This window comes from Lactuca saligna, chromosome 3 (assembly GCF_052625555.1).
Source record: "Lactuca saligna cultivar CGN05327 chromosome 3, ASM5262555v1, whole genome shotgun sequence".
NCBI lineage: Eukaryota > Viridiplantae > Streptophyta > Magnoliopsida > Asterales > Asteraceae > Lactuca > Lactuca saligna.
Window position 1 is genome coordinate 59,394,550 of NC_136419.1, and position 72,089 is coordinate 59,466,638.

General features: G+C 35.5%; 3 protein-coding genes across 5 annotated transcripts; 1 reads left to right on the top strand and 2 right to left on the bottom strand.

Moving 5' to 3' along the window:
- The first annotated feature begins 21,800 nt into the window (after positions 1 to 21,800).
- On the top strand, positions 21,801 to 24,251 carry LOC145036667 (biotin--protein ligase 1, chloroplastic-like). Of its 3 annotated transcripts, XM_078985132.1 has the most exons (10): positions 21,805 to 22,147; positions 22,400 to 22,670; positions 22,747 to 22,808; positions 22,873 to 23,021; positions 23,102 to 23,222; positions 23,300 to 23,452; positions 23,527 to 23,572; positions 23,657 to 23,729; positions 23,827 to 23,903; positions 24,015 to 24,251. In XM_078985132.1, the coding sequence occupies exons 1-10, from the start codon at positions 22,024 to 22,026 to the stop codon at positions 24,055 to 24,057; spliced, it is 1,119 nt and encodes a 372-aa protein (XP_078841258.1). In that variant the 5' UTR covers positions 21,805 to 22,023; the 3' UTR covers positions 24,058 to 24,251. The 3 variants fall into 3 exon arrangements, 2 of the variants coding, with proteins under 2 accessions (XP_078841258.1, XP_078841259.1); XR_013678506.1 differs by lacking the exon at positions 23,527 to 23,572 and having other exon boundaries at positions 21,801 to 22,147; XM_078985133.1 differs by lacking the exon at positions 21,805 to 22,147 and having other exon boundaries at positions 22,464 to 22,670; positions 22,736 to 22,808.
- A 2,913-nt stretch (positions 24,252 to 27,164) lies between these two features.
- On the bottom strand, positions 27,165 to 32,978 carry LOC145036668 (kinesin-like protein KIN-14R). The gene is made up of 19 exons (XM_078985135.1): positions 32,477 to 32,978; positions 31,986 to 32,281; positions 31,735 to 31,906; positions 31,566 to 31,636; positions 31,316 to 31,499; positions 30,967 to 31,076; positions 30,759 to 30,858; positions 30,548 to 30,634; positions 30,185 to 30,367; positions 29,821 to 30,097; positions 29,576 to 29,737; positions 29,280 to 29,495; positions 29,157 to 29,194; positions 28,913 to 29,076; positions 28,588 to 28,839; positions 28,430 to 28,495; positions 28,293 to 28,367; positions 28,123 to 28,191; positions 27,165 to 27,840 (listed from the first exon to the last, which is right to left on the bottom strand). Exons 1-19 carry the CDS (start codon positions 32,838 to 32,840, stop codon positions 27,481 to 27,483), a joined length of 3,246 nt encoding a protein of 1,081 aa, XP_078841261.1. The 5' UTR covers positions 32,841 to 32,978; the 3' UTR covers positions 27,165 to 27,480.
- Positions 32,979 to 62,698: 29,720 nt separating this feature from the next.
- Positions 62,699 to 64,096, bottom strand: LOC145036669 (Dof-type zinc finger DNA-binding family protein). The gene has a single exon (XM_078985136.1). It carries the CDS (start codon positions 63,881 to 63,883, stop codon positions 62,897 to 62,899), a length of 987 nt encoding a protein of 328 aa, XP_078841262.1. The 5' UTR covers positions 63,884 to 64,096; the 3' UTR covers positions 62,699 to 62,896.
- Positions 64,097 to 72,089: the final 7,993 nt, after the last annotated feature.

Here is a 72,089-nt window from a genome sequence, read left to right on the forward strand (position 1 = left end):
GAATTAATTAAGTAGTTATATTTAATCTAGATTCAAATCCTTTCCTTATCTGTTATCTGGATCGATTCTAGAATCTCCTTAGGCTCCCTCAAATGATTATTTTGTTCAACTATTGAAGAACTAACATTAAGCCCGTGTAAATTTTAATTAAATCCAGATTAATTCTAATTCACCCAACTTTATTCCAAGTTAATTTCAATTAATTTATTAACTTGTAATAAATTATCACTCTCTCAAATCTATTTCTAGCTATTTTCGTTTTTTAGGGAAACCCTAAATGGACTTTGTTATTATTTCTAAAGTTACCCTGATTAGTTATGACATTGGACAACTATTTCTGATAGTTGTGCACCTGAGCTGATATGGGAGTTTGGATTCCACATGAGATTTTGGATTTATCATTGTTACACTCATGGGAGTGGTGGGTTAGTGTTAACTTGTCTGGAAATCAAGTGTGCATCGGAAGTCTTTTGGGCATGAATTTCTGGATCAAGGATTGGTTGAAATTTTGATCTGAATGTTTTTAGTTCTCATTTCAACATGGTTTAGTGATTTTCCTAATCAGGAACCAGGGGTCGGTATATCGAGTGGATGAATGTCCGCCTTTGTGTATGATTTTAGGAGTTCTAGATTGATGGTTTCTCGGTCTTATGATGTTTATCGATAGACTTGGCTTGTATTTGTTTTTTTGGGAGTTCCCGGTTTGAGTGGCTTTCATTAGGAATGGGTTGTGTCGTATGTGGGAAGGAAGTAGTTATTGCAATTGAGTTTGTTCAAGTGATAGGGTTTTTGTTGGCATTAACTAGGTTCCAAAAGTTCTCGCAAACCTTATTGTGGATGTATTGATTTAACGGGTGGAGTTGAGAAATCATATGGATTGTGTATGGAGCTAATTTCTAAAATTCTAAACCGAGACGGATTTTAAGGACAAAATCCAATTTAAGTGGGAGAGAGTTGTAACATCCGGTTTCAGGACGTTTCTTGTTTCGAAATGGCAGACTTCAACTTATTCATGAGAAAGTCTGGAGTTTTAAGGGATAAAGTTTGGACCTTAAAAGAATGAAAGTATGGGGTTAAGAGTATAAATATTTTGATTTAAAGGGTTAGCTTTGGGCTGAGAATGATTTGGGCTTAAGTTGATTGGGCCTTACTGAACTAGGCCAAACAATGACGCGACACAAGAAGTGTCATGACGCAAATCCTGGTGCAACCCAAGCCCATGATTTTATGGTTATACCCATATGTAAAGGCATTAATTCTAATGTTAAAGTCATTTGCATCCCCTATCACCTCAAAGAGCTTTCTTGTAGTAAACCCTAGCCTCCATATTGCCCTTCCTCCATTTCTTTCTAAGTTTTGGAGCTTTTGGTGCTTTCTTTAAGTGAGAGAAGGTGATTCTTGGTGCAAGGAGTGTTGCTTCAGCTTAGATCTTACATTCTCTTTGATTTATGGACTTGGTTAAGTCATAAAGTCTTTACCTTTATGCTTTCTCTCTTTGTTGTTGGCTTTGTAATGTAAATTTGATCCTTTTTCTTGGATGATCTTGGAGTTTGAGGAACTCTAGAGGTTCTTATGGCATCTGTTTGCTTGTTGGACTTCTATTAAGTGAAAAAAAATGATCATGCATGGGTTTTCTTGAGTCCATGCATAAAGATTTGACCTTTAGTGAGCTTGAAGGACATAGGGTTTAAGATCTTGCTTTGTGGTGATGTTTAAATGGATTAAGTCGGAAACTATATTCATTAAGTCTTCTGAGAGATTCAGATATGAAGTGGTGAGCCTTCATTTGTAAGGATTAAGCACTTAATAGAAGGAGAGACTCTAGCCATATTTCACGGCGTGATATTGAGCAGTTCATGGCGTGATCATGGAATTTATTTGCGAATATTTTGCCACGTAGCGATGTGCGGCGCGACTGGTCCTTTGTCTCGGCACGAGCGTTAACTTGTTGAACAGTTCGACTTTTGGATCAAACTTGGAGGTTTTGAGCTATAGTTTGGGGTTTAGCTTGAATTTGGTTTAGGCAGCTCGTCTAGCTAATTCTTTATGGTTTAAGTTTACAATGTTTCAGGTTGTTCTGACAGAAAAGGGAAGTGTGTGAATGAAATTAGTATGGTTTCCTTGGTATTTAAATTAAAATTTTGATTGGAAATTTGAAACGTTACACTTGCATCTTGATGTTTGTAGTGCTCATAATTGTTCCCATGCTCTCAACCTTTTTGGTATTTTCAATTGATCATATGTGTATGTGTGTGTATGTATGTATGTATGTATGTATGTATGTATGTATGTGTGTGTGTGTGTGTGTGTGTGTGTGTGTATATATATATATATATATATATATATATATATATATATATATATATAAAGATAAGTAGACATCTGCTTCTATCTTTTATTTTGTAAATCAGTTCAGTCTGTAAACAAGCAGGTGATTTTTAGCTGGAAAACTGTAAACTTTCGAAAGCAAGCTCATCCACTCTCCCCCAGTGGTTAAACTTTAGGATCTGATTTGAATTGCGTATTAAAGAAAAGTAGACATCTCTGGCCCTAATTCTTACACGGATGAGACTGCCTGAAAAGTGAGAAATTTTGACACCAATCATTTTCAAGTTAGTATTAAACCAAGAATTGACAAGCCTTTACTTGTACGTTTTCTATTTTTTTTCGTGGATTTGATGAAAGAAAACATTCCAAGAATAGGAATAAGAGTGAAGGTCTTCCTTGTCATTGTAGTAGGCTTGTTTGCAAGAGAGAAGAAGCAGCTTCAACGATGCAATCAGACCTGTGAGGGTAAGCAAAAGAAGCCAGTCTATCTATAATTGAGTTGCTACATGCTTTTTTTTTTGTCAGTGCAGTTGTGTATGGGCTATAATGTCCTTGCTCAAAAAATGTCTTAACGAGACAACGACATATCAGCATCATTACATCCTTAGTCCTTACTAAACTTAAGACTAAAATCCCTTCTAAAATCTAGTGTCTCATCTTAATTAAAAAAAAAAAAAAAAAAAAAAAAAAAAAAAAAAAAAAAAAAAAATCGTAATTATCTTCCACGCCATTAGGTATACATAAGAATAAATGCATACTAATAGGAAACGACATTTGAATTTATTATGGTCATATATATGCAATCATCAACAAATGATCACTTACCATAAGTGTGTGCGCATCTTTATGATCCATGTTGATTGAAATTCTAGTTTCTTGATTGCATTTGAGCTTTCGGCTTCTTGACCCAACATATCTAGGAACGGATGAAAAAACACATTAAACTCATCGAATAAAGATGAAGATGAAAAATTGTTCATCGTTTGTAGTGTGGAATGTACAAATTTTGATAAAAAATATATGATATTTATAGTGTGAAATAGGTCAGTATTAATAGGTAAAAATTGGTTTATTTAAAAAAAAAAATATTGAGCAAACGATAATATGACCATTACACTATTTCTCTCTCCCTTGTTACGACTCGTATGTACCCTAGGTTGCGCCACTTGACGATTACAGGGCATTAGAGTGGTGGTTACACGTAGTGAAGGGATGTCACGTCATCCTCAAGCATCTGATTATCCTAATCCATACATGTTTAAATCCCTAGTGTTTTGTGTTTTTTTTTTTTTTCTTTTTTAAGATTTGTCCACACATAACTTTATATTTCTTTACAGGATATATTTTTTCCCTTTTAATAAATATGTCAAAGACATACATGATGTTTATTAGTCTTGTGTGTTTAATTAGTTTGTATTAAAAAAATAGAAAATTTGAGTGTGGACTAATAGAGATTAGAAAATTTGTGTGTGTGTAATGAATTTTTATCGTAAATATGTATAGATTCAAATAAAAACATCATCGCCATTTAGAAAGAAAAGCAGTGTTAGACTTTAACAAGCTACCAACATCAGGCCCCTTTTACTTTAGAAGCTAAAACTTGATCCTATTGAATTTAAATTGATTTTTGTTGGCTTGGATTCCTCCCTAAAAGAAAGTCCCATGGGAACTTTCCATCATCTTCAATATCAACAAATGAAAACGAAAGAGAGAAAAGAAAATATTAAAACTCCCAAGAACCGATTTGAGAAGCGTTACACCCATTAAAAGATAGAACTTCCACTTTACATTGAGAAAGTTTACTGTTTAATTTTTTAAGACAATTTTTATACATTTTTCCGACATACTATTACATAGAAGGTTCTCCAAATAAGTGAAATGAATTTTTTTTTGCATTACAGCCAAAAACACTTGCAATATTATGCACTTCTTTTTACAACACTTGCACCAAATAGGTTGCTTTTGACTAAGTTAATACAAATATCCGACGACAAGTGAAAAAACAACAATATTTGAACAAATATGTTCAGGCATATTCAATAGACTACTCTTCCAAAAGTAAGGCATCATCGGCAAAGAAAAAAATAGACAATTTTATCTCATTAGAATTCACTACTAATAATTTAAAAATATTTTTAACACACGCTCCTTTATTTCTACTATAATTCCCATGATATTCGTTGTAGTTTTTTTTTTATTGACCAAGATTCATATGTAAATATGTAAATATATAATATGATAAGTTGGTGTTCTATTTACCCTCATATCATGGGTCTAAGGTGGATTCAACATAACGTTCAAAACAGTAAAATTTATATTTGTTATATTGATAACTTTTTTTACCATGCTGAACTAAACTCTATATATAGACAATTAAATATCTTCTGATCAACTTTGCTTTTTTTTTTTTTTAAAAAAAAAAAAAGACAGTTTGGACAATCTCTCAAATCTTATTTGATACAAAAGCTCATAGGAAAAACTGGAACATATTTACTTTTTGATATCGAAACTCAAAGAGATATTTTTCATTTCTCGTCTTCTATTTCTTTAACTAATGAATATAACGTCATTTTAGAATCTAAGTCATTTGTCCGACACCAAAATATTTTGTCTCATTCTTCATTGTAATTTTGAATTTTCGTTACAAACCATATAAAAAATAAAAAAAACAAATAAAAGCCTGCTTAATCGATTATGTCAAGTAGATTATAAACAATATCCGTGTGCAAACAAGGTCATGAAGAAACGTATTTGTATTACATAAACAAAATGAGCATCTAAAAGCCGGCATAAAACCAAAAGATGCTTCTACGGGTCACTTGTCTCGTCCTGCTCCCGGCTTACACTTCATCACCAACATCGTATCTTCCTATTTATTTTTATTTCTTTTATTCCTTTTATTATCCCCATTTTTTATACAATATTAAAGATTAAAAAGAAGAATATTCTTGAATGACTGTTTCATTTAAGTTTTTTTGTTTGGAATATATATATATATATATATATATATATATATATATATATATATATATATATATATATATATATATATATATATATATATATATATATATATATATATATATATATATATATATATATAGGAACTATAATCAATAAAATCAAATTTTATATCTGTGTAGGAATTAAGGAGGAAAAAACACCAAACGAAGAAAAACTTATGAAGAAAATGTTGAAATCACAATTAATTTTAGGAAATGACTTAGTTTACAGATTTTGAGAAAATGGAGTTAGGATATTCAGATTTTTTAGGAAGGAAATCAACGTAGTTAAATCAAGATTAAAAAGTTATAACTTAGCAAAACAACGTAGTTTAAGGGTTCTATACCTAAACTTGCGTGGGCTGTTATATATATTCACTTTTCTCATATATATATATATATATATATATATATATATATATATATATATATATATATATATATATATATATATATATATATATATATAGTTGTTATTTACATAATATTAGGTATACGACTATCAAAAACTATATAGTTTTAACAAAATGAAATCAAATCTTTCTACCATCTTTCTTTCATCCTCTATTAGAGTTTATGTTAGGTTTTATACATATTTTGTATAGAGTTCTATAACTTCAATTTTATACGACAAATTATGTATAAGAACATTTTACCAACTACCTATAGATCTTTATATTAAAATTTAATACAAAAAACTATAGTGAAATATTTATACTATCTATTAAAAAACTCAATAAACCTCTTTCCATCATCCATTAGGAAAAAAATCATGCAAATATATATAAATGGTAGGTATCAGATGAAGTTATATTAAAAAAACCACATTCGAAATACATAGATATTGGGGATGAATCATAAAATCAAAAATAATACAAGTTCAAAAGCAATAGAAATAAGTTAACGATAAAAGAAAAATGTGTTCTGATAGTTTCGTTTTTATTACTTTTTTTCATAGTTTATTTTTAGTTAAAATCATCTCATTTTAGTTAATCTTCATGCATGTTTTCTCTTTTTGTTATTTTTCTTCTTTATCGAGTGCTTTCCAGTCTTTTGAGCTTATTTGCAGGATTTATCGAATACTATTTGTTATTGGAGGTATGGAAGGAGTGCAGGACTGCTGGAGGCTTGCAATTTGTTCATGGACTTGAAGTGGTGCAATTTAGGCTTGGTGTCAGTATAAGTGAGAAGTGCGTTGGACTTAATCTTTGGACGAGGATTCGAGTTAAGGAAGACTAATGAGGCATTGGACCATCATTGGAGGCTTTGGAATAACATAGATGGACTTCCAAGAATTGATGCATTTGGGCTAGGATGTTAAAGGAAGAATAGGTTGGATTACATATTAATTGGGCCAAGGCATGCAATCAGCGAGACCTATGCGGTCCGCGTGGATCCAGAAACGGTCTGCGTGGATCGTGTTGAAGTGAATGCGGGTTTTGACTTTTTGACTCTATTTTGGGAAGGTTGGTGGATGGCTTTTGGGGAGCTTTTGAATCCGAAAATAAACACTTTTTACTGATGTTTTGGGTAGATTTTCATTAGGAATCACTTGGAAAAACTACTCTTTTGCTCTCAAGAAAAGTCTGGAAGAAATTGAAGATTGGTGTAATTGCATTTCATCTTGCACTTTGAATCATGTTTGGTATCTCTAAACTAGCTTGTATCTCCTTTATTTTGGCCATGCTTAGCTAGATTCACATTTTGTTGATTAGGGTTTAACCTATGCATGATTAGTTGCTTTGAAGACTTCATATTAACTTGTGTTTGAAATTTATGGAAATGTTTTCTAATGAAACATCTTCTTGTGATTATTTATCTGTGATCGTAAGCTTTGATGAATGAATACTTATTTTTGGTTGACTAATTTCTTGGTTAAGTAATGGACCCTCAAATTAGTAAGCAACAAATTGTTTATATGTTTGTTTTCATTTCATTTAGACCATGAAAATGTTTCATCCATAACGATAATGTAAGCATTTGATTATATTTTGGACTTGGTAACTCTTAGAACTGAACGCTAATTAATTTTCACAAGATTATATGCTTCATTGATTTTGTGACTTTAATTAAGGAAATGTGTTAAGAGCTCTTCTAACCATTTTAATAGCTATGAAGAGTTGAGGTAATTTGTGCTTATGAATTGCTATAACCAAGTGTTGTTCCATTTAGTCTAATGATACCTCAATAAGCTTGCAACAAGGGTGATGATTCTGGATCTATAACTTTCTCACCAAGAAAAGCACCTTCAATCTTCTTTACTTCCTTCACAAAGAGCAATACAACCTCCAAATTCTTCTTAAGGACTCAAAAACACTACAAATGAGGCTAAGGGTCGATTTCTAGGTTTTTGGAGGCTTTAAGACCGGTAAAAAGGCCAGCCCTAATGAATTAAGGTGCTTATATAGGGTGCAACACCCTTAAGTCTCATGTACGCCCTGCATACGTGCCCAAAGTCCTGATCAAGCCTCGCATCACTACGTTAAGCGTACCATGTGGTATGCCCCAAGTACTGGCTTCTCAACTAGTATGCTAAGCGTACCATGTGGTACGGCTCGCATACTACCTAAGGACCAAATGTGAAACTTTTAAATAATAAAGGGCAATAATGAACATACCAAGATCCAAGTGGTACAATATATATATATATATATATATATATATATATATATATATATATATATATAGGATTGTTTGTATAAAACCCATCAAGTCTTTCATATAAGTGCTATGATCTAACAATAGCCTTTCATGCAAAGTAACAAAGACAATATAGCATACCATGACACCTAGTGTCCTGCATAGTATAGTGAGAAGACTCACCTTAATCAAAAAGTTGGAATCAACTACTCGGAATCCAAGGAATCAACTACATGAATTGCTTAAACAATCATAGACTAAAACTCAGTCTATAAATCAAAACACTCCAAATTGACCAAAAGTAAAAATGGTCAAAAGTCAATGGTTAATAGTTAATGTTCAATGTTCAACAGCCTTCATGTCATGACCGCCCACTAGTCGCACCCCGAATTCTAGGTGACAAAACGGTTGCGAAACCCATAAGGTCACACTGAGACCCAAAGTTTGTCACATCGTGAATCCCGGCTTAACGAAAACCTTTTTCCCAAGGTCTTAATCCTTTAAGGTTTGAAGTCTAACCTTCCGGATCTTATCAAAATATGGTATTAACGAGAAAGTTCCCAACTTTATCCATTTGCATGCCTTATGCACCAAGATCTCTTAAACTTAGATCAAAAGGGACTAAAAATGAACTTATGACCTTGCATGGAACCAATGAAAGTTCATTATTAATTCTAAGTAACAGAAAGGGTTCATAAGACACCAAGATGCAACTTTTGGTTCTAGAGTTTTCCAAACTCCACCCAAACAACAATAAGGATCCAAAACCAAGCTAAATAATCTAGACCTATCACTCAAGAGGCAAAAATCATGGATCTTGAATATCCATAAAGGTCCAAAGCAAGGAAAGAGGGTTGATGCTTGTTGGATTTGACTTCAACAAAACCTTCTTGCACCAAAGAACACCTTCAAGCTTTACTAAAAGGATGAAATCAACTTAAGAACACAAAGGGAGGCTAGGGTTTGCAAGGAGGGACGTTCTCAGAGAATGGGGGCTGCTAAATGAAGAAACCCTATAAGTTAGTGCCTAAATGTCAAGAATTAGGGTTTCATCATTCAACAAGATCGCATCGTGACATCTAAGTGTCATGCCTGACTCTCATTTAAATGTCACGTGACGAATAGTCTCACTATCGTGTCGCGAGCCCGCCAAAAACTCAAATTAAAATAACAACATAATTACATGTTGAAAAACTAAGAAACGGGTTAACAAGTTGTGTTAGTCTATCTTAGATTGAACAATTTCTCAGTAAAACAAAAATATGATAATTTGGCAAGAACTTCAGCCGAAATTTGACATCTTTGCAGGGCTTTCTTTTAAATTGTTATATTTGGTCGGATTTCCTGTTGTAACACCCGTTTTCCAGAATGGATCAGTTTAAGGCATTAAGGAGATAAAAGAATGGTTTTGGGGAAAAATCGGGTGTCACTACGTGACCATAGGGAGGTTACAACGTGACAAGTTAAACGGGAAGTGTGTATCCAGGAAGGTTTGTCACGACGTGACAAGATAGTGGTCACGTCGTGAATACGGTTGCAGACCAAGCCCACAAATTTTAGGGTCTCTTCTATATTTAAAGCCCCTAAAACATGTCCTAGGGTATTGTAACGCCCGTAGATCCGGGCTAGTCAATTTAAAAATAATAGGGGTCGAAAACAACTTTTTGACAAAAGATTATTTAGAATAAATAATCTTAACCAAGTTGTAGAATATGCCTCAAGGGTTCCGTACATATAAAGAGCGTCGAAATCCAAGTTATAACGAAGAAGTTATGACCGTCAAAGTTTAGCGACAGAACCGACATGGCACCGCGAAGACGTAAATAGTGAATTTATTATAGAGCGGCTTTTAGCCTTAGTAATCTAAATGAAAGTAGTAGAATATGTTAACCTGAGAACGTCCATAAAAAGAAAGCCCAAATCTGACTTCGTATGAGGAAGTTATGGTTTTTCGAAGTTTCGGCTTAGCGGTATACAGCCCGAAGTTCGAGTATTAGATCGAGCGGTTTTTAGCCGACACAACCTAAACGAGAATTGAAGATCTCGTTACTAGTAGCTTAACAATAAAAATACAGATGAAAATGGACATCAGATGAAGAAGTTATGAGATTTTAACGTACAAATCCTGTACCAGCCTGTTAAAAATACAACTTTAAAAATAAACTCAAAATTAGCCGATGGAGTTTAAACGAAAGTTGTAGAGTACATATCTACCTACACGTGGATATAAAGAACGTCAAAAAATGGATTTTGTATGAACGAGTTACAAATTATAATAACATATTTACTTATTAAAATAAAGTATAAATCATATATATGTACACACACACACACACACACACACACACACATATATATATATATATATATATATATACGTATGTATATATCATTAGAAAGCTATTGACGATGCGGTCATTATAAGACTAATGTTGAGTTCTTTCAACATTATTTTATTACAAATATCATTAAATCCATTTAAAATAGTATTATAGAGGAGTGTTTAGTTGTTTATATAACTAAAATGTCATTAAGTAATTATGGAGGGTGGTTTTTGAATATTTAATTAGTATAAATAAGAGCCTTGGGCTCTCATATTTCTTGCACCTTTCTCTTGATTCAAGAGTCTTTCTCTTCTTATCCCCCGAGCATTTCGGTCCCTCGTGATTCGACTTCTCTTTCTGTAGTTTTAGTATAGTAAGGTGAGCGCTGAAGCGTTGAACGAATCTTTCTTAGAAAGATTCAGCGATGAAGTTCTGCCCCTGCAGAGCCCGACTCCTAGCTAAAATCCCCTTGTAAGTAAGTTATGCTTACCCTATTTTAAATATAATTTATATTTAAAATTAGTATTGTTATTATAAATTTATAATAAATATTTGAGCTATTATTATGACTTATGTAAGTTTCGTTATAATATCTTTTTAACTACTCGCGGTACGGGGAATCTGGTTTAAAGGGCCGCATAGGGTTGTTGGATTTCAGAAGTGCTATACGCCAAAATGGTCCTGCCCTCCGGTGTTTTATGTCTAGCCCCTATCTGTACATAGTGGTTGGAAAGTATTGTTTAAACGCTTATATAATAATAATAAGACTAATAATTAGTCACGGTAAATATTAGACTAAAAACTAGTGGTAATAATACTAGGTTTCGTCGAAGGAAATTATTTTAAAGTAAACGAAGCGTTGTCCGAGTACCGAGTCACCACCTTCTCAGATGAGTGCATAGTTACTTTCATCTTACACATAGATATGAAGTATTTTATATACACTACGTGCTATGTATGCATATTATCCGAATACTTGTTGTTTATGCTGGATGAACGTTTTTTATACATGTTTTAAATGATTTGAACTGTATACGTATTTTAAATATACAAGTATGTTGGGTATGAGATGGGTAGATGAATGATGAGAGCTAAAAGATGATGTGAGTAAACATTGGCAGCTATAGACTTAGTGCCTAACAAATAACATCGGCAGCTATGGACTTAGTGCCTATTGGACAAATACTGGTAGCTATGGACTTAGTACCTATTAGATAAACATTGGTAGCTATGGATTTAGTACCCAGCAGCTATGGAATTAGTGTTTTACGAACGAGCATTGGCAGCTATGGATTTAGTGTCAGTCCTATAACTCTGGAAGCAAAGGACTTCAGAATGAACGAATGCGGGATAGATGACTCTTTGGATAGATCCTTAAGAGTAAAGAAGATAATGGGGATGGGTAATTGGGTCGATTGTTTGATTGTTTAAACATAATAAGTATATTATTATGGGTTGAAAACCCTATGTACGCACCAGGTTTCCCAACCTAACTCACTCAGTTTATTTATATTACAGGTGTTGAGATGAAGTAACATTACACTGAGAGATTAAAGAGATGTAGATCACTAGTGTAAATAAATGTAACTTCTGTTTATGCTTATGTTTATGTATTGACGATGACATCCATAATGTTATAAAACGAATTAAAAATACTTTTCTTCGAAAATGCTTTGATAACGTATTTATAATGATTTACTGGGAACAAATTCCGCAACATTTTTATTAAAAGAGGTACTCTGATTTTTATAAAGCATAAACAAAATCAGTCTTTTCTGGCCGTGAAAATGGGGATGTCACAGTTGGTATCAGAGCATTAGTTTAAGCGAACTAGGAATAAGGATTTATTTCTAGACTTCAACTTAGAATGCTAAGCGATGATTATGAGATGAGTGTTTGCTATAATTTAGACACGAGCACTAGTTTATTTTAGGAAAATGCCTAAAATGTTTTATGTGCTAAATGATTTATGTTATAGCTATAAAAATGCCTTATATGTTGTTATTTGTTCGGATCTATGGTCTGTTGCCGACCGGATCTGGAAACCTTATGTGTTCAGCATTCTAAGCATATGATTATGATATTAGAACTAGCATCTAACGTTTCAGAGTAATAAGGATATTTATACGTCTATCATAAATAAGATCTTTCCTATCTTAAATTCTCGTCTCGGTACACCGAACGTTTGCTTGGGTTTACAAAACAAGAGGAAGATGACAACCTAAGCCTAAGAATGTGATGGGTCATACATCGGTCGTTACGCCTGCACCCGTACGTATCACGATGGTAGAAGTTCAGGAAGTGATGCAGACCAGGATAGACTGGGAAAATAAAGGAAATGAGATGGCTTACGATACTGAATGATACCTACCGGAAGATATTATAAGAGAGGTATCTTGCGTTTAGAATACGTCTGATAAAATAGCAGTACGTCTATAGAAGTACGGTACATCTGAATGTACACATTTGATTGGCGGGATGATAGAATGATTGGTGTAACTCCTAAAGTTTTCCTATCATCTGGAATGTCCATCACCAACCGAGTTGAAGCAGAATTGATGATTGATGATATGCATGGAAGAAATCCTAGTAGAGTCTAGGGAAATTTTTATGATTATTTGGACACACTTGTATGTGTTAAATTATTTTGTGATTTTCGGACTTGGGTACTACGAGACAATACTTGGGATGAGTATGAGTCAACGTGAAAGGTAGTAGATGCATATACTACCGGAAGCACAGGACTCACGCTTGGATCGGGGAAAGTCACAAGATTACCAAGAAGCTAGTAATTGATTCTGTTTTGTTCATGTATGTCGTTACCATCGTTTCGGTAATGACTAAGAAGATGATTGTTATTCTAACCCTAGTGGTCATATCAATTTGACTCCGACTACGCTGAGTATGTTATGTGGTTCCGAGAACCAAGTTCGATGTAACATCTGACTTAAGCCATAGGATTGAAGTAAAAGATTATTGAAGTGATTGGTATAGGTATCGCGACGATTGCTTGTAGCTATAAATGCTACCTTTTAAGATGTGGTTAGAACATAAAGGAAGGTATAGTTTGTTCTGGAATTTGACTCTAAAAGACCTGAGTCCAAGCGATGCATCATACGATGACAGGTCATTAGAACATGACCCATCAGTCTATTATGATAATTGAAGGAAGAAACTTATCTCAAGTTTCTTAAAAAAGGATTCTCCAATAAAGATCTAGATTGCGACATAAAGATCATGATTGGAAGTCTAACATGAGATAGAGAGCGGGTCCAAGATCGGGCACCGCCTACAATCAGAAATTCTTAGAGTTAGATACTAATTCGAAGAAACATCAAAGTTACAGTTATTACTTAGGATGAAGAGATAACGTATGGAGTCATCATGTGAGTCCTATTTCGTTGATGATTCCGGGAGGTAATCATCCTAAGGGGGAGATAATTGTAACGCATGTAGATCCGGGCTAGTCAATTTAAAGATAATAGGGGTCGAAAACGAATTTTTGACAAAAGATTATTTAGAATAAATAATCTTAACCAAGTTGTAGAATATGCCTCAAGGGTTCCGTACATATAAAGAGCGTCGAAATCTGAGTTATAACGAAGAAGTTATGACCCGTCGAAGTTTAGTGACGGAACCGACACGGCACCGCGAAGACGTAAATAGTGAATTTATGATAGAGCGTCTTTTAGCCTTAGTAATCTAAATGAAAGTCGTAGAATATGTTAACCTGAGAACGTCCATAAAAAGAAAGCCCAATCTGACTTCGTATGAGGAAGTTATGGTTTTTCGAAGTTTTGGCTTAGCGGTGTTGTAACACCCAAAGTTTCGAAGGCCAAGAAAGGAAAGAAAAGCCCTAATTTTAGGGTAGACTCGGCGATTCCAAGGAGGGACTCGGCGAGTCCGAGCGGGATCCGAGTCGAGGAGTAAGCGACCGACTCGGCGAGTCTGGTCTGAACGAGGAAAACCCTAATCCCGGGAGTTGTATCCTATTTAAAGGGTGTTATGTCCCTCCTTCAGCCCCCATATCACCCTAGAGAGCCAGTGCACCCTTGAATTCGTGAGAGCTTCCATCATTTTGAGAGTTAAAGCTTGGAGGAAGGAACTTTGGGGAAAGGAACTTGAAGGGCAAGTAGGTTGCTTCAAGGAGGAGGTGTAGATCCGAGATCTACTTCAGTGGTGTTCATCTTGGAGGTAACAAGCTGCTATCTCCCTTCATTTGCACCTAGATCTTTGTGTGTGTTTTGGGCATTCTTGGCTTAAGAGTAACCTTTGAGCTAGAGGTTCAGATCTGAGGTTGCTACCTCAGATCCATGCTTATTTGGGTCTAGAATTCCGTAAAGTATCAGCCCTTTAGTGGATCATGGAGCCTTTTTGCCTTAAGCCCTAATTTATAGCATATTTTGCCTAGATCTCCTTCTCTACACGTAAAGTTTGCAACTTTACGTGGGGAAAAGGCTTGGGAAGGGTGGATCTACAGTTTGGAGTTCATGCATGACTCAAATGTCCTCTGCATGTAAGGAGATCTTAAGGGACTCAGCGAGTCCTTTGGGTGGACTCGGCGAGTAGCATGAAGTTGTGGAGAAACTCGACGAGTGGGATGAACAACTCGTCGAGTCGTATGAAGATTGTCTTGTACTCGGCGAGTCTGTTCTTGGACTCGGCGAGTCAGATCGCGAAACCCCAAACCCTTCGAGTTGAGACTCGAATCAGTGAGTCGGGTGAAGACTCAGTGAGTTGGATAGGTCTGGACTCAGAAATCGGTAGACTCAGCGAGTCATGGACTGACTCGGCGAGTCGAGTCACGAATGGAAGGAATCTGAACATTATGAACTCAGCGAGTCAGTAGGGTGACTCGGTGAGTAAGGTTGACCTGGAAGGTTGACTTTGACCAAGACTTTGACCTTGGACCAGGGTGGACTTGGTTGTCTTTCGGGGGTCAGTTAGACTCAGTGTTGCATTGATATTGGTAGTTCGGGGAGCAAGGGGAGCAGGAGTTCCGTGAGTTGTCGGGCAGCAACTAGTGAGATCATCAGCAAGTTCAGCCAGTGCAGGTGAGTTTCCCTTTGTGTGAATGGGTCTAAGGCCACAATGCCGGCCCATGTAGTTATGAGTAGAAGACCCGGGGGTTAGCCCTAGGCACAGTATGCTAGTATTATTTTCAGGACGAGGTCCAGTAACAGCGGGCGGGTGCCCAAGGAATTGTTTATATGATAGTTATACTTGTTGTCTGTGTGATACATGTATGTGCCTGGTAGGGAGGTGAGTGTGGGCGAGGTCCCGTATCTCACCAATAGCAGAGTGTGGATGGGGTTCCATATCTTATTAGTAGCAGAATAGGGGCGAGGCCCAAACTAGAACAGGAGTGAGAGTGGGCTAGGCCCGTACCTCACTACCATTAGGAGCGTGGACGGGGTCCCATGACTCATCAGTAGCAGGACATGGGCGAGGCCCAGGATAGGCGAGGCCTTAGGACAGAACCAGTTGTATGTGTTAGTTATGTGTTGTGAAATGTTTATGTGTTATTATTTGTTGACGGGCGAGGCCCTGTGACAGGCGAGGCCTAAGTAAAACAGATATGTATCCGAGCGGGGCTCGAAGCCAGGTGGGGTCTGGAGCGGCGGGGCCGTTGTAGCGGGCGAGGCCCAAGATAATGGGCGTGGCCCAGTATGTGCAGTATGTGGTTATGCGTGGTATGTGGTAGGGTGGGGAACTCACTAAGCTTCGTGCTTACAGTTTTCAGTTTTGGTTTCAGGTACTTCCGGTAGCGAAGGGAAGAGCTCGGGGTGATCGCATGGCACACACACCATAAATTAGACAGCCTGGGAATGTTTACTCTGATAATGAACATGTGTTTTGAAAACTTATACTCATATTATGTTTTGGAATGATGACTTTACTTTAAGTAATGATTTATTAAAAGAAATTTTTGGTCCTAAATTTTGGGTCGTTACAGGTGTACAGCCCGAAGTTCGAGTATTAGGTCGAGCGGTTTTTAGCCGACACAACCTAAAAGAGAATCAAAGATCTCGTTATTAGTAGCTTAACGATAAAAAGACAAACGAAAATGGACATCAGATGAAGAAGTTATGAGATTTTAATGGACCAATCCTGTCCCGGCCTATTAAAAATATAACTTTAAAAATAAACTCAAAATTAGCCGACGGAGTCTAAACAAAAGTTGTAGAGTACGTCTCCACCTACGCATGGATATAAAGAACGCCAAAAACGGATTTTGTATGAATGAGTTACAAATTATAGTAACATATTTACGTATTAAAATAAAGTATAAATCATATATACGTACACATACATATACGTGTATATATATATATATATATATATATATATATATATCATTAGAAAGGTATCAACGATGCGGTCATTATAAGACTAATGTTGAGTTCTTTCAACATTAGTTTACTACAAATATCATTAAATCCATTTAAAATAGTATTATAGAGGGGTGTTTAGTTATTTATATAACTAAAAGGTCATTAAGTAATTATGGAGGGTGGTTTTTGAAAATTTAATTAGTATAAATAAGAGCCTTGAGCTCTCATATTTCTTGCACCATTCTCTTGATTCAAGAGTCTTTCTCTCCTTATCCCACGAGCATTTCGGTCCCTCGTGATTCGACTTCTCTTTCTGTAGTTTTAGTATAGTAAGGTGAGCGCTGAAGCGATGCACGAATCTTTCTTAGAAAGATTCAGCGACAAAGTTCTGCCCTTGCAAAGCCCGACTCCTAGCTAAAATCCCCTTGTAAGTAAGTTATGCTTACACTATTTTAAATATAGTTTACATTTAAAATTAGTTTTGTTATTATAAATTTATAATAAATATTTGAGCTATTATTATGACTTATATAAGTGTCGTTATAATATCTTTTTAACTATTCGTGGTATGGGGAATTTGGTTTAAAGGGCCGCATAGGGTTGTTGGATTTCAGAAGTGCTATACGGCAAAATGGTCCTACCCTCCGGTGTTTTATGTCTGGCCCCTGTCTGTACATAGTGGTTGGAAAGTATTGTTTAAATAATAATAATAATAATAATAATAATTAGTCACGGTAAATATTAGACTAAAATCTAGTGGTAATAATACTAGGTTTGATCGAAGGAAATTATTTTAAAGTAAATGAAGCGTTGTCCGAGTACCGAGTCACCACCTTCTCAGGTGAGTGCATAGTTACTTTCATCTTACACATAGATATGAAGTATTTTATATACACTACGTGCTATGTGTGCATATTATCCGAATACTAGCTGTCTATGTTAGATAAACGCTTTTTTTATACATGTTTTAAATGATTTGAATTGTATTTGTATTTTAAATATACAAGTATGTTGGGTATGAGATGGGTAGATGAATGATGAGAGCTAAAAGATGATGTGGGATAGATGACTCTTAGGATAGATCCTTAAGAGTAAACAAGATAATGGGGATGGGTAATTGGGTCGATTGTTTGATTGTTTAAACATAATAATTATATTATTGTGGGTTGAAAACCCTATGTACTCACCAGGTTTCCCAACCTGACCCACTCATTTTATTTATATTACAGGTGTTGAGATGAAGTCACATTATACTAAGAGATTAAAGAGATGTAGATCACTAGTGTAAATAAATCTAAGTTCTGTTTATGCTTATGTTTTTGTATTGACGATGACATCCCAAATGTTTTAAAACTAATTAAAAATACTTTTCTTCGGAAATGCTTTGATAACGTATTTATCATGTTTTACTGGGAACAAATTTCGCAACATTTTTATTAAAAGATGTACTCTGATTTTTATAAAGCATAAAAAAATCGGTCTTTTCTGGCCGTGAAAATAGGGATGTCACAGGTATCCTCTTCATCCTTCATCCCCTTCCAAACGAAATCCTAGCCTCTAATAATGAATCCTTAAGACTTTGGTGGTGTTTTAGTGACTTCAAGAAGAAGGGGTCATCCTTGGTGCTTAGATCTAGCTTGCAAGCCTCATTTTCATCTTATTTGGACCCTTGTGAGTACTCAAGTTTCAATATTTATGATTCCTTGTTGCTAGATCTAGACTTTCATGCATTATTATCCATATTTAGGTTAGTTGGAGTGTTAGGATTCCAAAAAGTTGGAAAGTTTATAGGTCCTTAGTGTTCCTTGATGGTTAGTTGTGCTAGATTTTATGTTTGGTGAAGTTTGAACTCATGCTTGATGGTCTTGCCCTCTGCATGATTTGAGTGTGCGCCTTAATGGATTAAGGGCTTAATCCATTAAGCTAACCATTAGCCAGTTTTCACAATGTGACGAACTTCTTGTCACGTCGTGACGATTGAAGAGCCCGCGACTATTTTGTCTTTAGTTGGCCATGACATGGCCAAGATCATGTCACGTCGTGGAGAGTCGTTAACCTGTTGATCGTTAATCCTTAACTTTTTGACCAATTTGACTTTAGGTAAAATTTGAAGGAATTGGGTTGTTGATTTAGGTTATTCCGTGTTTTTAGTGCTAGTAGGTTTATAGGAGCAATCGGCGTAGAAAGTGAGCATTTGGCGGTGTTTCTTGGTTCTCCTATTCAGGTGGGTTTCCTCACTATACTCATGAGTCGAAGGTACCAATGCCGGACAACAAGATTTTATTATGTATCCTTGTGTGTTTCAGTGTATATCCTTGTGTGTAGGAGGTAGGAGTAGTGGTAAGCTGGTTAAAGTATCAGTAGGTTGGTTATCATCTAATGGAGTGTCCTAGGGGTTCTATGTAGTCACGTAGGATAGTCTGAGAACTCTTGATCTAGGTTTTCTTGCATGTTCCTTGTTTGGTTGTGGCTCTAGAGTGGGATCACTTGTTCAGATGTCTATCTCACCTCTGGTTACATATAGTTATGTATTCTTTGGAGATTTTTCGGTAGTAACATGGTATGCTGGAAGAGGCCTAGAATGCTTTAGTGAGCTGTTAGACAGGCAGACTTGTGTAGTTAGTTGTTTATGCTTATGTGTTACTTGATTGCTTATTTGATTATATATATTTCAACATTTTGTTGTGGGTAAAGTTGAGGCGTTTCTGCTTTGTGTTGTAAGCCAAGATATCACGTGCGGGCCGGCCATAAGTTGTAGGCATGAGAGGGGAGCTAGTTATGGGCTTGAGGCTTAGGGGAGCAGTTAGGTTAAGGCGGCATGCCAACATACCTAGGGCAATCCAATATTTATGGTTGTGGGCTCGGCGGCAATCCAGTCTTTGTGACTATGGGCCCGGTATGCATGCTTTGAATGTGTTTGTGGTGTATGGTATTTTGGGCAACTCACTAAGCTGCGTAATCACCTAGTTGTTTATAATTTTTTTCAGGTACCATTGATATATGTGAGAATGCAAAGGCGTGACTGTACACACTCATCAGCATCATTGGGGGTTCCATGGTTACCATATCACTCTAGTTTTCAAAAAAAATGTACTTTTAAACAAATGATTTTCTCAACTTGGATTAATAAATGTGAAGTTTTACCGTAACTAAAAATGGAATTTTTGTTGTGAAAATTAGATGTTACACCTATCAATATGACTCATACCAATTTGTTATATTTTAGCAGGAGTCTTGCAAAAACATATAGGCTTAAAATCAATACATTTATGAATTTTGAACCCAAATCTGGGTTTGCATATATCTAAGTGTTTCACCTGAGAGAATTTATGTTTGGATTTTTTTAAATGAAGTAAAAAAATATGATATTTTAGGTTTTTTATAGGCAAATTTGTGGGTGTAGGGTGTGTTTGGGCATTATGATTGTTTTTCAATCAAATTAATGATTTTTTGAAAAAATAAGAAAGTTTTGGCTTCTTGAAAAAAAATTTTTTTTTTTTTTTTTTTTTTTGGGGGGGGGGGGGGGGGGGGGGGGGTTGAAAAGAAAATCATTTCCAAACACCCCTAGTAATTTTGTTGAGTCCCTTCGAAAATATGAATACTACTGTGAAACAAAAGAAAGTCGTTACGTGATTTGATAGTACTTTTCATTTTCTTTGCAAGAACCTTACAAAGACAGTGGATTATATTTTTTTTTCTCGAATATATATCCTTTTACAAATTACAACCTAAATCTAAACATTTTGCAAAAATAAAAAAATAATAATAAAAAACATTACAATGTTTGTAAAACCCAAAGCAAAACTTGCTTCTCGAAAATTTGATAAAAAAAAAACTATTATATTATTTTTAGTAAGAAGTGACTTAACAAAACTAACAAAACTAAAGTTGTTTTGTAAAAATAAATTAAGATAATAACTTGAAAGGGTAACGATCTAACGTACTTTAACTTTTGATCATTAAATTATTTTTTGTATTTTATTAACCCTTGAACTTGTTGAAATGTGTATATATTATACCAGTATAACCGGTAATAATGGGTTTTGTTAGTTTCCAGCATTGTTTCTGGCCAAAACATGAGTTTTTCGGTTACCTTCTCCGATCAAACTTGATTTTTCGGCGTTATTTCCTCCATATGCGATTTTGTTCCAGATTTCTGGTGTTTTTGCTCATGAATCTCTTGAACTCAGAAATCATGTTCATCCTTTTAACCCAAAAATTCTTGAACCCATAAATCATTCAACCACTTCAACCTAGAAAATGAATTTTAGAGTCAAGCTAGATAAAATCATAAATCAAGTTTTGAAGAACACATCCATGGCAGATCGGAAATCCATTTTCGAGAAGGAACACACTCTAATTTCAAAATGAGTTTCAATGTGTGTTCTTATCTAAAACATGAAAATCAAATCAAGTTCGTTTATAAAAACCCAAAAATCCCAAAGTTCGATTTCTTGTATGAACTCCATTTCAGATTCATCATCAGCAACCAAATTCTAGATTTCTTGTATGAACTCCATTTTAGATTCAAGTTCATGTGTGTGTTTTCAAATTTGAGTTATGGGTTCATAAATCGAAACAAATTCTGCGATAATTCGAAATGAAACCCAGAAGGATGTTTTTTGAACATGAACCTAGATCTACATATGTGTATGATTTCTTTTCGTTAGATCTTTCATGAATGATTTGCTTGAGGATGTTTTTTTTTGAGTTCTGGTGTTTTATTCTTCAAAAAACCGAAGTTTTGCTCAAGAAATTGTTTCAGATTTGCTTAAGAACACCATAACCGAAGGTTGAAGACAATGAACATTGATCTGAGGTATATGTATATGTTCATCATAGATCAAAGATCTCATGTATGTTTTGGAGTTTATGAGAAAAGAGAATGAGAGAATAGACCGAAGTTTTTTGACCATTTTTGGTATTTACATAGATGTTATTCCGTGAAATAACGCCGGAAAATCAAGTTTGACGGGAGAAAATAACCGGAAAATTCATGTTTGGTTGGAAACAACGTTAGAAACCGACAAACCCCATTCTTACGAGTCATATTGATATAATGTATACATGTTAATAAAAACACTGAAAATTAATTTAATGACCCAATATAACCAAAAGCTAAAATAGATTACCTCTCATGTCATTATCCCAAACAAATTTTGTATGATGAACGATTATCCCAAATGATATACACTCACATTTTACCTTAATATCCCATTTTAGCAAGGTAAAACCAGTTGACAGTCCCCAACAACGCCGTCGCCGTCGCCACCGCCGCCTCCGCCAACAACAACCACAAAGAACACCGCCGTCGAAAAGCCGGAGTGATTGGGTCTGCTAAATGCATTTTTCATCATCAATTGCTCTTTCTACCATACCTCAACTGCCTCTCCAATGCTAGTCAATACGTTACGAACTTCCTTCCACTGCTTTCTCTCTCTACACCACTCCTTCTCCTTCACTCGACCTTCTTACTCCAATATTTTCAGTCGCTCGCTCTCAGTAGCTACTGCATCAGGTAAACTAATCTTGCACACCAAAACCACTACCCCATTTGATTAATTTGTTGTTCAGTTCCAAATCATGTTATATATGTACCGAAAACATATCTGAATTACATTTTTTGAAAGTGATTATTGCGATTCAAAGAACGACAATCAATAATTCGACCATCATTAGGAAAAATCATAATCATAATCACTATCATCTAAGATTGCAGAATCCAGTGTCTATAATACGAGTATACTAATTGGGACATGCTTTTTTATAGCAAACATGGAGTCCCAACGACCTGTTGTACTAGTTCTAAGTGGAAAATCAGAAAGCGAGAAGGAATTTGCAAGGTCATTGAAAGAAAATTCAACCCTTAAAATCACAGATGATGTAAAGTTCCAGACCTATTTGCACTCTGAGATGGAAACGCAATCAGAAAAAGACGAATTCAACATCGATACTTACATGAATTCTCTTGAAACTAAATGTTTCGGAAGATTTATTCTTTGGTCTCCACGATTACCTTCTACTCAAGACATTGTGAGCCTGTAAGTGCAAGAAGCTTTAGAAATTCACATCATTTCTATTCTAATTCAGTCATTGAATCTTTTAGGGTTTATGCAGCAACTTCTTTCAGCTTCCAATAGGTTCTGTATGCATTGCAGATCTTCAATTCAAAGGACGAGGTATCAATCAAATGATTCAAATCTATAAAATCATTCATTGGAAACTCAACAATTATAATTTTAGGGCGTTCACAAAATACATGGGAATCTCCAAAGGGAAGCCTTCTTTTATCATTTACAATGCAAATGGAAAATGGACATGTGGTTCCTCTTGTGCAATATGTTGTGTGTCTTGCTATGACTGAAGCAATTAAGAATCTTTCTATAAGAAATGTAAGCTAAAATAACATAATTTCTAAACGTGAATTTGTCATTTTATAACATTAACAAGTGTTTTGTAATATTAATTTCAGGGTATTCCTCTTCTTGATGTTAGAATAAAATGGCCAAATGATCTTTACTTAAATGGGCTTAAAGTGGGAGGAATTTTGTGTGGATCAACATATCAATCCAAGATATTCAATATTAGTGTTGGTAATCGATAAACTTTTAGCTTTTAGAATAAATAAAAACTCAATTAAAAAAAAAATGTTAAAATTTTCCAATTTCAGGAGTTGGATTGAATGTTGATAATGATAAGCCAACAACATCCTTGAATTCAGAGCTCCAAAAATTAAATTCTGATTACAAATTACAAAGAGAAGATATAACATCAACTTTCTTTGATAAATTCGAGCATTTCTTCCATATTTTGATACACCAAGGTGAGTATTAATTTGTTTTTATATTTTTAAAAAAAGTATAATTCATGTTTTTTTTTTTAAATTCAAAAATTCAGGCTTCCAACCCCTTAAGGAGCTATATTACAAGACATGGCTGCATAGGTGTTTATTAGTTATTGTTCATCATTCATCTTGTTAAAAAGGGTAAAAAAGTAATTTCCCTTATTATGGTCTTAATTTATGCAGTGGGCAGAGGGTTATTGTTCAAGAAAAAAACCAAGAACAAGATTCACCAACAGAAAATGTAGTCACTGTTCAGGTGAGCAAATCAAGAATTGTAAAGTGAAGTTTTTTCTAATTTTTTATTTATTAAAATAGTGTTATAATTTGATAATTTGAGCTGTTAATAATTGCAGGGATTAACATCTTCAGGATACTTATTGGCCATTGCTGATAATGGTGAAAGATGTGAGCTTCATCCAGATGGAAATAGGTATAAAAATTGTTACTTTTTTTAACTCTAAATTTATTTTTAATAAGAAATGTTACTTTTGAAGTATATGAAACTGAAAATAAACTAAAAAGATTCATGTGGTGTATACAGTTTTGATTTCTTCAAAGGATTAGTGAGGAGTAAGCTTGCTTGAGAAACAGACATCTTTTTTTTTAGTAATTTTCATGAGTTGTATTTTAAAAGATTAATATATTAGCATACAATAAGAGTGATTAGTGGATGCTACACATAGTTATATCTTTAGATTGATTGACATTGAAGAAAAAAATATTGTATGTGTTGTAAGATTTAGTTTTGTGTTTATGAATTAATTTGCATGTTCTGATATATGGTGTGAAGTGTGAAGATTTTATGGTGATCTTTCTTTTCTTGATAGTTCATAATGTACAAGATGTAGAATATTATATACAATATAGCTATCTAACTAAATCCCATTATGTATGGGATCATGTCTATCCTTATCCAATCAAATCCTAATAAAATCAAATCAAATCAAAATTTATATAACAATTTACGTTAGAACTTTTATCTTTCCACACCCTTTAAGTTTGGTAGTATATGTTATGAAAACGTTTATGGATATGTTTGGCAAAATGGATGTGGCTTTTAGTTGTGTAAAAATATTTGGAAAAAAATAGTTGAAGCTTTTGATGTAAAATGAATTACAACCAAAAAGCTAATTGAAGTAGTTTGTTTAAATTTCTTAGAAGATAAAAACTAAAAGCTCTCAAAAGTTTGTTGGTGAATATACCAAAATCATGAAAACTATTTTTAGGAAGAGTTTTGGTGGAATATCAACTTGTGATTTCGTGAAAACATTGTTCAGGCCTTGAGGATAATACTTGCAGAAGCAAATCTAGATTACAAAATTACAATTATTTATATTACGACCGATTACTTCCACCATTTATAGTGTGGTAAGATTTTGGGTATGTTTACAATTTACAAAATTACAATTTTTTTTTTGTTTTAAATTAGCAAAAGTTTTTTTTTTTTTTTTAAATGTTATGTTTTATTTTATTTTATAGTTTCTAATTTAATAAAATAAAAATTAGTAATGTGACAAGTGGGTTAAGTGGGCTGAAAAAGATATGGTTTCCATATGTTATGGGTTGGAAAAAAGAGAAGAAAGAAGCGGAAGAAAAATTCATGTGGAACTGATGTGATACTAATTGGAAAGGAAAGACTCGCTAATCCCTAAGTGACTTCACGTGTAAGGAAAAATGTTTGGGTTTTTTTAAAAAGAGTGTTGCTTTAGATACAAGGGTAAACAATACAAAAGACATTAAGTTTACACTAAAATTCTAATTTAACACTGTGTTTTCCAATTTGTTACAATTTTGATCACTTGACCAGTCAACCTGGTTCTCTGCTGACATGTCAATTTTGATGGCGTGACATGTTGACATGTTAAAATTGATTTTTTTTCACAAAATAGACTAACTTTTCAAAAAAAAAAAATTCGATTTTGACACTAAGTTTTTTCTTTTTCAATTTTGACACTCTACTTTTTTGTTCCAAATCGAACATTATTTTTTTCAATGTTAACCATTTTCCATTTGAAACCGTATAAATATTTTTTTTATTACATTTAAATACATTTTTTCATTTAAAAACCATATTTTTATATAAATACAAGGGTTTTTTTTTACATTCAAAGCATAATGTTATGTATAAATAGTCTAATTATAATGAGAAATTTAACGTAATTAGAAACAGAAGTATTTTTAGATTTGAATAAACTAAAACAATTTTAATCACCAATGATCGTTTTGAAAAACTTAGGAAGATTAATACAACCATATAAAGGAAAGAGTTTAAAACCTTTGAAGACTTCGGTTTCTTTGGCAATTAGGAAGTTTATGAAGATAGCAAAAAACTTCAAAGAAGAAGCTCTTTAAAGATATCCACCAAGCAAAGAAATATCACAAAAAATGTTAGTCTTCACTTGTATATATTACTGTTCTTAAGCTTTAAGATTTATACCAAAATAAACCTTATGTAAATTACCTTGAACTTTAGGGACTATTTATGTAAATTACCTTTTGAAATCATATGTTAGTTAAATTTAAGAGATCGGGATGTCCTTAGTAACAGTCAATTATCTCTTGAGATGTCAATATGAGAGATCAATGTCCTTAGTAGTAGTAATTGCCCTTACTAATAGTTTTTTCCCTTAGCACTAAGTTTGTCACTAATAATAGCTCTTGTTCTTTGATAATTAACGTGGACTATCAATGTGTTATTCTTTTGTTCGGACTATTTATATGTTATTTTCTCGTTATGGCTATCCATGTGGTAATTTTTTGCTCGAACTATCTCTATGTTATTTGTTTGGTTCGGATTATCCTTGTATTTTCATTTGGACTAACCATGTATTATTTTTTTCGTTCAGATTATCCTTGTATTAATTTTTTCGTTTGGACTAACATTGTATTATTTTTTTGTTCGGACTAACCATGTATTATTTTTTTGTTCTACAATATAAAGCATCGACATACTATAGACCATTTCAATTATTATTGTTTTGTCTTTTTGTTTTTTATTTTAAATTTGATGAATTATTATATTCGTCTTAATAATTTTGTTGTTGACTGAATACGTACATTCGACCAAAAATTATTAATGTCATCATGTTTTCAAACGTGATATCCATTAGTTTATGTAATTTTGTTAATAACAATGACTTTAACTATAGGGACCATTTATGTAAATTACCTTTAACTTTAGGGACCATTTCTATGAATTACCTTTTAAAATCATAAATCAGTTAAATTGAAGAGATATCGATCTCCTTAGTAATAGTGAATTGCATCTTGAGATATCGATGTCCATAATAATAGTGAATTGCTTGGTCGGATATCAATATCCTTAGTAATAGTGAGTTGACTCTAAAGATATCTGTATCTCTTGAGCTCAAAATACAACACTTCCCACATCATCAATGTTTTTTGTTTTAGAATGTTGATAGCAGGTAATATGGATTAAAAGTGGATAAAAAAAATTAACAGATGGCCAACAATATTTTCCTAGGGTAATAGTTTAGTTTTTCAACTTTTTTTTTTTTTTAAATAAATCAAGAATAAAACGAAGTATTTATCATCATTCTTAAGCTCACTTTCATAAGTTTCAAAGTAACTCTCAATCTCATTTGCTCTTCAAATGCCATTAAACATAAGCATGTTTATAGAAGTCTAAAACGGGCAACATTACTATAAGTTTATACATCAAAGCATCACAAAACAAGAAAAAAGAGCAACATTTGAACTTGCGATAATTAAATTAAAGATCCATCATTGTTCCTAAAACATCAATCAAGGTTAGGTTAGGTGAACCCAAAGGCACACATCTAGAAAACAACACATGTTACTCTACCTAAAATATATAAGTTCCTAAACAACATCGATTCAAATCATACTCAAAGCAAATTCACTTGCACAAATACCTAATACACACATGTATTTTAACTATACATATCAGATCATCGATCTGATACATACAATGCACCTGATATGTCATCAGGTGCATTGAGCATTGATTTGATAGATTGTAGTTATCAAGCCCACATCCTTTTCTTGGTTTCTTTCTCTTTGAATCCATGAGGCAAAGTCCTTCGGGTTGATGAAGTTGGTTTATTCACCATCCTTGTTGGAGGTCGTGGGACCTCTGATTTCCTTCCCACTTTTTCAGTATTACTATAAGTTGATGGAGTGGCAATATTTTCCACGTCACTATTTCTTGACAACCTTTTCTTTTTTATTTCACCACCCACAAAATCATTTCTTCTTGGCAAACTTGGCCTCTTGCAACTAGGCATCTTTTCAGTGTTCATAACATTACTACTCTTTAAAATACGTTCTTCCATCTCGTTTTTTAATTCATCTTGCTCTTTAAGCTTCTCTTCAAGCTCCTTAATCTGCAATTACAAAAACAAGTTACATTTTTCGTCCATGGGTATAGTTTATTTTTGCAATTTTGGTCCTTACATGAGGTTTTTTAAACGTTTTTGGTCCTTGAGTATAGCTGGTTTTTTCAATTTGTGTCCAAAAACATGGAACAGGGACCAAAAATGTTACAAAACCTCAAATAAGGACCAAAATTGCAAAACTCATATACTCAAGGACCGAAAGTGTAATTTAGTCAAAAAGGTTTTTTTTTTGACAGTTTCATGATTTTTGGTGGTTAAACGTTTTTTGACCTTGTGATGGAGCAAGATGGAATCGGAATCCTGTTTTTGTTCTTTCAGCTGCTTTTCAAGTTCATCAATCTGAAAAGCAAAATAAAACACAAAGAATATAAAATAAAACTTTTTTTTTTTATCACCCATTTAAGTGAAATATATTGTTAGGGTTTGTGATTTCTAATAACCTTTTCTTGAAGGGTGTTGGAGTAAGATTTTGACTCTTCAACTTGTGTTTGCAATTTGTCTTCAAGGTCTCTAACCTGCTTTTTAGATTCACTTGATTAGTAAAACAAAAAAGAAAATAAAAAATGTCACATTATACCTTATGTTGGTAAGTTATTGAATTTGAATGTTCCCTCTCTCCAAATTTGCTTTCAAGCTCCTTAACCTTTATAGTAGACAAAACCTGACATCAGAACAGACAGACAGACCAAGACAGAATAGAACAGAACAGAACAGGACAGGATAATCATATACCACCTTTTGTTGGAGTACTTCATTCGATTCCTCTTTAGCCTTCAATTTCTCAGAAAGATTTAAAACTTTTTTTTCTGATTGAGATTGCAATCCAATTTTCATCTCCAATTTTCCCTCAAGCTCCTTTATCTTTTCCAACTGGTTTTTATATGTCTGATCTTTTCCTCTAACTTTTGTCTCAACATTTTGCAAGCTTTCTTCTAGTTTCCTCAACGATTCATCTTTCATTTGTGATTCTTGCTTGGTTTTATCAAGCTTCATGATCAAAATACACGTAGAACATAAACAAATGCAACACATATTGGTGATTGATTTACATTTTACTTACCATTGTTTTAAGTTTTTGAAGCTCACTTGTATCAATTTGCTTTCGAGCTTGACCTAATTCAACCCCTCTAACTCTTGTTGCAAAGTTTAAGGAACTTAAAGTTTCACTCAAGTCCTTCTCCGAGGGACTAATTTGGACAAACATCAATGTTTTCGAGTCCCCTCCTGCAAAAACCAAGGGCATTCACGTCTTTTTGCAATTTTGTCCCACATCTGTCATAAGCATAGAAGAAATTGAATTGTACCTAAGGAATCTTGAAGTAAATGTGTCAACTTGGAATTCCTGGATAAAAGGGAAAAAGAAAGATTTAACTTTTCTACAATACGAATTTCTTTGTTTAAAAAAAACATAAAGAAAGTAAACAAACCTATATGGAATATGATTGGTCTTATTTGCTAAAGAAGATATGACATCTCCAAGAGCTGAAAGGGATCTATTAATATTTTGTGCTTCTTTGAGCCTATCACCTTGAGCATCAGTCTTTCCAAGCCTTTCACTTCCAGCCAAATCCACTAACCATAACTTGCTTTTTGTACATTCTCCATTCAACAAGTTCTTTGCTCTTACCACAATACAAAGCATGCTGAAAAAAAAAAGTCAAAATTAATAAACCATCACAAAGAGCATGTAAATCAGAGATATAAAAATTAGATCCTTGTTTACCAATGAGAACGACTGCTACGTTCGTTAACATTATTCGATCCAACAACTCTAGCACTGCTTCCTGTTTGTAGAACATTCCATACTTCCTTTACATCTTCAACTTTCGCTTCAATCAATCCAGGAATATGATGAAACCCTTCAGAAGCTTGCTTTATCTCCAACCTAAGTTTCCAAAACTAAATAAGTAACCGAAGAATCCAAGTAGTTGTGTTCATAAATCATCAACGATTGGATAATGATTTTACTTTTTTGAAGTTGATGATGGAGGTGCAAGAAGATCGCGTATTTGTTCATTGTAAACTTCAAGAACACTAACTGATATGTTATACGTAAACGTATCGCTCCTTTCGTTGGAAATTTTAAACAACTCTGCAAGTGTCCGGTAATTGACGCCGCGGTTGCCGGAAGTGCCTTCCATGGTGAACGTCTTCCCTGTTCCGGTTTGTCCGTACGCAAATATGCATACGTTGTATCCGTCCAAAACGGAAGTTACAAGTGGTGAAGCTTGCGCGAAAACGTCGTCTGGTTAAGGTACAAGAACGAAACTGAATCGAAATTCAAAATCATTGAATTGATTTGTTATCTAATTAGGTTTTTGAGTGAACGAACCTTGATTGTCTTTTGGTGTGAAAACGTAATCGAATTTGAAGGTCTTCTTTGTGGATGTCGAACCAGTGGTTAAAACTCCGAGAACTCCATCTGAAGCTGTATTGAAGTCTACAACCGTTGAACAACCCGACGAAGCTTCCGATTTGTTTAATGGACGACATCGACAAAAAACTCTTATGTTTCCTAAAACGAATTGAAGAAATCAGTATGCGATAGTATGGTATTTGTAAATTACAGTCGTATTTGGTGAGAAATTCATATAAACTTCTATAAATTTGTTAGTGAAGCCCGATAAGAAGCATACCAAAACCATTTGAGATCTAGAGAGAGAGACGAATGTGTATTGTTGAACACAATGTGTACCTTTTGCATCTTCAACTTGATTATGAAGCTTTCTTCTTTTCGCTTGTTCTTCACTGTACTTCACTTTAAGATCCTCACACATGGAAACTGCAAATGACACAGTATTAATGCAAGAAATATCAATGTACTTCCATTGATTTGTTTAGTAGGATGCTACAATAAACAAATGAATGAAAATATGTTGCTATTTCTTGCACTTTGAGAAACCTACCCAAAGCTTGAACTGCAGAAACCATGTTTGCTAGATCAGGAACTGAGTCAACACATTCGTGTGCTTCACGAGACAACTTAGCATGATCTTGCTTTAACACCTAAATAGGATAATGATCATAAAGATTGTGTGAAAAAGATTTTACTAAAATTAAAGAATCTAGTTTTAATGATGAATATTGCAAAGGTTAAGGTAGTTAGTTGATTACAGTTATTTTGTCTGATAACTCTTTGACTGCTGTTGACCAAATCTTCTTCTCGTGCTCATATCTACTTGATATATCCTTTATCTTTTCAGATTGTTTTTCCATCGTTTGATCTGATAGAAAATTGAGTAAGTTACAAAAATGGTCCCTGAGTATTGTTGTTTTACAATTTTGGTCCCAAAAAGTTCTTTAATCGTCAGGAAAATTCAAAATAAGGACCAAAATTACTAGAAAAGACATTTTGGGACCAAAATTGCAAAATACAAGGATACCTAGGAAGACATTATTTAAAAGATTAAAAAAAATCTTGTTTTTATGTAAAAAAGTATAAACATTTTAGATAGAATCTTACCAAAAGAGCATGACTCAAAGAACTTATTATCAAGTTCCATTCGAACCTTCTCCAATTGCTCATTTGTTGCAGTTAAATCCATCCAAGCTTGATAACATTCTTCACTCTTGTTTTGGCATTGACTAGTCAACTCTTGTATCCTCTTTTCATATTTTTCTACTGATTCTTTTCGCATCCTTTTTTTCTATAATATTATAAATCATTAATAAGAATTAAGAACCATAATTATTCAAATGCATTCTATTTGTACCTGAGCTGAAGGGACTTCTATCTCAGTAGCACAGTTTTGACATCTTAAAAACTCATGTTTCACATCAGAATCTGGAATTGAAACAACATAGAACATACCAATCAAGATTTGAAATTGGAATGGTTACATTTATGCTATTATCAAAAGGGTTAAATGCAAGAAGATATACCGTGTAATTTAGGTGCTCTTCTAATGCAGATACCACTAACCAAAGGACTACCAATTATGCCTTCAAATCGAATTACAATTGCTTCATTGTTCTTAACAGAAACTCTTAAGTCAACCAGCTGCAAAGGCTTATTAGCTCCAACCACAGAGAAGATGTCAAAATCTGAGAGAACCTGTTAAAAAAATGAAAAATAAGACCTTGTAATTGATTTTGAGTTAAAGAAATATTGAGTATTTGATTACTGAACTTGCCTTTTCATCCTGCAAGAATACATTGAACACTCTCATCCCTTTAGGACCAAATGTGTTTATCATTTCAACAAAGTGAAGGTCAATGTAGTAATATCCCTCAGGTAGATTGTTAAATCGGTAATGGAAGTTCCCTAATCTTGCTGTGTGATAAATGAAGAGAAAATCACCACCATCAGTCATACACTCGTTAGTTTGAAATGTATCTCCTCCTTCAAAGAAGTTATCAGCTTCAAACTTTATATCTGAATCGGATTCAATCATGGTTTCTGCTCCAGCATTTACGAACATCACAAGGTCTGGAGGAAAATAATCGAAAGAATCAGTAATGTAACAGTTCTGAATCATGTACAGCGTTCGAAATGAAAGAAAAAAGCTGGAATTGAAACTCGAAATGGACATAAAAACTTGTTCTAATCATACACGAGGAAGAATAGATCGTGAATTTGAAATTACACCTACATGAAATTCGAGAATTAGTCGAAATCACCAACCTGTACAGTCTGACCTCATAAAACCATTTGGAATTAGCTTAGAGCTTGAATCACAAACCATGTGATCGAAGGATAGGTCGTCATCTTCGTCCATTGAAGAAACTGCACTTATTTTTTTCTCCCAGTCAAAAACACCACCAGGCTGAAGCAGGTCAGTAATAATCGGGGTTCCTTTGTCGCCTTCATGCGTGTAATCACTCTGCGAACTAAAGGGGTTTTGTGAATCAAAATCACAACTAGACGCTTTACGCTTCCGGTTTCCCTCAACTTCTAAAGCTGCAATACTTTCTTGGGCCGAATATTCAGAGATTTGAGGTTCGTCGTCTTCGTTGGATATTTCGGAGATCATTGTTGCACCTTCCATTCAATAGGAATTTGTAATCTTGGTAAAAAAACCTAAATTGAAGAGATGCTGTTTTAGAGGCTTGAGGTGCAACTCTTTTTGGTTTGAGCCTTTTTGAATTTGAAATTTTGGGGGTGGGGAATTTCGGACAGCATTATTTTACCATTATTTGATGACAACATTGTTTTACTAACTATGGCATTGATATTTAAAAATGACAAAATTATGAGAATGGTTGCGTTGGTACGCAAAAAAACATGTTTGGGTCAAAAAAAAGTTTAAAATCGCGAGTAGTCTAAAAATTTTATTTTCATGCAAGCTTAGTTCAATTTAATTTAAACTTTTTTGTAAAGACGATTTTGATTATTATTTAATTTTAGTGACTCCTTTTTTTTCAATAATCTAGATCTGAAAAACTTTGACGACTCTTTTGTATGTGTGTTTGTCAACAAATGAAGAAGTAGAGTGAAGAGAGAGACACATACAAAGTCATATATTTTCTTGATATCCATCATTGAAATCAAAGCTATGGTTGTTATATTTTCTTAGATTGTTGCAGGTTTTAATTTGAGAGAGCGATAGAGGAAAAAAATTATTTTTGTTTTATTTTTAATTGTTTGTAATAAAATAAAAATGAAAAAGTAAATAATAAGGGTAAAATTATCTTTACAAAAAAGTTCAAAATAAATTGGATCAAACTTGCATTAAAAAATAAAACTTTTGAACCACCGGTGCTAGTTCAAATTGTTTTGGCTCAAACACGATAGGGACCATTCTCATAATTTTGTCTTTTAAAATATTTTTTCCGTTCCAAATTAATAGTCCACTTTTGACTTTTGAAGTCTTTTATCTTCAACTTTGATAAATTTTATAACAATGAAAAAACATTTAAAACACAATACATTCATGTATTTTGCATCAAGGATTATCAGTAAAAAACAAAGATATTTAAGGTCAATATTGAAAAGAAAAAAAAGACTACAAAAGTCAAAAGTTGACTATTAATTTGAGACGAAGGTAGTATATATATTTAGGAATTAATGTTTTTATTATGGACTTTTAAAAAAAAGGAAAGAGTAAATTACAGTCCCTATGGTTAGGTGTTGTTTGTTTTTTCTGAGGTAAAATATTTGCAGTCTGCGGACCACATCTGTAAACACCTACAGTAGAAGAGGTGGACCAAACGTCTGCAGTCTGAAAAAAGAAGACTGTTTATTTTTTTAACATCTGCGGGCTACTAAAATAAACTGAAATTTAAATAAGCTGATTTTTTTAAACTTCAAAGTGATTTTTTAATATATTTATGATTTTGTTATAAATAATTAACGAATCTTGAACAACTTTATTGTATTATTGTATAAAAATAAAAATAAAAATGATATGAATTAACGTATATATTTGATAAAAAGCAACAACTTTGGTTGCAACGTTTATAACTAAACATTATAATTAGTGATCAAAGAATTTGATACATAAATGGATGGAAATAAACTTTGATTTTTTCAGTTAAATCCATTAAAAACGTACCATAAGAATTTTCTCGAGAAATTGACGATACTGTATTAAATAATGTTTTATAAAATTTGGCAAAAAATATAAGAATATATTATGATTTTTTTTAATATTTATATAAACAACTTCAAACGACTATTATTGTAATAAATTTTTATTTATAAATTTGTTAAAAATATCATATTTGTAACGTTGAACGTTTTTTTTTAAGTTGTGTATTTTTTTTTTCAAATTGTTTATCATTAATAAAGTTAGAAAAATTATAAATTAAAAAAAACTTAAAAAAAGTAAAGATATATATGTTTTTTTAGGCTAGAAGATGTCTGAAGATGTTAGAAGACTCTAGTCCACATCTGCGCCAAGAAGAGGGCGCGCACACATTTTTAGGTCTGCAGTCTTCAAAAAAACAAACAGTCTACGAAGGCTAATGTCTGCGCGTGGTCTGCGCGACACAGACAAAAGAGGTCACGCAGATCAGTAGATAAAAAACAAACACCACCTTAATCCAGTAAAAAAAACCATTTTACCTTTAGTTTTATATTTTTGTTATATATATATATATATATATATATATATATATATATATATATATATATATATATATATATATATATATATATATACATGTTTTAATTTTTTTATACTTTTTTCGCTTATATTTTATTTTATCTAGTTATATATTTTTTTTTTACTATTTAGATTTTAGTTGCCATTTTTTTAATATATTGTTTGATGTTTTATCATTTTGTTCGTTAATATTTTTTAGAATAACTTTTTCTAGTTTTTTGACGTGTTGTTCAAATACATTTTAATTTTTTTGACGTTTTGTATGTTTGTATTTTTTTAAATATTTTTTGTAAAAAAATATAAAAAAAAGGTGATTAAATATGAATAATGTTAAGATAAATTAGGTATAAATTTTTTTTTTCATAGGGTTAATAGATAAGATAATTAAAATTCGAAAATGGGTTTCAAATTATATAATTAGGGGTGACAAATTGGATCATCGTATCGTGTTATTGTCTAACACGACACAACATGACATAATATCGTGTTTTTTTAACTAACTTGAAAACGAACCAATTAAAAAATGACAAGCACGACACGACAAATATAACATAATATAACAATTAGTTTATTTAATTAATATTTAATTATACATAACATGAAAAACATGACAAATAAATGCTAAATTGTATCAATTCTGTGTCCAATTTTAAACATTAATTTGAATTTCAGTTTTGTCTCAATTTCGTTTCGTATCATGTATTTTTGTCGTGTCGTGTCAACAATTGTCACCCCTATATATAATGGCTAATTGGAAACCATATAACTCGAAAACAAAAAAAAAATCTAAAAATAAAAAAATGAACTCGAAAACATTGACCCATGTGTTTGAGTTATAGAAATTTTGATTAGCATTTTCAATTCGTAACAAAATGTAAAAAAAATCTAAAACCAAACAAATTGAGCTTGAAGTCACCAAACGATTTATTTGATCAGCTTTAGGGCGCCTCTTGGTTTTCCAAGATTGATTTGTGTTTGGGTTATCAACAGATGAGGGTTAGAGAGGAGGATTTGTAGTAGACGGCCTTTCGGACTCGTTATGGTCATTATGAGTTCGTGGCGATGCCCTTCGGGCTCAACAATGCTCCAACCGCATTCATGGATCTAATGAATCGCGTATACAGGCCCATCTGAGTTTTGGACCTTCCTTGGATTAGCGGGTTATTATCAGAGATTCATTCAGGATTTCTCCAAGACAGCAGTTCCTTTGACCAGGCTAACAAAGAAGACTATCATGTTTTTGTTTGGGGCCTGAGCAGTAGGCAGCCCTTGAGACTTTGAGATAGAGATTATGTTAGGCGTCGATTCTAACCCTGCCAGAGGGTGTTGAGGACTTTCTGGTATATTTTGATGCTTCGATCATGAGATTGGGTACAATATTGATGCAGTGGGGTCATATGATCGCTTACACCTTGAGGAAGTTGAAGCCTCATGAGGTGAATTATCCTACGCATGAATGGGGTTCATTGTACTATCTACATGGATCACAAGAGCCTAAGATATTTGATGGATCAGTTGAATATGAATATGAGGCAATGTAAGTGGTAGGACATGGTGAAGGATTACGATTGTGAGATTCTTTATCACTCAGGGAAGGCCAACATGATGGTTAGTGTTCTCAGCCGCAAGACGGTTCCTGCCCCGATCAGGAATGTATGTTTGAGGATAACGGTGATTACCCCACTATTAGAATAGATCGGGGAGGCTCAGGTTGAGGCTATGAAGGATAAGCACCGGAAGAATGAGTGCATAATGGGTTAGGTGACTTCTTTTTTATTATGATAGGTGAGGGTTATTGACTCTCCATCAGAGGATGATGGTCCCATATTTGGGTGGTACGTATTTGGTTTTGATGGAGGAGGCGCACAAGTCGAGATTCTCTATTCATCCTAGAGAAATATATATATATATATATATATATATATATATATATATATATATATATATATATATATATATATATATATATATATATATAGAGAGAGAGAGAGGCCTCCGACCTGATTATTGTTGGTCATGTATGAAGCGATGTGGCATGGTATGTGGAGAGGTGTTTGTGTAGTGACATAAGAACATGGTTTGGCATGCGGAATTAATGTTTGCACAATGAACATGGTGATTTAGGTGCTTAAAGATATATTTGATCATAGTAAATGAGTACAAAAAGGGATCTAGTCTATAACTTCATAAATATCTCACTCAGTAATCACTATGACTACATCTCTCAAGCACACATCTACAAGTGGTATGAACCCACCTTATATAGAGGTGTTTACATGTCTCTCTCTCACTCTCAAATACTCATTAGTCATAAGGCTAATGCACCACATGCAAGTGGGTTTACAAAAGTCAACCCAATCTAAAAATTCATACATTAAGAACTTTGCACCCCTAACATTCTTCCCCTCAAAGTTAGGAATGGATGACCCACTTTAAAGCTTCCAAAGCCGAGCAACTACAGGGTTCGAGCCTCAAAGGTGACACATATTGAAACGAACTTCAATCTTCAATTCTTCCATGATTCTTCAATTTAGGCTCTAGGATGTGAGACCATACAATCCGAGAATCAACGAATGATCACGAGCTTCTCAAACTCTAAATCAATCACCAAAGTTGAGCATAAAGCACACCCCAAAAATCTTCAATAAAACCAAACCCATTTCGAATACATCATTTCCGAACTTCCAATTGCATCATCTCGTAGACTTCAAAACTTCAAGATCACTTCGGTTTTCAAATTCGCGTAATATGAAAAATTCAAGTTCAAATTTCCATAGAAACTTCTCCCCTTTTTTATAATCGAAATTTGATTATAAAACCTCCAAGGAAAAAGAACATGCTCTTTTCGGGATTTTTCGTGTCAAAACTCCCCTTAACATGTGGCATAAACTTTGTGCTTCAACCCGGAAAATCCAAAAAACATTCAATTTTAGCTTCGTTCGCGGATCGCCTTTGACAAAATTTCTCAAAAATGGGTAGAAATTATCAATTTCAAAATTCTGCAGTTACCCGTTGCGCCCAAAATAGCAAAATACGCAAAACTCTCCCCCTTTTCCAAAGCTGGGTAAAAAGCATCAGTTTGCACAAACTGCAGGTGCCTGAAATGCACTTTCTTCAATTTTCAGCAAAAACAATCCTTTTTCAAATTTGGGTATGAACTACCAAACATTCGAAACCTCATGGACTATTTTCGAAAATTTTGCCCTTTGTGCTTAAATCATAGGAAGAATCACCCAAATATATGAAGCTCCAAAAATTTCGATATTGGGTGAAAAGTGTCAAACATTTGAAACTTGAGTTAATTTTCGAAGTGTCAAATTTTTGAAGGTTCAGGGGTCTAATTCGAAAATTTATCATTTGCCTTCAATTCATACGAAATGTTGAAGTATTATACGAAGCCTTGTCTATTTGTACAAAAGTTTGGAAAAGGTGTTAAACTGTCCAAAGTTTAGGGGCTATATACGAAACTTCTTCTTTTTTATTCCCAATTTTGGTACGAAGTCACATCACCCTTCTCTCTCCTCTTCGTACGAAACTGTATCTCCCCCTTAGTATAAATCATTGATACTCATCGTATATTTTCCCAAACAGACGTTTGTATGAACCCTGTATACAAACCCCCTTCGTATACATTCCAAACAACCCTTCAACTGATTTTACACCCGTTGCTCTTTAACACATCTTCGCTTTTCAGTTCGTTTTCCAGTTCACCAAACCCAAAATCCTTTCTTTTGCAAACATCAACAACCCTTCGTTTTTCATGAAATTGAACATGACAACAAGTTCTCAACTTCATTAGCTTTTCACAGTTCAACCTAAAACGAACACACATCGACTTCCAAACCATTGACTCCTTCATTCTTCATTACTCAGCAAAAATTCTCAAAATCAACAATTCTTGACTTGACTTACGATCAATTCCAAATTAACGAACACAGACTCTCACCTTTCGAAATCAACAATAAACTCTCTTCATCTGTTCGTTCCTAATCAAACAACAAAACTCAGCCTCAACATCGTATCTTTCATTATCAAGAACAAGATCCATCCAATCTTCAAAATTAAATCCGAGTTTGAACTTGAATTTAACACACCTAACCTCGAAACATCATGTATCAATCGATTTCATCATACGATTCACTGATTTATCTCTTAAATTCCAACTTTTTTATCAGTTTGACTTTTTAAAGTCAATGAACCATAAACACAAATTCGATGATTATGGGGTCAGATTTTAGATCAAACACACTATTCAAACTGTTCTTCATTCCCCTCAAATGTTATTGATCGATTTTATCAAAATCAAAACAATGATTAACAATCCCTTGTTCACCATCGACTCATATACAACCGATTCACAAGTCGAGATTCAGAAACAAACGCTAATCAATTAATCAGAAACTTTGAATTGAAATCGGAACTCAAGAACAAGAAAAAAATCGAGTCAAAAGCTTAGGATACAAGTCAATATGACGAACAACAACGCTTTAGATTGAATGGATTTAACAAATCGGGCTCAAACAGTGAGTATATCGGCTTCAGTGACTAATGGGCTAAAAAATGGACATGAACAATAATTGATTTCCATTTTGGGCTCAAGATAAGTATTCGATAACATATCCAAGCAATTTTGTTCACAAATTTGATTTAATGATCTATTAACAATAATGGATAGTTTTTGGGCCAACACTCGATTCAAATGAACATTAGCAATTTGAAAATCGAATCGAACAACAAATATAATATTGGATCGGGCTTTGATCAACAAAAAATTTATTGGATCACAACAAATGGGTTTTTCAAAGAAAATTTGATCCAACGAGTCAAACGATAAAAAATTAAGAACGCAACACACAATTCAATGAGATTAAGAGAGATCATAGAGAGAGACTCACCAAAAATTGTTCAAATTGCAACAGATGTTGCCAAACCGATAATCATTCTTCAAAAATCACCTTGATCTTGAAGACTCGCTAATTGTAGTGACATAAGAACATAGTTTGGCATGCAGAATTAAAGTTTGGACAAAGAACATGGTGATTTGGGTGCTAAAAGATATATTCGATCATAGTAAATGAGTACAAAAAGGGATCTAGTCTAGAACTTCAAAAATATCTCACTCACTAATCACTATGACTACATATCTCAAGCACACCTCTACAAGTGGTATGAACCCACCTTATATAGAGGTGTTTACATGTCTCTCTCTCACTCTCAAGTACTCATTAGTCATAAGGCTAATACACCACATGCAAGTGGGTTTACAAAATCCAAACCAATCTACAAAGGCATACATGAATAACTTTGCACCCCAACAGTTTGACTTGCAGGAAAGTCAAGGTCGAGCATTAGCGACCCCACGGAAAAATGGAGCCGTTAGATATTCCCGTTTGGAAATAGGTAGAGATTATGATGGATTTTATCACCAAATTGCATTGGATAGCGTGAGGGGTGGATTTGATATGGGTCATCATGGATCGACTAAGCAAGAGCACATTTTATCCCGATTCGGAAGAGTATCTCTGCGGAGAAGTTGGCAGACATCTACATTCAAGAGGTTGTGGACCAGCATGGGGTACCAATTTTTGTGGTCTCCGATAAGGATTTCCGATTCACTTCCAGGATCTAGAAGAAAATTCCTCGAGAGTGAGCGGACTATCCAGACTTTGGAGGACATGTTGCAGGCATGCGTTTTGGATTTTAGCGGTACTTGGGATACATATCTTCCATTGGCAGAATTTTTGTATAACAACAGTTATCACGCCAACATTGATCGACCTCCTTTTAAGATGCCTTTATGGGAGGAAGTGTAGGACCTCGATTTGTTGGATGGAGGTCGGTCAGCGGGTTATGGGGAGCACCGAAGTGGTATTCAAGACAACTAAGATGATTTAACTGGTTCGTGGTAAACATCCGACAGCGTAGAGGCGGCAGAAGAACTACGTAGATAAATGTCGGTCATACTTGGAGCTCCAGGTCGAGGATATGGTACTCCTGAAGGTGTCACCTTGGAAAGGTGTCATCATATTCAGGAAGCTGGGAAAGCTAGGCCCCAGATATACTGTTCCTTTTAGGGTTTTAGCACAGTTGGGCAAGGTGGCATATCGTTTGGACCTTCCAGAGGAACTCATTCAGATTCACAACACTTTTCACGTCTCTTAGTTGCGAAAGTGTTTGGTTGATGATTCCGCAATGGTTTTATTAGAGGATATTTAGGTGGAGGGCCACCTGAATTACATTGAGAGACCGATGGAAATCCTTGACCAGAAGATGGAAAACTTGAGGAACACGGTTATGGGATTAGTGAAGGTGCAGTGGTAGCACCGGAAGGATTCTGAGTGGATATAGGAGCCTGAGGATGAGATGAAGGAGCACTACCCAGGGTTATTTGCGACAACGGACTTCGAGGACAAAGTACAATTCAAGTGGGGGAGAATCATAACATCCGATTTGTCAGGTAAAAATCTTAGCAAATTATTTCATTTATTCTTGTATTAGACCTGAGTACGTTGGGCGTATATAAGGTACGCCAAGCGTACTCCTGTGAATGCATGAGGCGGGAATCCCCCTAGTACACCGGGTGTACCCATGCATACGCGGGACGTACGCGAGTCAGGGGCAAACCCTAAATTTTAGGGTTTGCACCCTATTTAAACACATTAAGCCCTTCCAAACCCTCACCTTATCCACCTCCACTTCCGTTTTAAGATAACCTCAAAACCCTAATTCATTTCTCAAAGAGATTGAGCTTGTGTATATGTGTTGTGTGTGTGGTGCTTATTAAAGAAGAAGAAGTCTTAAGGAGAAGTTAGACAAGAAGGAGCTTGTAGATCCAGAGGTTATACACCATTTCTAGCTCACTTGACGTATAAAGTCTGAAACTTGTTCATCTTATGTTTAGTTAAGTTCGGGGAAGAATTTAGCATATTTTGGTCCCACGGATGAACTCTTATGAGTAAATGCTACACCTGATGTTATGAGACATCCCTTTTGTTGTTTTAAGGTGCATTGATCCATAAAGAGTGTATATTGGCGGTTGTAGATGTAACATCCCAACTTTCAAGTAACTACAAATTCATCCTTGGACTTTGAATTGTGTCATTTTCAGCCCTTAGTTTGGAAAGAAGTGGCAAAGGGAGGCCCTAGTGGCAAAATGATGATTTGGAGAACTTGAGTAGTACGATGGGCGTACATGTAAGTACGCTAAGCGTACTAGGGCGTGACCTAGTACATTGTGCGTACACATATATACACTGGGCGTACGAGTTATAGGGAGAAACCCTAGATTTTAGGGTTTGTGGAGCATTTAAGCATCTTATGGACCATTTCCTCTCATCTTTTCCAGCCTCCAAATCTTTGAACTGTTCTTAGCAGACCCTAGTCTCTAAGATAGAGTTTTGGAGCCTAAAGTGTGTTGTTGGTGTGATTGAATGAGAAGAAAGAACATCAAGGATTCGTGGAAGGAATCAAGCTTGTAGATTTGGGGTTATGACGATCCTGGGAAGATTTAGAAGGTATAAAGCTTCTACCTTTATGCTTGAATTGTGTAGATCTTGTTTTGGATACTTTTTGGCTTTCTTCTTGTCCTAAGAGTCCCAATATAATGCATGCTTTGTTTTGGTCACGATAAGTTGTCCTTTCAGACCCTAGGATGGGTCCTAAGGCATAAAAATGAGGTCCCTTGAGCTAGTATTGGTCCCTATTTCTTTGTAAGAGGTCTTAATGGATTAAGACCATGTATTTAGCCCTTTTTGGTCGACTAAAGTCTTAAAGTTTGAGACTTTATGGTTCTAGAGCACTTTTGAGTAATGGATATGAAGTTTGAGCTCAAGTGCTTAATCCATTAAGCACTTATGGAAGTTTTAATTCATACGAGGGTACACGCTGCGTAAGAGGTTGTACTCCCTGCGTTCAGAGTCAAACCCCCGTAATGGGTCAATACAAGGCGAGGTACACCCAGCGCACCGAAGGGGTACTCCCCGCGTACTTCCCCTGTTTGATTTTCGGACTTTCGGCTTCGGGTATTGGGCCATCTTTTGAGTTTTGATACATGGACCCTAATGGTTTATCTGGATGGGTGTGTCTTTGTCACACCCCGAAACCAGAACGGCGGAAACGTTTGGGGGCGGAGGACATCATATTCAGTATCATAGTAGTTCATAGTAAGGAAAGTACACACCATATATATATATATATATATATATATATATATATATATATATATATATATATATATATATATATATATAAAGGTTTCAAAATGCTTACATAATTGTATTTGTTACATGTTCAAAAGATAAATACATAAACATCTTTCAAAAGAAATAATTAACGCCATAGCGTTAATCCCCAAAAGTTGGTTTCCAAACCCGCTTAGCGGTTCCCTGAGAATACAAGTTATTTCAAAGAAAAAGTGTCAACAATTAAGTTGGTGAGTTCATAAGCGATGTTGATAAAAATGTATGCCATTCCAAAGTTCGTGCGTTTTCCAAGAAAATCCCTTATTTTCTTATAAAAGTATGAAATACATATGAATGTTCGTGTTGTGAAATGTAAATAGTTGTACCAGGAAAATCCCTTATTTTCCTATTAGTTGATTGTTTTGGATATAGGAAAATCCCTTATTTTCCTGAAGTACCAGGCAGTCTCTAATGTGCAAGACCGAAAATCGCAAGCAACTGACTTGCTTAAAAGGTTGAGGCATAGTTTTATATAATAAAGCTATAAGAAGATCGCACTCATTAGATGAAGAATAGTTTTAATAGCTACTCATTCATAAAAGCAGAATACCATAATAATTGTCCATTCGGTGAGTTTTATAACCATACTAAACATAATATGCCTGTGGCGATGGACTTCAGGCATTGAAACGTTATGACAAACTGTCACCCAAAGGACTGTAACTAACAGTCAGGGCGCGGGATCATGACTTCCCGTATAGATCTATACACATTTGACACACTCTCCAAACGGGAGACTCTGGTTATAATAAACAGGACTTTAGGTAGTACCTTTTAACAAAAAGGTAGCATTGAAGATGTAATCATCTCACAGATTCTCAACTAAGTCTGTATTAAAATAATAGTTTTGTATTCAATATTTATCCTCTTTCACAATGTTTGACAAAGCATAAATCATAAGTTCGTTGAATGCATAAAAGGGTTTAACAAGGATGGCTACCCCGGATACTATGCATGTTGTATAAATCTAATGCATGCAAAGTATAACAAGAGTTCTCACGTTTTCACTCGGGATCAATCGTGTGTTTACTCGTATTCTCCCCGAAATGTATTAAAAGTGATGGGTTTTGGTCATAAGAACATCCTATGTGCTCATACAAACCCTAATGCTTGGATCTAGGTTTCTCTATTGTACATGCAAGTTATCCAAGACTATAAACCCTAATTCTAGCATACAAGTAATCATATTAACATAAGAATGGGTTTAAGACATTACCTTGATTGTTATGTAGTAATAACAATCCAATTCCTCCTTGTATTGACTTTAGAAAGCTTAGAGTCACAAATGTCACTCCTCTAATGGTTCACAAACACCAAGAGCAAGAGGATGAAGAGGAGAGAGGATGGAGGCTGCCCTAAAACGTGTGAAACCCTAGAATGATGCTTAGCCCCGTTTTTAGGACATAAGGGATGTATATATACTTAGGCTATTAGGGTTATCTAACAAGGAAACCCTAAATTGGATGCTTAAGCCCTAAACAACCCATAGATTCCTTTCCTTAAGGCCTTGGACGATTTCCTCATGGGCTTTCCCATAGAATTCGTCCACTCCTTAATATAAGGCAATCCATAGCCCAAATTGCAATTATCTTATAATTATAATTTCAGTCCCTTAAGTTTAATTAATCTCTTTTAGTCACAAAACTAATTACCAATTAATTCTTGACTAATATTAATTAAACAATATGATTTCTCCTTTAATATATTATTCTCATAATATATTAATAAATCATATTTAATCCTTTCTCTTCATAATTCATCCTATCAAGTTGCTTTGGTGAAGGCAACCCAAAAGGACCATGCACCATCGGGTCAAGTACATACCAAAATAGTTATGGACTTAGACACTAATCCAACAAAAAGTACATTATAAAGTATTTGAAGGTGTATAAAAGGGGGTATGAACTCACTTGATTGAAGTGGTTGTTTTGAAGTAGTCGAGAGAAGAATCGAGCAGAACTTCGACTAGTGAGAGTTAAATTCTCGGGAATCTCGAAAGTGTAGAACTTCCTTCGGATCTTAAGTATGAAACCGAGGTGTCGGGATGGCTTTGAGTGGAAAAACGCAGAGCAAAAGCGTGGGAAAAGAGAAGAATTGAACAAGAAACTTGGAACCCTAGCCTCCCTTTTATAGGAGGCTGAACCGCCTCTGTACGTTGGGCGTACGCTCTTATACGGTGCGTAGCGTACCTTAACCTCCTGACGGAAGATGGGATGTCTGCTGCCGAAGGGACTATGCCTTTATCGCCTGGTAAACCGGGCGTACCCCTTTACTCGGGGCGTAACTCGATTTACAGAACTTCTAAATTCCATAACTCTCGCGTACGAGCTCCGTTTCTGGAATTCTTTATATCCACACGTAGGTGAGACTGTACTCTACAACTCTCCTTTAAACTCTGTCGGCTAGTTTTGACTTTATATTTAATAATACCTTTTTAGCAGGCCGGGACTGGAAAAGTCCGTTAAAAATCCATAACTTCTTCATCCGGCGTCCGATTTTATCTGTCTTTTTACCGTTGTATTTCTATGGTCAGGGTCTTCAACTTTCGTTTAGGTTATGTTAGCTAAAGATCGCTCGATCTCTAATTCGAGTTTTTAGTTGTTACTGTTAGGTCAGAAACTTCGTGAAATCATAAGTTCCTCATACGAAGTCAGATTTGGGCGTTCTTTTTATGTATGTTTGTGGTTTAATGATATCTATGACTTTCATTCAGATACCTAAGGCTAAAAGGTATTTTATTGAAATTTCTCGTTTTATGCTTAACAACGTTTTACCGGTAGTGTTACGAATCTTTGATTGGTCATAACTCCTTCGTTATAACTCGGATTTTAGTGTTCTTTATATTTTTGGAAACCTTATCACGATATCTACCACATAGTGTACTCAAACAGAGCTTTTTGAACATTTCATTTTCGATGATATTCTTATTACTTTACAAAGAGATTACAAGACTCGACTTTTAGACATTACGTTGACCTGAAATAACGGGTTGTTACAATCTTGGGTCAAGTAGAGGATTGGACCTTTAGATAAGGCCCAATAAGGAGTTAGGCTCAATTTGGAAAATTGGTTCAAGTGTAGGCGTGAAGTAGTTTCGGCCTCTAGATCAAGATTTAGGCTTTTAACTGCTGAATCTTCTTGAGTGAAGGCCATTAGGCCTAATTTGGAATTTGGCCATAATTGGACTTAATGAGTTTATTTTTGGGACTTAGCTTTGGGCCAAGCTTGAGAAATGGTAAAAATGTCATTTACCTAATTTTGACTCATTATATGAGTAAGTGACTAGATGTTGATGGTTATCATTTTGGTATTTGTTGGCAGATCTATTGTTATAGAATATTTATGGAATTAGCTATCATTTGGGGTTTGTCTTGATGATGATGGTTTGGGATCTTGTAGTCAACGGTTAGGGATCATCTGCGTGTTTCGACAGCACAAGGTGAGTTTCCTCACTGTACTAGCAGGGTCGAAGGCACCAATGCCGGCCCTTTGGATTGTTATCATAGTTTATAGTATGCTTGTATGTTGTGGTGATCTATTAGATCGGTATCATGGTAGATAGGATGATGCTATGCTTAGTGATTTGTTAGATCTGCATGTTATCTATTTTGGCTATATGTTCCCAGTAGCATGTGTTGATGTGGTGTGGTTGGGTTGAGACTGTGCTACTTTGTGTTGCCAATCAACAAACCCAATAACATTTATACCAGGACATTATATGTATACTTATCTGTTATATGTTGACATGGCTTGTGTATGTGGTTGGGTTGAGGCGGGTATGCTTTGTGATGAAGGCCAACAGACCCAGGGCAACCCGGATAAACTGAAGGCCTTACGAGGCAGTCCAGTCAGGTCGAAGGCCCACCTAGCGGTCCGGATAGGCTGTAGGCCCTACGAGGCGGTCCAGATGTATCGAAGGCTCAGGAGTGGTCCGGATAGGCGGTAGGCCCTATGAAGTGGTCCAGACGTTTCGAAGGCTCGGGAGAGGTCCAGATAGGTTGTAGGACCTGCAAGGCGGTCCAGTCAGGTTGATGGCTCGATATGCTTCCTGTTATTTATATATGTGCTATTGTTTGTGTGTTGGTACTTTGGGGGAACTCACTAAGCTTTGTGCTTACGTTTTAAGTTTATTGTTTCAGGTGTTTCAAATGTTTTGGGCAAGGCGAAGGCATGACCGTACACATCCTTGCATTTTGGACTTATGGTTTTTGGGAAACTGTGATAATGTGAATCTTTTGAAAACTATGTGTAAATGATTCCTGTTTTAAATAAATGTTTTGGAAACAACGATTTTGTAAACATTTGTTTAGAAAAATAATCGTTTTGAAAAGTTTAAATTTTATTGAAATTTTATGGATGTTACAAGTTGGTATCAGAGCATTGGTTTGAGTGAATTGTAGGAACAGTCGTGTGAATCCCATCTCAAACTAAGGAAAAAGGGTTTTCAAAACAAATTTTCAAAATGATTTTCAAAATAATCAAAGAGGTTTTGATGTGTACAATCAAGCAAAGCCAGTAAGTAGACCCCAAATCACCACACAATTATTTGAGGTTATGATATGTTATGATATGTTAGACAACATGCTAGCAATAGGCTTAGGATCTTCAGGAATTGCATGGTTGAATTGCCTGATTATGTGATGCCTTGGTTCATATAGAGTTTTCTTCTTTGGATGATATGTGACTTTTTTGCATGTGAACTAGCTATTAAGTGGATACGCTAAGTCACATGTCGCATGGTTTAAAGGATCTTAGGCTGAGGGGTTTAGACCTATTACGCAACTCTTCTCTAGTTGCATGTAATTGTATTCGTAAAATGGTTAGTTGGCGTTGGTAGGAGTTCTTCAACAGCTGATGGCAAAGGAGGTGTGGTGAGTCCTAGGGTAGCCTAGGAAGTATGTTAGTGCAGTTGCTTCACGGTTGAGCAGGTTTCAGGGGTATTTTATGACTAGGACTTAGAAGACCCAATATAATTCTTGAGGAAAGGATAGATATGTGTGGAAAGTAGTATTGGGCTCGTACTACTGAAAGCATAAGATCTATACTCGAATCAAGGAAGATCTCGGGGATTCTAAGGGCTGGTCAGGGAAGGTAGCATGGTTAGACACCATGGTTCGTGGCAGTGGTTCTATTCCTGTTAATCTTTTGATTGTAGCTGTTCAGTCACGGGGATGGGCCTAGTATGTGAGCCCAGTGACATCTTGGATTTTTAGGTTTTTTGGTGCAGACCTAGTGAGTTTTGGTTTGAGGCCTCGGGGGTTTTGCATGAGGCCGGAAATGCGAGTCGAGGGACTCAGGAATGTAGCGATGATTATGATCGGATTGAGTTTTGCAGCTGGAAGTAGGATGGCTGATTATGGCAAGGGTTGTACTCTTTCAGTTTCCCGAGTTAAAGGAGTGAACAGGCTTGTGACTTTAGGTTTAGGTTGTATCTCCAGCTCGGGGTCAATTGATCGCAGTAGTTGGTGGTAGTATTTCAGCACCAGTGAGTGCAAGTGGATAGATGTGGCATGAGTATCTTGCAAGGCAAGTTAGATACCATATTCTTGGGTAGATTGGGTGCCAGATTGTCATTGGGATTGCAATCAGGGATTAGTTCATGTCACCTGGGATCAAAGGGGAGTCTTCCTATGTACTCTTAGGATGGTCAGTGTAATTCAGGAGGAGGAGGTCAGGATTTCTTCGGATGCTTTGAGGGTATGTCATCCTTTGTATTCTTTAGGGTCGTATCAGGAATAATATTCCATTGAAATTTGGCTAGATTATTCAAGATCCAATTTTTATCTTTATATATAGCTAGATCTTGAGTTTTGCCCCCTTTTTCCTCCTTATTCTTGGTTGTTGCATTCATGGACTTCATACAGTTTTCAACTTTATGAATCTCCAGGGCAAGATGGCCTCATAGTGGGTCAGATCTAGTTTTTTGTCAAGCTTTGACGCCATGCATGGATTTTAGGGCATATTTACCCTTTTTGGCCCATTTCGTCTTCAAGACATGCATTGGGCATGCATGTCTATAAAGCATCAATCTTTGGGATGTTTTTGAGGTTAGAACATCTTCTGGAAAGGATGGGTTCAAGATTTCTAAGGTTTTGGGCTTAATCGTTAAGACTTTGAGTTTTCAAGCCTTAGATAAGAGCTTTTGAGCATTTGGGGTAGTCCCAAAGGATAAAGTTTGAAAGTTTATCCTTTAAGACACATTTGGAGTTTAGATCCGAGCCTTAGAGTCCCTGGAATTGAAGAATCATCCGAATGTGTTTGGCAGGGGGGAACTCGACGAATTGTCTGATGTGGTGCAGATTATACATATCTTGTTTTAAATTTATAACCTAACAAACTTAACTAGCCAGAATGTACCTAGGCAGTGTACCTAGTCGAATTGTAAAATAGTTTAGGTAAGTCGGGTGTCGATCATAGGGAACGGTATTTAATTAATAAATAACTACTAAAAGCTAAACTAAGAAAAACACCTAAAATTAGGGTTTTTTTTATCTGATTTTACAAGTTCAGAAAAACTTAAGCACTCAACTAAAAATGATTGTAATCAATATATTAAAAGCACTTTCGTTTAGTTTCGAATCCACCTTTTCCTATGATTAGTTCTTATTTATGGATTAATGAAATTGGTTACTAAGTTATATGTAATTAGCAATTCAAGTCCAAATTTACTAATATTTTCACCAATTTATGAGCTACATTGTATGGTCATACACAAGCAAAACACAAAATTAGTTATTCATTATAGATGGGCTATGTAAGATTTATCTAAGCAAACACAATTATGGTCACAATTATGCTCTCCAACACAACCAAATTTGTTACTGTTATTAATTATCAAAGATTTTGTCAATCCTAGCTCTAGCAATTTAATGGTCATTAATCAAACTGAATGTGTAGATGCAAATCCTTGATCCAATCGACTTCCTAGCTTCAAAATCGACCCCAAAGGGTTCTTAGAAGGGTTTTTGTCGCAATACTTCTCCAGAAAGTCACCTCCAAGTCCCTCATTTCGTCATAATGTTTGGATATATATATATATATATATATATATATATATATATATATATATATATATATACTTGCCTAAAATCTGACCACCACATCGTGGTCCTCGTGTTTATCCCGTATTCCCCAAGCCAGCATCAAGAATCACGAAGATTCCATTCACCACGTCATGGTAGTTTGAAATATGACTTTTCTCAAAACACGAAAGTCATCCAAAATTGTGTCTAGTTTTTGTATCATTTGAATCTCCTTAATCGAAGTTACAAGTCATAAGATATGGTCAAAATACTGACAAGGGGTCAAGCTGTCCAACAACATCAATTTTGTATTTTTTTTTCAACTCTAGTCCTCCAAGTATCTAAATTTTGTTGGTTTCAATCTTTTTCTTCGAGAATGTCCACTTTTGGCTACAAAATACAATTTAAACATTATAAGTACCAAATATCTTTGTAGTTAACCAAATTATAGCTTAGAATGTATTAAATATTGCTTAGAAATGTGTATAAGTATAACACTATCAAAATACCCCACACTTATCCTTTGCTTTCCCTCAAGCAAAACCAACATATATTAAGTCAAACTTTCATTACCAACTTCACATAAGACAATCCATTTTGAACTCAACCATTATATCAAGACCATAACACCCATATTTGTGTCTAAAATCCTAACAACTGCCTAATCCAAGATACTCACAATCCTTATGAACCTTCACCCCTTAGCTTATACGACACTCATTTCTGCAACCCTCTGAATCAATCCTCATAAATCTTTCTTAACCTTAGGGTAATTTTGGTCAAGCTACCCAAGCATACATAATCTAGAAAAATTATAACTTTGATACCAAAATTGATCTCTTTTGAATTCTTCACTTCTTTGATATAATTGATCTTTGATTTCTTTGAATTCACCACCTTTTTGTTTGATTTTTGGTATCTTCAACTTTTGAATCTTCATAATTTTTGATCTTTTGATCTTCATACTTTGATAGCTCCAAAATTCTTACAACTTTTTGGTAATTTCTTTCTATTTTTTATATATATATCTCACATTTTTTGCTCAAATCCTACATTCTTAAACTAGGGAGCTTAACTTCAACCTTTATCGGTTAAAGGTATTAGTCTAAGTGCATTGACTACATAACTCTCGTGGATGGATTTCAAGTTTAGGCTGCAAAATATATTATGCCATATAAGCTACCAGATTATCTTTCATATCTTGTAGCTTTTTAATAGAACTTGGGAAGCCACAATATACTATAACATGTGTTTGCTCAATTAAACATTTGAGCTCGCATTGGATCATCCCATATAACACTAGCAACTTAAGTTTTTAAATTATTTCCAGCACATTCACATGTATCAAAGAAGTCCAAGTTCCAGTTACATATTTAAGGTGTTCAACTTTTCCATAGTTTCATAATTCGATCCTCATTGTATGCATAGAATAATTTAAAAGCAATAAAAAGGAGAAAAAAGAACAGACTCCTCTGGGGTAGTAGTTGCGAGGATCGAATTCTGAAAGTATGGAAAACTTGAACACCTTGAATATGTAACTGGAACTTGGACTTCTTTGATACATGTGAATGTGTCGGAAATATATGAATCATAAACTTGCATCTTTAAAAAGTGTAGTGCATAAAATCTTTAAAGCATAACATCTCAATGCGGGAAAGCATACGCCTTATTTTAAGGTTGAAAGAAAATAGTGTAATCCGCGATATTTGATGAATCATGACATGAGATTTGAGAGGTCACAACATGAGTATAGTTAAAATCGAATTCTGAATCGTGATGGTATCTTCCTCACGATGTGAAAAATAGAAGCTCACGTCATGAAAACTGGGTCTTCGTAGAATACATTGTTTTTCAACAATTCTTCTATGTATGTGAACATCCATTGTCTTCTTAACTCATTAAGACTTGTATTAAGACCTATTTTTATTAAACTCTTTCTTTTCTCTAATCTATCTTCGCACACGAATGTCACCCCACAATAATAAAAAAGTATGGTCTTTGATTCTTATCTCTAACGCTCATGAGTTTCTTTTCTCTCGACATTCTAATAATTCTGCGAACAAAACAAACCATTGGTTGTAAATAGAAAACAAACATCTACCATCTGGTTACATGTCTTTAAAAACAAAATAAAAATAAAAATAAAAACACACAAATTAAACACACCCTAAATAAACTAAGAAAATAAATACTAAAAACTAGGACCAGGGATCAGGGACTGACAGTCAGATGAGATTAGATGAGCCGGATGCCAGGATTGGGAGGATCCTCCACGAGGAGGTTGTGGTCATCGTCCGGGATCAGATTCTAAAGATGCTTGGGTCTATCAATATTGCGATGATGGAGTTCTTTGATGACCACTATGCAACCATTGCTGAGATGGATGCTATTGCAGCCTCCACAGTCGTGGTGGTTGCAGGTGTTGGGATAGGACGGGCCATTCAATATTAAGACTTTGATAATACGAAGCCTCAAACTTTCGATGGAGTCCAGGACACGATTGTGGCCATGAGATGGCTATTTGATGTGGAGGGGTTTTTCTGCACGTGTTCATGCCCTGCTTACTAGAAGGTCAGGTGCGCTCTGAACCTCCTGAGGTTCGGAGCATAAGATCGGTGGAGACTTGTTACGGGATCATACTTTGATGAGTAGAGGGCTACAGTATCTTACGATCAGTCGAGAGAGATGTTTCGTACTCGCTACATTCCTCGGGTCGAGCGGGAGAGGTTGGATCATGAGTTTTTAGTCCTGAGACAGGTTTTAGAGTCAGTGACGGAGATCACCCAGATGTTTACTAAGAGGGATATGTTTTGCTCTGAGTTTGCTTCAGAGTAGGCTCAGATGACCTGTTATCTGAGCATGCTCAAGACAACATCAGACAGTTTATTTCCACTCAGTGGTGTGATACTTTGCTGGAGTTACAGGAGGTCTCCAGGTGGCGTGAGATTGAGATTGAGTTTCAGTTAAGAGATCAGAGGCAGGCCCCGACACAGTTGCAGCCGGCGTCGAAGCGGTTTAAGGCCGCTGACTCTAGCTCTAGATCTCAGCATGGTCGGACTTGTGGGAAGTGTGAGAAGGTTCATGTTGGAGCATGTCGATCTGGTAGTGGATGCCACAAATGTGGCAAAGAGGGGCATTTTGTGAGGGACTGCCGCCAGCCCACCCCGATTCCGAGTATGAGGATTTGCTATCATTGTGATTAGGTTGGCCATGTGAAGGTCAATTATCCTTTGCTCGCCGCCAAGCCGATGCAAGTTCCCACGCCAACTAAATTGAGAATCACTGATGGAAGTCAGGGCATGGCAGAGCCCCCGAGGGCTCGAGGTCGCGCTTTTCAGCTTACTATCGAGGAGGCCAGGGCAACACCAGATGTTGTGACCAATATGTTTCTATCCCTCATCTTATTGATTACGTCTGTTTTATGTTCATATGTTTGTACCTCTGTTAGTTATGTTCTTAGTGAGCTCCTTACCTGTTTTAGTGATGTTTGACTCGGGTGCGAGTCAGTCTTTTGTTTCTCGAGCTTTTAGTAGGGAGTTTACCATCCCCATTAGGGAGTTGGAGTGTCTGTTGCGAGTTTCCATCACCACTGAACATGGAATTTCTGCTTCTTCGATTTATCAGAGTTTCATTTTGAAGATTTTTGGGGTACCCTTTCCGATTGATTTTATTCCTATTCCTATGCAGGATGTTTGTGTGATCATTGGTATAGAATAATTGAGCCTTTGGTTCCATGATCGACTGCGAGGTCCAACAGATGGTATTTCAAACCCCGAGTGAGGGAGAACTGGTTATTTATGGAGAGGGTACCAGGTTGGGTTTAGGTTTTGTTCGGAAACCAGGGCTTGACAGTATATTCAACACGAGTGTGTTGGTTATTTGAATTATATGGTGGATATGTGGGTTGGGATCAGTTGTCAGGGCTGATGTTCTTGTTTTAGGGAGTTCGCTGATGTATTCCTGGAGGAGTTACCCTTTGTGCCTCCAGAGAGGTAGGTCGAGTTCAGGATCGACCTTGTATCAGGTATGGCCCCTATTGCCAAGGCATCATACTAATTGGCACTGCCTGAGATGCAGGAGTTGTCATCTCAGCTATAGGATCTGCTACACAAGCAATTCATCCGTCCGAGCAGTTCTCCGTGGGGAGTGCTGATTCTTTTTGTCAAAAAGTAGGAGGGTTCACACCGGAGGTGCATTGATTATAGGAAGTTGAAAAAGTTGACAGTGAAGAACCATTATCCCCTAATGCGGATTGATGATCTCTTTGATCAATTATAGGGAGCATCTTGGTTCTCCAAGATAAATATAAGGTCTGGATACCATCAGGTTAGGGTGAGGGATGAGTACGCGGAGAAGATTGTGTTCTGGACTCGTTATAGGAATTCCGAGTTCGTGGTGATGCTGTTTAGGCTCACCAATGCACCGACAATATTTATGGATTTGATGAATCGAGTATGCAGAACAATGCTCGATCACTCAGTTATTGTGTTCATTGATGATATCCCGGTGTATTCCAAGACCAAGAAGTAACATGAGGAGCATCTTCGTAAGCTTCTGGGGGTTTTGAGGCGTGAAAAACTTTATGCTAAGTTCTCGAAGTGCAAGTTTTGGTTGCGAGATGTTCAGTTCCTTGGACACCTCGTTAACCAAGATGAGATTTTGGTCGATCCGGCCAAAATCGAGGTGGTAATGCAGTGAAGATTCTAAAATCTCTCTCGTTTATCAGGAGTTTTTTGGGTTTGGCAGGGTACTACTGGAGATTTATTCAGGATTTCTCCAAGATTGCAGTATCCCTCACTTGTCTAGCGAGGAAGGGGTGAATTTTCGATGGGCCCCTGAGCATCAGTCAACATTTGAGACCCTTTGATAGAGACTTTGTGAGGCCCCAATCTTGACCCTCCCGGAGGAGATTGGGTATTTTGTGGTTTTCTGTGATGCATCCATCACCGTTTTGGTATGCATAGGGGACAAGTGATAGCTTATGGTTCGTTCTAGTTGAAGTTGCATGAGACGAGATATCCCACACACGATCTTGAGTTGGGAGCGGTGGTTTTTGCTCTCAAGATTTGAAGGCATTACCTTTATGGGGTCCGTTGTACTATCTATATGGATCACAAGAGTTTGGGACATATTATGGATCAGCCGAGCTAAACATGAGGCGGCACAGGTGGCTGGACGTAGTTAGGGATTATGACTGCAAGATCCTTTACCATCCAGGTAAAGCGAACGTGGTGGCGGATGCCCTGAGCCATAAGTCGGTTGGACCTTTAGTTGAGGTGATGTGTATGAGGATATATGTGGATTCTTCACTTATGGGATTGATTAGGGAGGCTCAGATGGATGGTGTTCGAGAGGAGAATTGGAATATAAAGAGGATCAGGGGTGAGATTACTAGATTTGTACCGAACAATCATGGTTTATTGACCCGTTGCGGTCGGGTATGGGTCCTTATATTTGGTGGGGTTAGATAGATTGTATTGAAAGAGGCTCATAAGTATCGTTTTTCTATCCACTCGGGGGCCACCAAGATGTATCGAGATCTGAGGTTGAATTATTGGTGGCCGTGCATGAAGAGAGAGATCGCTTGGTATGTTGAGAGGTGCCTGACCTGCAGGATGGTCAAGGCTGAGCATCAGAGGCTGCATGGCAAGCTGCAGCCTTTGAAGGTTCCTATGTGGAATTGAGACGATATTTTGATGGATTTTATCACCAAGTTGCCAAAGACGACAAAGGGTTTTGATGCTATTTGGGTCATCGTGGATCGATTAACTAAGAGTGCCTATTTTCTGGTGATTTGGGAGAGATCATCGGCCAAGAAGTTGGGCTATGTGTATATTCGTAAGATCGTTGCTCGCCATGGGGTTCCGGTCTCTATTGTTTCAGACCGTGATGTTTGGTTTACCTCCCGTTTTTGGCAAAAGTTCCATGAGGAATTGGACATGAGGCTGCATTTCAACACAACTTATTATCTACAGACCAACAGCCAGAGCGAGCGGACCATTCAGAATTTTGAGGATATTTTGCAAGCCTACGTCATTGATTTTGGTGGGAACTGGGACTCTTAGCTAGTGCTTGCAGAGTTCTCCTTCAACAACAGTTTCCACTCCAATATTGGTGCTCCACTTTTTGAGCTGTTGTATGAGCAGAGGTGCCGTACCCCAATCTGTTGTGGCGAGGTTGGTCACAAGGTCATGGGTCGGACCGAGGTGGTTTTGCAGACTACATAGATGATTTAGCAGATAAGGCAGCGATTACAGACTGCTCAGAGTTGGCAAAAGAGTTATAACAATAGATTCCGATCTGATTTGGAGTTTCAGGTCGGTGACATGGTGTTGTTGATGGTCTCACAATGGAAAGGTGTGATTCGTTTTAGGAAGAGGGGGAAGTTGGGTCCATGATTTATTGGACCATTCCGAGTTATTTCTAGGGTCGACAAGGTGGGTTATAAGTTGGATCTTCCAGAGGAGCTCATTCAGATTCAAAAGACTTTCACGTATCACAGTTGCGGAAGTGCGTTTTGGACGATGATGTCGTGTTATCATTGGGTGATATTCAGGTTGATGAGCGCCTGAACCATGTCGAGAGGCTGGTGGCAGTTCTAGAAAGGAGGGTAAAGGTTCTGTATAACAAGGAGGTACCTCTGGTAAAGGTAAAGTCGCAACAATGGAGAGGGTCTGAGTTGACCTAGGAGTCAGAGTCCGATACATGGGAGCATTATCTGGATTTGTTCACTGCAGCAGGCTTCGAGGATGAAGCCTAGTTATAGTGGGGGAGAGTTGTAATATCCCAAATTCCAGGTATATGATTTATTTCTTGAAAGGAAAATCCCTTGAAACTCGTTGAGTTGATGGTCCCAATTCGACGTGTTGGAAGCTTTTGGGCCGCGGACCTTTTTGGACCAACTCGACGATTTGGTAAGGAAAATGCGACGAGCTGGCGGCTGGATGAGAAACCCTAAAATTTAGGGTTTGCACCCTATATAACCTCTTTAAGTCTTTGAGGCTGATCTCTTATCAGCCTCCAAACCCTAATATCGACCTTGTGATCCCTAATCTTCATTTCCTCTTATATTATGAGTTAGTGTGTCATTTTTGGAGCAAAGAAGGAGAAGATTGTGTGAAGGAAGGAAGGATCTAGCAAGCAAAGCCTTTAGTCTTCAGTTCAACACTCTTATGGACAGTTGTGAGTATTCAAGATCCAATTTTTATCTATACATGTAGCTTGATATTGAGTTTTGCCTCTTTTTCCTCCTTATTCTTGGTTATTGCATGCATGGACTTCATAAAGTTTGAAATTTTTTGAATCTCTAGGGTAAGATGGCATCATAATAGGTTAGATCTGGCTTTTTGTCAAACTTTGCTGCCATGTATGGATTTTAGGGCATATTTTCCCTTTTTGGCCCATTTTGGCTTCAAGACATGCATTGGACATGCATATCTATAAAACATCAATATTTGGGATGTTTTTGAGGTTAGAACCTCTTCTGGAAAGGATGGGTTCCAGATCTCTAGGGTTTTGTGTTTAATGGTTAAGCCTTTGAGTTTTCAAGCCTTGGATAAGAGCTTTTGAGCATTTGGGGTAGTCCTAAAGGATAAAGTTGGCAACTTTATCCTTTAAGACACATTTGGAGTTCAGATCTGAGCCTTAGAGTCCCTAGAATCGAAGTATCATCCAAATGTGTTTGGCAGGGGGAAAAGTCGACGAGTTGGCTAGGGTTTTCCCGACTTTTCGAGTACCAAAGAAATTCGACGAGTTGCTAGGTTCACTCAACGAGTTGGGTCAACATGGGCTGTTAACCTTAACCATTGACTTTGACTTTGACCATGGTTAACCAAGTTTGGCGTTGAGGGTATTTTAGGTATTTTAGGGTTTTGATAGAGATGGTTACATGTTGGTTGTAGGTATTTAAGTCAGGAGATGAGATTTGAGAGTTTGATCTTATCAGTGAGTGGTGCTTGTGAGGTGAGTTTTCCACACTATACTTATGGGTCGAAGGTACCAATGCCGACCCTTTTGGATTGTTATACTGATTATCTTAGGATGCTATTATGCTGTTACGATCTGTTAGATTGGTATCCTAGTAGATAGGATGATCCTATACTTATTGATATATATGATGTGTGCTTGTCTGTGGATTGGTTATGTGTTTATGAGTTATGTATATACTGACTTGTATGTGTGTGGTTGGGTTGAGGTGGTCATGCTTTTTGCTAAAGGCCAACAGACCCAGGGCGGCCCGGATAGACCGTGGGCCTGCGAGGCAATCCATTCAGGCCGAAGGCCCGACGAGCGGTTCAGATAGGTTGTAGGCACTGCGAGGTGTTCCAGTCATGCCGAAGGCTCGTAAGCGGTCTAGATAGGCTGAAGGCCTGCGAGACGGTCCAGTCAAGCAGAAGGATCATATGTGCATGTTATTGCTGGTTATGTTTATGTGGTGGTATTTTGGGGAAGACTCACTAAGCTGGGCTTATAGTTTTTGGTTATGTTTCAGGTACTTCAGATGATTGCGGAAAGGTGAAGGCTTGATCGTGCCCCTTCTCGTATTTTATGTTATGATTTCTGGGAAAAACTATGATGCGAAATCTATTTTGACAAGAATATGTAATAAATGATGGTTTTGGATTTATGTAAAAGTTTTAAAATTTTCAAAATTTTATGAGTGTTACACAACTGTTCAAAATTTCCTAATTAATAGTATCTTTCTTCATAAAACCTAAATTTGTCAAAGAAAAAAAAAGTGATCAACGATGCAGCAACAACTAACACGTAAACCTATAAACATGATAATTTCAACTTGATTCATTTTCTACATCCACATGCAGTAAGATCTTTATACAATCTTTATACAGGAAGATAATCAATGTCAAATGAAAGGAAAAAGAGAATAATATCATCAATGGAGAAACATGTGTACGTAAAATTAAGATAGTCAGACACTCCAATTTCACAACGCCTGTACCAAACATATCCTCGATTAGTTATCTTCCATATTCAAGCTTTAGGAATTGAAAATGGTTTTCATTACCTGTAGAGAAAACCTATATCAAAAGATGATGTTGACTGCAGATGTCGCTCCTAACCAAGGCTGCAAACAGTTTGAAAAAGAGGAGATGACAAAAGCATCATCAACCATAAACACCGAAAATCAAATGAGCAATAAAAAAATGATTAATCGACCTTTGATATGAAGAAATTAATGCTAACAACACAAACACTGCTCCTCTTCCAGGTATTTTAGTAGGCTGTGTTGAAGAAGAAACACAACTAAAGGGCAATATGCAAAGTAATCGACAACAACCAGAAAACCCAGGTTTTTCCTATTTCATATTGGTCAAAGAAAGTCAAAGATCACATAAAAAACAAAAATCAGATTGTTGAGTGTTGGTTAAATCATTAAAAGATTTCAAGTCTCTTTCATGATTTATTCTCATTTGGGATTCCAAAGACAAATCCATTTTATCCTGTTATACAAACTAAAAAACGAACAAAAGAAAGCCCTAATAACGATTCTAATTGACTATGAACAAAATGAAATCATTGATCACCTTCCAGAGAAATTCTTGCTGGTGCGATTGATGCCTCTCTCCTCTCGCCCTCCTCACAACAAACGTGCAATAAATGTTTGCACGTTGAAAATCTCAGCTAAATGCTGAACAATCATTTTTTAAAGAATTAAGACATGAGATACATTAAGATTTCAAGTCACCACACTTCAGAGCATTGGAGATGTTATTTCAATAAAACAGCTAGCAATGAATCAGAAATGCAATTACGGTTTTGACATAATGAAAGTAACAATCGATACCAACCTAATGAGATGTATAGTTAAGCAAGAGGTCGGCAAAATTTATGAACATAAAAACTCACAGAGATCTTGTAGAGAAGGAGTTGGGAACCGATCTCACTGAAGAAAAAAATAAGGAACATTGTAGTAGTTGCTCCTTGAGTAGTTGTAACCATGAGAAAAAACACAAATACATGAGATAAGGAAGATAAAGTAGTGAAGAAGAACCGAAAAGCATCTGAGATAAACAAAACAAAATCGACATGATTGTGGGGAAACCGATGCTTGACAATCGCTGATTTGAGCGGTCACCGAAGAAAGAAGCAAGGAAGCGTACCCAGCAATTAGGGTTTGTCTGATATTGAAGGAAGAAAAAATGTCGATGAGCGGTGAAGGAATAGAAGGGAAAATATCTATGGCTGGACGACAACTACTCTCAACTGATTACACCAACAAAGAAAAATAGCAAGGGTAGAGGTTGGGTAATAGAGGCGGTGCACAGAATAGCATCAACAGAGATGGTGGAGCAGGGGCGAAGATAACAAGAGCGGTGAATGATCGGGAAGTATAGTGGATAGGAAGATGAGATAGAACCAGGTGATAACTGGTGGGTTTCGTATGGTTTCAAGGAATTAAGTCGGTGGGTTGTCTGAGAAGGTAAAACGTAGTGACAACAATTTCTTTCTTAATGGGTTACACAGTATACGTAGCCATCAGTGAAAACAGATAAATAACAAAAACAATGCAGAAAATAAAAATAAAAAAATAAAGAGTCAATCACATGCAAGATTTGTTCACTAAGGGTAGGCCTGTCAAATCGGGCTGTCGTGTCGTGTTTTTGTCTGATACGACACGACACGACAATGTTTTTTGTAACACGAACACGACATGACACGATGTCGTGTTTTTTTTTTCACTAACACGAAAACGAACCAATTAAAAAATGACAACACGACACGACACGACAAAGATAATATTATATAACTGTTATTTTATTTAATTCATATTTAATCATATATAACACAATAAAAACGAAAAACACGACAAACACATGCTTAATCGTGTCAATTTCGTGTGGATTTGTAAACACGAACACGACACGACACGACATCGTGTTTTTTATACTTGACACGAACACGACACGAAAACGAATTCGAATTTTGATTTCGTCCCAATTTCGTTTCGTGTCGTGTATTTTTGTCGTGTCGTGTCATAAATTGACACCCTAACTAAGGGGCCTCACGATTAATATTTATATAAAATTTTCTTTAATATTTATAAGTTAGTGATCACGTTTTTATATTTTTAATAACTCATAGAAATACATCTATAGATAATTGAAAAAAAAAAAAAACATTTCCTATTATTCCAAACCCACACGGGAGACATTGGGTGAAAAAGCTGGTACTCATGCATTTAGGGTTTACGGTTGAGTTTTTTGAACCAGACATGTGATTTTAAAACTCAGTATAACGGCATTTACATTGTTCATATGACGTTATCATCTACAAAAAAAAAAAAAAAAAAAAAAAAGTATACCGAGACATATACAGATTTTGTCACCGACTACTCTTTCACAATCGTTAAAATTTGAATACAGTCCAATGAAATTATTTTTATCACATTTAAATTGCATAACATCTTTCAACAAATACAACCTTAAAAGGCATATGGATCCATAGTAATAATATCATCAATTTCTTTGTAACGACTATAACGCGAGGAATAATAGCATATATAACGTAACATGAAATTAAAGCGAACTCAAAAAATATCCAAGATCCATCTAAACAGAATCTAAAACTGGATGACATTTTTAACAATCATTAAACTTTTTAAATCATGATACTTTCTTATTTCATTAATTTCCAGTTCTAAATCTATTAATTGTCCTTTCACCTCACTTTCTAAGCAACACTTTTTCAGACAATTATATCACAAAAATGACCTAATCAGTACATACAGAAATGGAACCAAAAGAATATATAAATTGCTAAAAGTTGGCTCATATGAAAGTCATGATAACAAAATCTCAAGTTTCTTTTTGTATTTTCATTCAAACAATATAAGAAGTTTATTACTATAAAAATATGTGTGTGTGTGAATGTGTGTATGTGTGTGTGTGAGAGAGAGAGAGAGAGAGAGAGAGAGAGAGAGAGAGAGAGAGAGAGAGAGAGAGAGAGAGAGAGAGAGAGAGAGAGAGAGAGAGAGAGAGAGAGAGAGAGAGAGAGAGAGAGAGAGAGAGAGAGAGAGAGAGAGAGAGAGAGAGAAGGGAGAGGGAGAGGGAGAGGGATGGGGTTGAGTCTGGAAAAGGCTAGGTCTAGTAGTAGTTAAGGAAAGAGGTTGCCTAGCTATTGTTATGTTTCACAGAACTGTTAAACTAGAAGTCTGAGGAACACAGTTTCCAGATTGAGAGAGACAGTGAGAGTTCTGAAACAATTCCACAAAATCAAAAAATCAAAAGATATTCTGCCCCACACCTTCACCTCCATCTTCACTTCGACCCGTGGCTATTCACCTAAAAATATGTTAATGGGACCAACTTTATTAGTAAAACCTGTTTAATTAACTTACGATTTCTAAATAAAAATTTCAAAATCTATCAATTTTAGAACCCAAAAGGAAAAACACCACCTAATTAATTACTCTTTCTTAACTCCCCCACCTGTATTCCGGTATTATCTAATAAACCATTGAGCATGTGATCGGATCAAACTTCTGAAACAAGTAGCTAGTTGCTGTGTATTTCATGGGTGAAAGATAAAAACATTTCATTAAAACAATTACAATAACAATAGATAGACTAACAAGAACTTTGAAGCGCTTCTAGGAGAAAATATAATTTAAACGTAGATCGACTACCCTAAATTCTTCCCATTTCAATCTTTAACGAAATTACTTGCATGATAATATATAGATTCCTATCCATCCTGGCATATTTCTCTACTAAAGTTATGGAAGTGCCGCGTACTGATTCATGTGATTCCAAGCTTGAATCCTATTCCAGGTGTTGATGTCTCCATTTTGATCATTTTCTGTGGAAGCTGGATTCACGTTCCCCGATGCATAACTGTTGCCAAAGAACCACTCAGTGGCCATACCACCAACGCCACCGTCGCCACTGCTGCTACCAACTTTTCTTGATTCACCGCCCATGGAGGATGCTATCGGTTTTGAAATTTCAAGATTCTGAAACAAGATCGGTTGTAAGCCGGTTTCTTTTTGCTGATGACCATGTTCTTCTCCAGCATCACCACCGAACAGCATAGCCAACCGCTGTTGCTGTAACTTCCAATGCAAATCTTGGTTTAAAGAACTTAAAGACTCTATAGAAGAAGCAAGATTGGTATTCTGATGAAGATTCGTGTATGTAAAACCCATTTCTTGAAAATTTCCTATCGCTCCTCCACTTTGATTGTGATGATGATCTCCTTGCTTTGTTACATTAGTTGACAAACCGAAATTAACCCCTAAAGGATCGAGGTTCATGAAAGGTAGATTACATGATGTGTCTCCATATGAGGAAGAGAATTGGTTAATCCTAGGAGGGAAGTTTATCCCTCCAAGTTGAAAATCCATGAGTGGTGGTGAATGACGATCCAACAACTTCAACACTCCATTATCCGATGATGAATCTCCGATGGTAAACTTTGAAGTGGAAGTCTTTGACGTTTTCTTGTTTTTCCGGCATCCTCCTCCTATTGGGATGTTGCGTAAGGCTCCACCTTTGGTCCAGTACCTTCTACATGTCTTGCAAAAGTGCCTGGGCTGCGTAAGGTTATAGTTGTTGAAATAGCAAAACTTGGTATTTGTTGAATCGCATCTTGGGCACTTGACGGTTTGTTCCGGTGGCCTCAACGAAGATGTTTTTCTGCCACTACCACCCGAGCTTTGGGTCTCATCTTTTGTAGCGTGTTTTAGTGGTATTTTGTTAGACATCAGAATAGAGAGAGACAGAGAGCTAGAGATTCAGACCGGAACCCTAATAGAAATTTATGAGAGAGAGAGAGAGGATCATGTGGGTGATTTGAGTTGCCTTTGGCAGAGGCAAAGATACACTCTATTCATGGTTTCATGCATGATTTTAGAAGTTGAAAGAGGGATGTTGATGGGCTCTTGTGAACATCATCAAGGAGAGTTAGAGGCTTCTACTTCTGTTATGTTGCAAGAGTTATAGTTATACAGGCTGTATTTCAAGGGTTAATTTCTAAAAAAACACAAAAATGTAACTAGGCAACACACACGAAAGAGACTGCAAGAAAGACTAATTAAAGATTCAAGTACATATATCTATTGGAAGGGACGTACTTCGGGATTTGGGTTGATTAGGGTGGGGAGGTGAGGTAATGTAAGACAAAAATTGGGATGATATGACAGTGATCTAGCATGCAAAAATCGAGTGTTACACATGTAACTCCCACCCTACCAAACAATACCAAAAAATAGAAATTTGGAAATTTATAAAAAAGAGATGAAAGAAAAAATAATAATAATATAGCAACAAATTATGAGCGTTAGAGTGTGGATCTGTTTTCTAAAATGTATATTAAGTTTAAGATTGTCTTTTATAAAGACTCATTAGGGTTATACAATGTGTCAGCCCATGGAGGTGCAAATGTCTACTTTGTATCCATCTAAAATACATGTGGGGTCCATGATTATCTTTCCACAAGATCATTTATAAAGAGAAATAAGACTCCAACATATATAAAAACATAAAAGTTTGTGTCATCTCGATATGGGATATACTAATATGTCATATGTCTTTGATCTATTTAAAAAATTTAAGTATATTTGATACTTATCAATTACCAAATGTTGAAAAAAATATTAGAGATATAATGTCAGGTGTGTATAGGTCGGTTAAGGACCAAAATCAGACCAACTGTTTAATGTATTTTCCTAACCAATAGGTATCAGATAAAAAAATGCATGTTTGACAGAACAATCATGGTGAATAAGTTCAGAGCAAACCCGTAACAATCACAGGTGTGACATGTTGTTTAACTATCATCTCGACCTTTCCTTTTGCAACTTCCTGTCCTTCTTTTATGAAAAACTAGGAGTAACCTCGTGCGTTGCGCATTAATGCATTTAAGTGGTTAAAATAATTATGAGAAAAACTAAAAATATGTTAAAATTTACGTTTTTAGTCATGTTTTGGGCATTAAACGAATTATCAAATAACATAAAAATCCATCAATTTATATTTTGATACTATCTAATATAGTTCATACCTTATAAACTTTACTTTTACATTTATAATATCTAATATATATTATAAGTTTTTGTATAACATTAATATAATCTACTTTTCTTATGTCCGATATTTTTTTTTTGGATAAAATAAGAAATAAGATGTTTTGAATGAGCTATTAATAAACAATATCGAACTAATAAATTTTGTATTACACTATTTATATTACATAAAACATCCAAGGTTTCATATATGAACTTTCAAATATTAAACATTGAAATTAAGAATAAAATCATACAAAATATATCATTATACATAAATATCATCAAAAGTTTTAAAATAAGTCGATTAGTAAATATGATATTAAATTTTACTTACATATTTTGCAATGCGTACGTTTGACTTTATGTTGGTGCGTTGAGAATCCTCTTTCTTAATTTATACCTAAAAAATTAAGGTGAATAGGAATATAAAACATATATTACTAAGCATTAATATAAATAATTAAAAAGGTTATGTGGATCTCCTACCACCGATTAAAGATAACATACCTCTCTAGTGGTATTGATTTCTATGTAAAATTGAAGTAGTCATTCTATGTACATCTTGTTTTCTAATTACATAAACAAATATGAGTAACCAATCATAAAAATGTGATCATTATGTAGGAAAAATATTTTAGTTAACTAACAAATTAAATAATATAAGTTTAAGAGTTGGGAGTTTCAAAACATTAATATTTTTTATTAATCAATCAATTAAGTAACACATGTTGAAAATTTTACAATCATTATTAAAAAACATTTGAAATATTAGATTTTAAATAAATTTTGGTTGAAGTGTTTTGACATCTATATATATATATATATATATATATATATATATATATATATATATATATATATATATATATATATATATATATATATATATGTTGGATTAGGTGTCTAAGCCCATAACTATTTCGTATGTACTTGACCCGATTATGAGCATGGTCCTTTTGAGTTGCCTTCACCATACCAACTGATAGAATGAATTAAGGAGAAAGATGATTAATTATGATTTATTAATATATTATGTGAATTATATATTAAAAGAGAAATCATATTATTTAATTAATATTGATAAAGAATTAATTTAGAATAAAATTTTGTGGTAAAAAGAGATTAGTTAAATAAAGATGACCGATACTGTAATTTTAAGATAGTTACAAAGTTAAGATTAGAATCCATAAGGAAGTAGTGAACGAATTCTCTATGAGAGTCCATATAGAAATCGTTCAAGGGACTTCTAGAAGGATCTTTGGGCTACTTAAGGACTAAGCAACTGGATTAGGGTTTCCATGTTGATAACCCTAGAAGCCTAATTATAAAAGGAACCCTTTAGGCCACCAAAATGGTTCCTAACCTTTTGAGAGAACCCTAGGATGATTTTTGTGCCTTCTCCTATATCTCTTATTCATCCGTATTGCTAATAGTGTTTGTGACTCTATTAGAGGTGCAACACTCGGGGTACTAGACCTTCAGAAGTCAAGATCAAGAAGGTTTGTGATTGTTATTGCTACATAACAATCAAGGTAATATTCCTAACCCTATTCATATGTTAACTTCGATTATAGTATGTTAGATCTAGGGTTTATGAGCTTTGGATTATTACTGCATGTACAACTAGACAAACTAGATCCAAAGCTTTAGGGTTTGCATGTGCACCATAGGATTGATGTAATGCTCAAAACACATCAGTGGTATCAGAGCCTAGGTTGTTTATCTAATGTATTTGATGCTATGTTTGATCATTCAAAGCTGAAACTCACGAAAAAATGGATCTGGAGGCTTGACTCGCTGAGTCTATATGTGTAATCATCGAGTTCACTGGCAACTAGATGAGTCCAAAGTTGGCTCGACGAGTTAGAGGGTCAGATGCCAGATTTTTTGGGATTTTGACCTATTTTGGCTTGGGATAATTACCAAAAATGTTTTTAACAGATAAAGTCTGATTTTTTTATTATGGTATTGATTATCCTAATCCAAATAGTAGATAATTGCCAAAATTAAGATAATTACTTGTTTTATAAGATAAAGACTAATTACTTGTAGTTTTGATTTGAATTATCTTGTAAGGAAATTGAATTATGTCAAATTGAATTATTTGATTAATTAAATTATATGTAATTTGATCTAGAAGATTTTGAAAAGTTTCAAAACTTGCCCTCAAGTTTTGGAATTTGAATATTTGATTAAAAGTTTAATTTTGAAATATTAAATTCTAAAACCCTAGTATTTTGAAAAAGTTCAAATTACACCCTTATATCTTTATTAAATTAATTAAGTGTATAATTAAAATAGAGAATAAATCCATAATGATATGGTTTAATTTTAATTAAATTAACAGTATAATTTATTAAACTAGACCACATAGTATTTTAAAGTGTAAAATATATCATTATACTATATAAAATTAAAAGTCTAATATTACATATGTATGAGTAAAGAGTTGGTATTACCGTTAGTAGGCCTCATTCACGAAGCTGGTCTATAAGGGGTGTTTAAAGAATCAGCCTGTAAAATGACTGTCATTGGGTATCCACTCTTACCCACCGCACCCTTGACTAGTGGAGGGTCGTTAGCCGAACGGGTAGGATAGGACACCACCTTCCATTATAAGTATAATGTAATGCAAGTAACTAAACACCTTTATAAATTCCCCACATCTTAGTTACTTAGGAAAAATGTGAATTTGGTGCTAATCCATGAAATTGCACATTGCACCTTGTTGGTCATTGGTGGAGCGTGTGTAGTTAACCGGCATACTAATATGGGACCAATGAAGGATGGCAATGGGTAGCTCGTAGATTATCATAGATCAATGAAGCGTGTGTAGTTAACTGGCACATTGATTAGGTGATAATCGTCTTCGGCAGTACCAAGCTAATTTGCATGGTTATTCACACCTTGTTTGTGATCCTCTGTATCCCAATCACAAACTTGAAGGGCATAATTGGGATTAATCATGACATTGAAAAGTTCAATGAATCTCAAAAGATTTAGGAGTTTCAATTCATTTAAAACTTAAATTTCTTTTTTGTTTTTCATGGTGCAAATTGGTAAATCGTCATTTACGTACCTGCAAATGTTTTGCAACTGGATTACAACATCTCTCTTCCGAGTTGTAGAATATTGTGTTTGGTCCTAGCCTAAATATCTCATTTGGGTGTTTTATTAAGGACTCAATCGACTAACTTGAATTTTCTCCCGTTTTGTAGATGTGTGATTCTAACTGTGGTCTTCCCAAATCCCATGGAAAAAGTTTTCCACATGAAGATGATATTCCACGATTCGGTCGAGGAGCACGAGATCATTATTCAATTCCTCCACCTCCTCCCTTTTGTTTTACCTGACCCACGTGTTCGAAGGATTGTAAAGTTTAAAGTCACTCAAGCCCTATTGGCAAAAAGACACGAAGATGGAAAGTCTATGTGTGCACACGTCTTAGAGATGAAGTCACACATTGATAGGTTGAGGATGTTAGGTGTTGATGCCTCAAGGAAGTTGGCTATTGACTGGGTTCTTCAATCACTTCCTGACTCATATAGTGAGTTCATTAGAGAGTACTATATGATGGACCACGATGTGGCCCTCATTGATCTTACTTATTTGCTTATTACTGTTGAATCAACAATGATTTGGTGGATTGGTCAAGCAAATTTTTCTGGTAAATCAATGTCCCAACCTTCTATGGACAATGACAACATTGGAAGTCCAGAAAAGTTTTCTCTACGCAAGAGAAAGGCTAAGTCTGAGATAGTCCTGTGTACCATTCCAGAAGAGTTCATATGTTTCTACTGCCAAGAGAAGGGGCATTGGATGCGAAGCTGCCATGTTTACCTGAGAGATCGCAAGGTGGGAGAGTCAAGATGTATGACTCTGCTTTAGGTAAAATCCACTATCTAACTCTATTAAGTTCCTATTTGTAGATTCTTAATACATTATGTGATAAGATTACATTTTAATGTTTTGTAGGATCGAAGAAAAGAAGGAAGCTTAGAGGAAAAGTGAGTTGAGTCTGATCGCGAAGAAATGGAATTCGATCGCATGGTTCGATGACCGGATTTTTGAACTACTACTTAGAGAGTTATGATAGATTTCTTAGGAATATGTAATAGCATAGTTTTCATTTGAATTGCATTGTAAGGATAAGTTTTTTTTTCGTGTTTTATAAAGAAATGAAAATTCAGTTTTTTCTTATTTATTTATCCTTGCAATGTTATTTGTGAAAATTGATGTTTGTTTGTTTCTATTACTAGCAATATTGAAATGGATGTGATTCTTAGTTATGTTATTTGTGGTAGTGTCAGAAATTTACTAAATAAGGAAAGATTCTCATCGCCCAAGTCTTGGTTAGACAGAAACTTGGAATCATACAACTTGTATTGTGTGATGAATGAAAACCTTCGTATTTGGGAAATTAAGACCAATTCCTTGTTCACATAAGAATGTGAGCCAAGTGAAGGACTGGAGGGTCTGGTACACAATGTTGTGCACTGGTCAAGTGCACCACAAAGAACGATGAGACTATTCGTCATGATTTGCTAAAAGTTTAGTAAATATGGTTATACTTACAAAATTAAGTATAATTTTGAATAATTCAAAAGTTTCAATATATGGCAGAACGAATTAGAAGAATTAATAAGGCAGAAAGATAAAAGGTTTCCTCAATCTGAGAAGAAGAAAGAGTACTTTTGTATCATGTTTTATGATCGTCTGAATGATTATAAAATCATATCACAATTGGTCCTCCGAGAACAACTTAGTGCACTAGTATGGCTAAGTAGAGGAATCATGAATTGTTAAAATGGTTAAATCAAAAGGCGAATCATACTTCGTTCCAATATCAAGTCTTAGAGTCATACTCCAAGATTGTGACTGAAGTGACATAGTCTTACGTAGGTTTATAACACTTATCAAATATGGAATACGAAAAGTTTTCTTATTTCTGCACATTTGAAATTGGTAAGTTGTAATGTCTTGGATAACACAAAGACCAACTAAGCCCATTTATGTAAAGTGTTTGTCTTGACAGGAATCCTAACTAACCCTTGAATATTTGTTTTGTTAAGGAATGTTTCTTGACAAGAGAATCTTATATATCAAGAGGTCAGTGGGAGTCTTAAAGGTCTTGAAAAAGTTTCAAGAACTAATCAAGAGTAGACCTATTGTTAATCACTAGCACACGACTTGAGGTTTGCAACTTATCGTGTTGACATAATTTTGTTTCAATGCCATTCCAGTTTAAGTCAACTATACATGTGAGTTCTATGAGTTCTCAATTGATCACTGTAACAACCCAATTTTACCACGAAAAATTTCATTTAATTTAAATAACACATTGACATAAAACCGTGAATCCCATATTTAGTTTAAAACACCATCCATTACATTATATAGATTAGCACAGTGTGTCCATAAACATATTAATGAAAAAGAGATAGATAGAGTGCACGCCGCGCCATCACGCCTTGCCCTTGCCTTTTAACTCCGATGTACATGAAACAATTCAACAACCTGTAAGCGAAATGCTTAGTGAGTTCCCCAGAGCATACCACAAACCACACATACACATATCCAAGCAACATATCACATAGGCCATGCATACATAGAACCAGCAAGAATGCCATGGCTACCCCGCATGGACTCTACCTAGGACTGCCATGGGCTACCCCACATGGTCTTACATCCAATGCCATGGGCTACCCCACATGGTCTTACATCCAATGTCACGGGCTCCCTCCCGGGGTCTTCATGAGAAACATACGATCACATTACATTTCAAACACAAAGCTCTCGCACATATATCATAAACACATAATGGGCCGGCCTTGGTTCCGTAGACCATGGGTATGGTGAGTAGACTCACCTTCGCCCAAAGAATATGAATATTGCACTCTTAATGACCCACAACCTCCCAAACTGGATAATAACAATAATAATATCATCAATGATTGGTCCATAAATTATCCCAAGGGAGGGCCCAACCTTTAAACCCTACCCCAAAGGCCCAATCACCCTTGCATTGCAAATGGGCCAAAGATCTAAGTCCAATATCCTTAATGGACCCCTTGGCCCAAAAAGGCTCACCTAATAAGTCCATGGTCCAACTGATAAAAGGCCTTTAACTCACAGAATTCAATCAGGCCCAATAGCCCAAAAGAGGCCCAAAAGTTCGACAACCCAAAACAAGAACAACCCAAACTGTCCCGCGTACGCCCAACATACGCTTCAGGTACGCGCAGCGTACCGGGTTTTCAAAGGTTACGCATAGCGTACTCAGAGTACGCCCGACGTAAGTCTCAGTTAAGCACTTTCCTTATTAAGTGCTTATTATTCCATTCTTTTACATCCATAATCTAGATCTGAGTCCATTAACACCTCCTAGGGCATAAATTTGCTAACTTTATGCCTTTGCATGACCATTAGAACCTCCAAAGTCATCATTAAGACCTTTCCCAAATCTATAATTCATGCACAAGGTTAAGACCTCCACCAAGCTCCCATTTTTATGCTCTTAAATGGCTTAAGGACCTTAGATTTAACCTTATTATCGAATGGGGAAGATCTAGCCAACATATGAGGCCCAAAATCCATCAAAAGGACCAACTACAAAAACCCTAGCTAGATCTAAAGAGCAAAGAGGAAAGGTGCAAGCTTTTTACCTCTAAGAGCTCTGAAAAATGATCATGATGCAAGATCATGAAGCTCCCTCTTGATCCAATCTTGCTTGATCAACTCTTCTCTTTGAAATGAACACTAAAGATCACAAAAGCACACTTTTAGAGCTCACAAATTATTTCTCAAGGCTTCTAGTAGTGAAATGACGTTCAAGGGCAGTGGAGGCTCTCCAGGGTTTAGTCCTAACGACTTAAAGTCGTTTATATAGGCCTCAAGTCTGAAA

Coding starts and splice junctions, on each gene's coding strand:
- LOC145036668 (XM_078985135.1), bottom strand. CDS start 32,840: ATGGAAGGTGCAACAATGATCTCCGAAATATCCAACGAAGACGACGAA. Junction 32,282..32,476: donor TATGAGGTCAGACTGTACAG/GTTGGTGATTTC, acceptor ATTTTCCTCCAG/ACCTTGTGATGTTCGTAAAT. Junction 31,907..31,985: donor TATTCTTGCAGGATGAAAAG/GCAAGTTCAGTA, acceptor TTTTTTTAACAG/GTTCTCTCAGATTTTGACAT.
- LOC145036669 (XM_078985136.1), bottom strand. CDS start 63,883: ATGTCTAACAAAATACCACTAAAACACGCTACAAAAGATGAGACCCAA.
- LOC145036667 (XM_078985132.1), top strand. CDS start 22,024: ATGCTAGTCAATACGTTACGAACTTCCTTCCACTGCTTTCTCTCTCTA. Junction 23,453..23,526: donor CCATATTTTGATACACCAAG/GTGAGTATTAAT, acceptor TCAAAAATTCAG/GCTTCCAACCCCTTAAGGAG. Junction 23,904..24,014: donor CTTCATCCAGATGGAAATAG/GTATAAAAATTG, acceptor TGGTGTATACAG/TTTTGATTTCTTCAAAGGAT.